Source organism: Canis aureus, chromosome 3 (assembly GCF_053574225.1).
Source record: "Canis aureus isolate CA01 chromosome 3, VMU_Caureus_v.1.0, whole genome shotgun sequence".
Lineage (NCBI taxonomy): Eukaryota > Metazoa > Chordata > Mammalia > Carnivora > Canidae > Canis > Canis aureus.
In genome coordinates this window covers 50411801-50483889 of record NC_135613.1, presented here as the reverse complement: position 1 = coordinate 50483889, position 72089 = coordinate 50411801, and the positions used below count along the sequence as shown (strand labels likewise).

The 72089-nt window shown below is 41.6% G+C and overlaps 2 long non-coding RNA genes across 2 annotated transcripts; both read right to left on the bottom strand.

Annotated features, from left to right (window-relative positions):
- Positions 1-36725: 36725 nt before the first annotated feature.
- On the bottom strand, positions 36726-40440 carry LOC144305314 (uncharacterized). The gene is made up of 2 exons (XR_013372368.1): positions 40141-40440; positions 36726-36898 (listed from the first exon to the last, which is right to left on the bottom strand). It is a non-coding gene; the product is annotated as an uncharacterized LOC144305314 (long non-coding RNA).
- Positions 40441-54766: 14326 nt separating this feature from the next.
- On the bottom strand, positions 54767-61337 carry LOC144310882 (uncharacterized). Its single transcript, XR_013376509.1, has 3 exons — positions 58658-61337; positions 57552-57645; positions 54767-56509 (listed from the first exon to the last, which is right to left on the bottom strand). It is a non-coding gene; the product is annotated as an uncharacterized LOC144310882 (long non-coding RNA).
- Positions 61338-72089: the final 10752 nt, after the last annotated feature.

Sequence of the window (72089 nt, the reverse complement as noted above, 5' to 3'; positions counted from 1 at the left end):
TGTGCCGAGAGTACTGTTTCTGATTCTTTCTTTTGTGGTGAGTTCTTCTTTCTAGTCATTTTGCTCAGTGCAGAGCAGGCTATGTCAAGAATATCAACCAAGACCTAAGTAAATTTCACCCTAGATGACTCTGCCAAGGTCAGAGACCAGAAATTGAAAACAAAGATCAGAATGAAGTAAAACAAAAACCAGTAAAGTGAAAAACAAATTTTAAAACAAAGTAGTAAAAAATAAAAGGCCAGGAATCCTAAAGAAGAAGAGAAAAAAAAAGGAGAAGAAAAAAAGGGGGAGACTGGAGATGGTGGTGGTGATGAAGTTGTAGTGGAGGGTGAATGTAGTGTATCTGAGGGGTCCTAGAGGGTGATCCTCTTGTTTCTGAGTATATTAAGTTCTGTACGTTAGAAGATGCTCAGTCCCAAATTTATATAAACCAGAAATACTTGTAGAGGGCCCCAAAATTGACCACCAAAACATAAATGAGATAAAAGAAGGGGGCAGAATGGGAATGAGGAATCTCACAGAATGAACCAGCACTGTATACCACTTGGTTCTGGGTGCATACTTGTCATGTTTTAGAAGGTATTAACTTCTGCCATTGTAGAACAAAATGAGGCAGACAAAACAAAAAACACAAAACAAAAAAACCCCATATCTTGTATGTCTCCCAAGATTGAGTATGTTGAAGGGAACCTAGAATTGGAAAATATATCTAGGACCTGTTATTGTAGAAATATGAAAGTCAAAAAGGAAGAATCTTAAAAATGAAGAGGTGGTAAAATATTGTAGTTAAGGTGGGAAAAGAGAAAATAATTGGAAATTTACAGTCTGATATAAAAATGAGTTGTACTGGAAAAAGGAAGAAAAAACAGCAAGGAGGGGTACCCTCTGGTTCTATATACTGTAAATCCCTCAATTTCCCCTGGAGCTCTCCAGCGCTTCTTGGTTAAGAACTTGCTCTTCCCCTGTCCTTCCAGCTGGTCTTCAGGGGAGGGGCCTGCTGCGCTGACTCTCAGGTGTGTGCACCTGGGGGAGCTGCCCCGCCCCCTGCCAGGTGCATGGGTCAGTGGGAGTTGTTTACCCTGTGAGGGCCTTGCTCCCTGGTGGCCCGACTACATCCCAGGCACAGGGTGACACCAGGAGGAACAACCCCACTAGCAGCGGCCAGCTCCCCAGCCCTGGAGTCAGCTCCAGCAGTAACTACGCAACTCCCAGTCCGCAGGGGCCTGGATCCTGGGGGTAGGGGTGGGGGGTCGCTGATATGCACAGCTCCGGGGCAGTTGGCGGCAAGAGCGTCCCGCTGTCCTGTGCCTTACTGCCTCCATCTTTCGCAAGGGGAGCCCCAGATCCTGGGCTGTGTCCCCCAGCGCCCTGAGCTCTAGGGCCTGGACCACTGGAATCGCACTCCCAGGCCACGCAGCCCCCCTCTGCCTGAGCCGCCGCGCCAGCTGCTCCTGGGCCCTGCCCCAGCTGCTTCCAGCGCCCTCCAGCCTTTTACCGTGCTTGCCTGCGGTGTGTGGGGCGCTCTCCCCTGGGCGCCCCCCCCCCCAGGCGCCCCTCCTCTGTTAGTGACCCCGGGAGACTGGAGGCTCCACAGCCCCTCCTGGGATCCTGCCCGAGGTCCCTGCGAGCACCTTTCCATCCAGGAAGAATCTGGTGCAGATTCTTCAAGTTCTCACTCCCCGGGGCTGGGCTCTCCTGTCCCCAGGCTCCTGCCGCCGCCTTAGCCCGGCTCCTGGCCGCCTTAGCCCGGCTCCTGGGGAGGGCCCTCCCCAACTTGGTTCTTTTTTATCCCCCCCCCCCCCACCTTCCTACCTTGTTAGAATCGAACACCCTTCTCTCTGTAGCGTTCCAGCTGTTCTCTCTTTAAATCTCAGGTCGAATTCGTAGGTGTTCAGGATGGTTTGAACGTTATCTAGGTAAGTTGGTGGGGACAGGTGACTTGGGGACCTTCTCCTCTGCCGTCTTGCCCTGCCCCCCCAACATCAATTGTCAACCTTATGATATCATTTTTATCTCTTGGAAATAGCTTATGATGAATCCTATGTATTTGGTTGTTTTATTCTAACCCATGAATCTCTTTTAACAAAGAGGTTTAGTACATTTGCATTTATTGGAATTACTAGTATATCTAAACTATCTTCTGCCGCTTGCTTTTTAATTGTCATTCTCTATTTTTTTTCTCCTTTATTGCCTTCTGTTGAATGATTTGGCCTTTTTCTTATTTTTCTTCAATTTGCTTCAAAGTTTTACATTTTTTTCCTTATATTGTAAGAAACGTACTCAATATAGTTCATCAGCCTCTCTGCCTTTCTCCAAACCATTAAAGGATCTTAGATGATCTTACCCTACAATCTCTTTCAGTTGCTTTATTTCTGCACTTCTGTTCTTGGGGTGCTAATTCTCCTGCACATTGTCTTGATGATTCTCCTTTATAGTTCTTTTTTCCCCCTTGTCTGAATTATAATTATTTTTTTTATTGTGAATTCTTCCTCAATGGTCTTTGCTGAGAGTGTTTTATATAGTCCGGATGGTCCTACAGAATAGTGTTTTACTCTTCTGCCAAGAGCACAATGAATCCTGGACCACTTTATGTTAACTTCTCAGCTTGGGGTTACCACACCATACATATAAGCTTAGAACTCACCCCCATGTTTGGTGTAGATGGGGTGTTTAGGTTTCTCAAAGAATATGTTCTTCTGATTTTTAAAAATCCATTTAGAGCCTGAGACAGACACTGTGCTTTCTTGTCATGTCTCTGAGCCAGGAGATAGATTTTTCCATTTTTACGAATTGAGAGACCCTTTGAAGATCCCAAGTGTACAACATGAATTTCAGCTAGGGCTTCCTCCGCAAACAGGCCTCCTCCCCTTCATCCCCATTAGGGCAATAGAACCTTAACCCCAGCTCACAGCCCCATGCCCAGGCCTGATGGCCCCAGCTTCCAGCGAAACTGCCACATCTGCCAGGTTGGGGGTTGGGAGTGGTATTGACTGGCCTACTCCTTCTTATTCCTGCCATGGGGACTACCATTTCATTGTCTTATTCAATTTCATTTGTAGATTTCGTTATGCAATTCTACATGCCTAACAAGGGCAGAGAATCCATATCAGCTGACCATGTATGTCAAGATCCAGGCTTCAAGCACACTCTTGAACATTCCCCACTTTCCCCTTGCCTTTCCTCCTGGCTTACCACTCCCAACCTCTTCCTACACTGTTTTATTCTTTTGATTCTGGATTTTCTCTTACAAGCTAGGTGGAGTAGCAGCTCTATAAAGTTGAGAAAAACACTTGCCAGCTTACCAACTCCATAAGCTCTGAGAGCGGGGGGGGGGGGGGGGGGGGGGGGGGGGAAAGATTTAGGTGAAAAAGAAGATGAAAAGTAACTATGTTTCGGAGAAACTTGTTGATATTGAACTTTTTTCTTTTCTTTTTCTTTCTTTTTTTTTTTTTTTTGATGAGCTACACTTTTCAACTACATCTCTCAACATTTCAGAAATTAAGAAAGCATCATCCTTCGTTGGTCCTCTGAAAGTAACAAAGAAATCAGCTTTGCTTGCTTTTGATTAGAAGAAAAATATACATTAAACTTAAAGTCACCCCACACCGAGGGCAAAGAAGCTGAACACACTACTGATTACGTGCAAATTCCCCCAAATCTTCTTAACTTTCATAGCCAGGTACTTCTTTTAATGTTTTCTCAAATTTCCTAGGTAAGCATTTTTTGACATTTCCTCCTGCTGAGACAGTTTCCTCTTGGTTATTCGTAAGCAGGAATTTTAAGAAGCAGTCTCCAGAAGGCTCACCAAGCATGTGGCTTTGTTCCCAGGATGCTGTGCCCCTGGCAGCTGCATTCCGAATGCCATCAGGGACCCGCTGGTCTGCCCCATGTCCCGTAGACTAAATACTCAAACTCTCCCCTGGGGGCAGGTTTTCTTTCATTTTTACTTTCTAAATCACTTGATCCAGCTGTCTTACCTTTGACCATCAAGTCAAGGTGAGATTGACAGATGTTGACAGTTGCTACAGCTGCTGCTGAGCACCAGTTACCTTAGAAATGGAGAGAAAACAAACATAGGAATTCCAAGGAGCTAGTGGGGCACCCCTCATCTCTAGGCTTCTGGGAACTAGTAAAGCAAATGAACCCAAAGCCCTAGCAGCATCTATCAGGCTGATGTGGCTGCAAACACAACAAGCAGAGTAAGGGAGTCAGTAGCTGGAGGGGGACAAAAGTTGATTGTTACCACCAAACAGTTGGGAGGCAGAAAGCTGTGTGCTTCTTTTAAGCAGTTTGATTTATAGCTTGTGATATTATGTGCAAGGGTACCCACAACCCAAAGTGTTTTGTGTCTTGACCTGTACAAATAAGTCTATTAACCCTAATCAATCTCCCATTATGCAGAGATGCCTGAAATTTAGCAAGCAAAGGGGTGACGGAGGTCTTGCAGCTCAGGAGCTACCCATTGTCTTGGGCAATCAGCTTGATCTTTGCAGCAGCAAAATTATCATTCCCCGTAACACAGTGGGGGAGGACCTTCCATCTTTTAATGAGAAAATAGAGAATTGTTTTCATTTTTAATTGCAGGGGCTAATTAAGGCCTGGGGCTCCCGAGCGGACCTGGACCCTTGTGGATGTGTGTTCCTAGACACCTCTGCAGAGCCTCACCCCAGCTGTGGGTAACCCGCCTGTCCCGACTTCCCGCTGTAATTAGCAAGGGCTTCCATTCTGATTAAGTACTTTATTACAGAAGCTAATTATGAAGTCTATAGCTGGTGCCCTGTGCCTTAGGAGGGATTTCCTTCTGCTTTGTGAGGGGAATTCTAAGGGTGGGTGTTGTTTCAAACCTTGAAGGACAAAATAGGAACTGGCACATCACACGGATGGTCAAATGTTAATATATCCCTGGAAAATGGAAATATTTTAAAGCCACACCAGGAAAGCCAGGCAAACAAAGCTTCTTTTTAGCTGAGATTTGGAGAGGGGGTTGAAGAGGAAATAGACACTGTGGTCTACCAGCACCTACCAACTCTTATAACAAAGGTCCTGCTCTGATGCCCCCCTATCCCCACCTCAGCCCCGCTGTGAAGAGGCCTGCTTTGTCTCACGCATTAATCCGGGATGAAATAATGCGGTGAAAGGTTCTCAGCAGTAACTACATATTTCTATTTCTCTCTGTGATATTCTGTTCATTAAATATTTCCTCAGAATTCACTGGGGAATTTGGAAAAGAGATATCCTTTGTATAAAAAGATGAAACTGGGAAAGATTGGAAATTCCTAATATCCTTTAGGTGCTGTTGCACCACTATCTTAAAAAGCTTTTTATAAGAAGAATTAAGAAAAGAAGACATGTTCTTTCTTTGTTATATGTGTCTTTATAATTCTATACAGATTTTTTAAAATACTTTTGACATAGATAAAGATATCTAAGTAAGCATCTGCACAGGTAGAGTGGTAGATTAATCAATAAGTGATAGTTGATGGATAGATAGATATAGATGATAGATAGATAGATAGATAGATAGATAATTAGGATTTTTATTTGAGTTTTGTGAGGTGAGTTTGTGTGTGTATGTGATGTAATGGTTGTTGAGTTTTTCCAGTTCTAATAAAAAAATTGCATAGGAGTATATTTGGTGTGTGGGGGCAGGGAAAGCAAATTACTAAAATAACCCATCCTGTCCTAACATTTCCAGACTTCGGCCAAGAGTGAAATGGAGCCTGGTAGGCCATTCCTCCATACTCTTTCCACCTCCACCCCTTGGAGCAGCCTCTCCTTGGCCACCTCCTGGGCCTAGGGGTGGACACACCAATAGCACAATATACCTTCATGAGGAGAATCCAGGAAACAGATGGATGTCGGCCATAGAAGCAGGCTCATGGCTGTTTGGTAAGCTTACTTCCCAATCCCAGGTGCCTAGAACTTAGGGTGAAGGGGTAGCCTGCTCTGAATGGACATGACTTTTTAACACTGGGGACTCCTCAATCCAGGAGGAGGATCTCAAGGACAGGTGATACAGAGTAAGCCCTCTACATCTCAGGGTTCAAGGCAGGGCCCCAGATGCCCAGGTATGAAGGTAATACTAGATGTTAAAAATTCTGTGACATAGCTTATTCATTTATTAAAAAGTATATTTTGACTTTTTGCATTGTCCCATGAACTATGCTATGTATCAAGGTTGCAGTGGTGGCTAATTATGCAAGATAAAGTGATTGCTTTCTAAATAAACATATCAGAACTTACACAACCAGATGAATACAGCTTCTATTGCTCCATTCATCATAGAACTGGAACTACTCTTTTATTCAGTCTAGAAGATATAAAAGAATATATACAATATATATAAGAAGAATATAGAAATATATATATATACGCATATGCATATTTGCATATATAAGATTTGGAGATTTTAAGCTTCTATTTCTCTTTGCAGATGAAGACATTGAAGTTCAAGGACAGTAAGTCTTGTGACCAAAGGAGTTCTTCTGCAAGAGTGATTGATCTGAAGCTTCCAGCAAGCCCGTTGACTATTGATCAGTTCTCTTGAATTTCTTGATTGTTTAAATCTCATGGCTGATTCTTACATTATGCACAAAACCTGTCATGATCCTACAAACTGTTTTGCAATGTTAGTTGTATTCAGATCATCCAAGTACAAATCAAAATGTCATCACAGTGAGTGTTCTGTCTTTCCAAGTCTGAGGACTCTATGCCTTTGAGGAGGTTGCATACCTAAGAGGTTCTATCTTCAACTGGCTCAAGGCTCTAACTTCCAATAAATACTCTTGCAAACTAGTTTCCCAGGCTGGATGAGAGAGGACTTTCTTTAAAAATAAAAAATATAGGCTTTGGAGCATCTTTGCAAGATGGGGACAAAGCACTAATAAATAAATCTAGTCTCTCAGATGACCTGGATATTGGAAATGATCCATGTAAACACCTTCATTGAAAAACAGATGATACTGGGAGGAATTGCTGCCAGATTTAATGTACAATGCATCTTATTTAAGGAGGCACATTTTGTTGATTCATGACCCCCTTTCTCATCAGAAAGTAAAGTGGTCAACAAAGTGAAGAAAATCCTGTTAAAACTTCACTAACAGTCCTTATCTCAGAGTAGGGAGGGCTGTATGAAGTATAGGACATTGCACCTACCCTACCTTGGCCTAATTCATCATGGGCATGTACATCAGCTTCAGGCAACACAAACAAAGAGATACCCTGCTGTACAATGGAAAATTTTCCAGGTGTAAATGCCTACACTTCTTCTCTCAACAACCACTCACAACTTCAAGCTACTGAACTTCTAACAAAACTGCCTTCTAAAGCATAAATTTTCTGTTTTCCCCTTCTCTAGAACTGCAGGATTTCAGCAGGAACTCTCACCAACTTTTGACAGAATGTTATCATTGCCATTATTTAAACAAGTGAAGAATTCCCTCTAAAAGAATGGGCCTAATGTAGAAACATCTCAGGATCTGGAAAAGATACTGCTATGCGAAAAAGGGAGCCCCATTGAAAAATCAGAGAAAATATCTTTCTATTAAATAAACTTCTACAAGAAATAACACATTTTTAGAAAATTGGTAATCCATGAACTTAAAAACTTCCAAGTGGGCATTGAATTTATGAATTCTCAGTAAGCAGTTCTGAGGAGAAAATCATCTCTGAGCAAGAGAGACAGGCATGAAAAAAAACTGGTTGCTGAATTAAAAATCACTGTGGTCACTACAAACAGAAGATGGGATTCTGTGGAAAATTAAATTAAGTCCATGACATATCCTAGAAATTTATCCAACACGCATGGAGGAAAAGCCAGAGAGATCAAAGTGAAAAGGGAAGAGGAAGAGAGATGGAGATAGGTCTGTGAGATCCTACTGGCAAGACCAGAACAGATAAAAATGGATAAGGATAGAATATTTGGGGTCACTTACATGCAAACTCCAAGTTTTACTGAACCCATCACTCCTCACCATTTCCGCTGTGATTGTTATATGTCCTCATACTTTTTTTGTTTTATTTGTCTGTTGGCTAAAGTACTTTTTCTAGTAATACCTGGATATATCAAAATATATTCCTATTTCAGCAGAAACATCTGTAACATGAATTCATCTTCTGGTCCATGCTACATGTCAGGTACCATGCCAAGTATTTGGAGCTACAGCCAAGAAGGCAGCCATTTCTTGGCATCTATTTGAAAATGTGACTTAGAATCCCTGGTTTTAATTCCTTCCTCTCCTCCATTCTGAACACTCACTGATATTTAAAAAAAATACAGGAAAAATAAGAAAACACATATGTGATTGAGACTGTGTGGGAATAAGAATAAGATACATATCATGAAATACTCAGGAAATGTGGAGAACTCCTGTAAGTTATAGGTAAAGATGGTAAAGTTATAGGTAAAAACTTAGACAGATACCTAACTGGTACACAGCAGGAAATGCCCACCTGGGGAATGAGCAGACAGCAGCAGCTCCTCCCCACACCAATGCCCAAAACAAAGGAGGAACTGTGGTAGCTGAGAGTGAGTAACTCAATCAAAATAAATTGATTAAAAAAATAATAATAATAAATAAATTGATTGTTCCAAAGAATGAAGGCCAATTCTATATTTTCACCCAGTCCAAGAAATAGAAGTAGACTGAATATAGAAGAGGGAAACCACCCAGAGCCAGAGAGAATTGCAGATTACTAAATTCAAAAGCATTGGCAATGATTATCACCACATTAGATACAAAAAAAAAATTACATTGTGGCATACCTACTGTATTTGGCATTAGCTCCCAGAATATGACAACATTATTTTCATAAGTAATCATGAATTAAAACAATAATAATCAGAAAATAAATTATTGAGGCATGAAAGATACAAGATGAGTCTAGAGCATATTGTAGTACAAAAAGTCAGAAAGTTCTCAAAAATGAAAACCCACGATAATGGGGATATATTAAAGGACTCCCAGTAGTCAAAGCTTGAAGAATTTGAGCAACAGAATCAATAAAATCATATTAGATTATGACCCAAAATATAAAACTAATACCTGTGAGTCCAAGGTGATAAAAATAAATAGCCAAATAAATAAATAATCTGGGAATAGTAGAAAAATATCTCATACACGAGAATTCCAAATAATGGTTATAAATACTAGATGCTCAAGGAGGCGTAACGTTAACTCCCATTCCTTTAGTGCAGGCTATGTGTAGTGACTCTTCTCCAAAAAGTATAATATGGAAACAGAGGTAAAATAATAAATTTACAGTGGAGAAACCCGACAGACCCTATCTCAGCCAGGTAGTCAACATCAACTATGAAAAGTCAGGTTGATGGTATATACTCTGGGTATGATGTGATAAAACTAGCAATTTACCTTTATGGTCTTCTTCCCAAAAACACATAACCCAGGATAATCACAGGAAAGAATTCAGGCAAATCTAAATTAAAGAATGTATACTTGATCAGTACTCTTTAAAATGATCAAGACCATCAAAAGCAAAGAAAGTCTGAGAAACTGTCATCCACAGCCAAGAGGAGCCTAAAAAGACATGATGAGTAAATGCTGTGTTACCCTGCATGGGATCCTGGAACAGATAAAGGACATTAGATAAAAGCTAAGGAAATATGGAGATGCCTGGATGGCTCAGTGGTTGAGCATCTGCCTTGGGCTCAGGGCGTGATCCTGGGGTCCTGGGATCGAGTCCCGCATCAAGCTCCTTACAGAGAGCCCCCTTCTCCCTCTGCCTGTGTCTCTGTCTCTTTCTGTGTATCTCTCGTGAATAAATAAATAAAATCTAAAAAAAAAAGAAAACCCTAAGGAAATCTGAATAAACTATAGACTTCAGTTAACAACAATGTACCAATATCATTAATTGTGACAAGTATACTATACTAATATAAGATGTTAATGATAGAGCAAACTAGATGTGAAGTATATGGAAATTTTTTATACTATCTTTACAATTTCTTGGTAAACCTAACAATGTTCTGAAATAAAAATTCTATTAAACACACGAATAAATGTTTCAAAAAGAATGCTTTCTGCAAGATTTAAAAATGATTTGCACTTATTATATAACAGAATGTAAGTAGCTCATGTTTGGTTTCTTCCTCTTTACAATCAGTATGCTGTTATTATTTATTTCCAACATGCTGTTTAAATGCAGAAGTAAGTAGTACCACAAAGGCTGGGGAGACAAAACAAATTTAAACAATTCTGAACTGTCACTAACTGGTTCTCAAAACAATTGCTTATCATTGAGACCCCATGTTTGCAGAGACCAATTGTACAACTAAGAGTTAATATCCATCTGGAATACAATATATGTTAAAAGATAGGTTATATAGGTGCACCTGGGTGGGTCAGTGCTTGAGCATCTACCTTTGGCTCAGGTGGTGATCCCAGGGTCCTGAGATCTAATGCCGTATCAGGTTCCCCGCAGGGAGTCTGCTTCTCCCTCTGCCTATGTCTCTGTCTCTCATGAATAAATAAATATTTTTTTTAAAAAAGATAAGTAATATATATGTATTATATAGAAGCTTACCTTTATATTATGTTATTAAAACTCAATATCCAGAGCAATTATTTAGAATGTAGAACAGCAGAAAGATTTTTAGATGAGAAGTATTTTATAACCAGTAATGCTCAGAATTCTTAATGCATAGAAACATAACAAAGCAGACCGACCTACTTTGAGTCTGTTTTGTTACTGTTCTGATATTTTCTACAAACCATGCACCATCTCATTGACTGTGCCTGAGATGGAGCTCTCCCACCAATAGGCCTTTGGTTTGGCACTGAAATTAGAACATTGGCTTAAAGAGGAAAAAAAAAATGAAAGAAGACACAAATAGATTCAGGAGACTTTATGTGCGTGCTTATGTTTTATATGTATATACACAGTAAATTCTGAAAAAGAATCAAAAAATAAGGAAAAAAATCTCTAAACTGAAAAAAGACTTGAATTTTTATATTGAAAGGGCCTTTGGAGCATCAAGCCAAATCAGGCAAAAGATAACACATTTATTTTAGATATTGATCTCTTCAGCTTTCAATTTCAAACACAGAGAAAACAATTCTATGCCTATTAACCATACTACTCCTCTAAAAATCAAGATGGCATCCTGACTTGTCCTCTAAAATACCAAATGTCAGAAGACTTTGAAGAAGCATTGACAGCATTTTGAAGAAAAACAATGAATTCAAAACTCTTATTTATGACTATAGAAAATTCTTAGACTAAAAAGCATCCAATAACACATTCTTCCTGAAAAAGTATCTAAGAATAATAAATTTATTTAAGAACATCCAATTTTATTCTATATAAAAATATTAATGCTCAATAAGCCAGTAGGATCCATTTCATGAATGCTAAGATGGCTCAGAATTAGGAAATGTATCCACAGAAAATATTTGAAGAAATAGTGGGAGAAACATAACCCAAGTTTTTGCAATACAAAACAAAGAACTTACAGTTCAAGAACATCAACTTGCAAAAGGATAAATTCAAAGAAAACCACACACACCTAGGCACATCACCGTCAAAGCACTGAAAACCAAAGACAAAGAGAAAATGAAAGCATTCAGATAAAGATGTGTGACATACAGAAGGAAAACAGTGATGACCACAGATGTCTCATCAGCAAAAAATGGAGGCTATTTTGAAGTGCAGGAGCAAAAAAGAAAAATCAACCCTAAATTCCATATGCAAAATTAAAAGAGAAATTCTTCAAAACTGAAAGTGAAATAAAGATAGTTTTGGGTATATGAAAGCTGAGAGAACTTCAGTGTCAGCAAAAACAGCACAAGAAATGCAAAGTAATGTTATTTAGTTTGAAAGGAAATGACACTAGATAGGAATCCAATAACAAGAAAGAAAGAAGATAGCACAGTAAATAGATAAAAAGATAGCAAAGGGTAAATCAGTAGGTAAATATAGTAAAGACTGGCTTTTGTTCTTATCATAACTTTCTTACCACACAATGGTCTCTTCCGATAAAAAGTAATAATATTGTAAAGTAGCATTTACAACCCACAGAAGTGTAAAAATGTGACTGAAAAAAGGCACAAAGTTCGTGAGTAGGTAAATGAATTATACTGTGCTAGAGAATCATGTTTGTGAAGTGAGAAATAAAAAGTAGAAAGTGTGAAATTTCAAGTGAGAAGTGGGAAAGAAAACTGCAAAGTTTCAGATGCACAGTGAAAATTAGGAAGTATGTAGGGGCCAGTATGAAATGTGAACTGGTACCTATTGACTCTAGAGACTCTAACGTGTTAACGATGTACATTTTTAACTCTAAAAAAAAAACCCACTAAAATTTTTTGAAACATATATTTAAAAAGCCAATAGAGAAAATTAAAATGAAAGAGTAAAAGAAACTCAAATAACCCAAAAGAAGGTAAGAATAAACCAACAGAATATCAAAATACAACACAATAAATGGGAAGAAAAGCAAAATATATACCTATAACTAACTTCATCAATATTCCTCTAATGGGTTAGTTATGTATTATAAACTCTATGTTAATACCAAAAAAGGAAGTATAGCTAATAATCCAACAGTTGAAAATACTAAATCCAAAAAAAAGCAGAAAGCAATAAGAAAGGAAACAAAGAATCAATAGAATAGAAAACAAAAAATAAAAAGGCAGATTTAAACCCAAATATACCAATAATTAAATACTCCAACTAAAAGGCAGATTACTGAACTGCATAAAAATATACAAAACAATTCCCAACTACTAGGAGAAACCTACTTTAAATATAATGAGAGATGAGTAGACAACACGACAAACTATGCCAACATCAGATAAAGTAGACTTCAGAACAAAGATTATTACCAGGGTTAAAAAGAAACATTTTGTAATAATTAACCGATCAATTAAGAAGAAGACATACAGTCCTAAATTAGTATGCCTCCAATAACAAAGTTTCAAAATTCATAAACAAAAAATTTGAAGAACTGAAAAGAGAGATAAATCCATAATTTCAGTTGGACTTTCTTGACTTTCTTCAGTCTTCAATCACTAACTAATAAAAGGTAGATTAAAAATCAGTAAGAATACAGAAGGCTTAAAAACATTATCAATCAGATATAACTGACATTTATAGAATACTCTATCCAATAACTGCAGAATACATATTTGTTTCAAGTGCACATGAAATATTCACTAACATAGAGCATTTTCTGGGCCATATTACAAGTCACAATAAATTTAAGAGGATTAGAATCATGCATAGTATGTTCTCTGACCACAGTAAAATTAACACACATTTCAATAACATGAAACCCTATCTGGGAAGTTCTCAAATATTTACAAATTATACAACACACAACTAAATAATCTGCGGACTAAAGAAGAAATTGAAAAGAAATTTAATTCTTAAACTGAATAATGAGAGCAGCACATCAAAATTTGTAGGAAACAGATAAAGAAAACATGAGAGAAAAATTTAGGTCACAGCCGTAAAATAGAAATCTCTAAAATCAACATCCTAAGCTTCACTTTAAAAAGCTGCAAAAAATTTCAATTCAAATTTAGTAGAGAAGAAATAATAAAGATGAGGGCAGATGTCAATGAAATAGAAAAATTTTTTGAAAATGGAATAGAAATAAAAACTAGTTCTTTAAGAGAGCAAAGAAATTGATAAATTACTAGAAAACTGGTGGACAAAGAGATATGACATGAACCTTATTTCAATATCAGAAATTAAGGAGACATCACTTCAGATTTACAAATGTTAAAATAGTAATGAGGAAATATGAAAAAGTTCATGATAAAAATAAATTCAACAACCTAAGTGAAATGGACAAATTTCTTGAAAGACATGAATTACCAAACTAACTCAAGGAGAAATCAAATGTCTGAATAGCCCTATATCGATTCAAAGAATTAAATTCATAGTTAAGATCTGTTCACATACACAAAAATGCCAGGCCTGGTTGGTTGCATTGGTGAATTCTACCAGTTTCATAAGGAAGAAACAAGAACTATCTTTTTTTTTTTTTTTTTTTTTTTAAGATTTCATTTATTTATTCATGAGAAACACAGAGAGAGGCAGAGACACAGGTAGAGGGAAAAGCAGGCTCCCTTTGGGGAGTCAGATAGGGGACTCCATCCCAGGACCCCGGGATCATGACCTGAGCCAAAGGCAGATGCTCAACCACTCTGCCACCCAGGCGTCCCAAAACAGGACCAATCTTGCACAGATTCCTTCAGAATATGGAAGAGGGAGCAATAGTTCATAATTTATCTTACAAGGCTAAATGGATGCCAAAATCATACAAAGAAGGTAAAAATAGATACCAGTAACCCTCATAAATGTAGATGCAAAATTACTAAAAATAACATTAACAAATTGAATAGGACAATATACAAACAAGGATTATAGACCATGACCAAGTGGATTTTTGTTCCAAGAATGCCAAGTTGGTTTAACATTTAAATGTCAATCTTATTGGAAGCAACTCAAATTACCTTAAATGGTGAGTAGATAAACAAATAAGAGTTTATGCAATGGAATATAATACAACAATAAAAAAGAACAAACTACTGATACAGGCCACACTTTGGATGGGTCTTAATGGAGTTATACAGTGTGGGAGGAAAAAAAATCACAGAAATTTACATACTGTGTGATTCTATTTATAAAATATTCTTGAAGTGACAAAATTATAGCAAAGGAGAATAGACTAGTGGGAGTAGGACTGGAGTAATGCAAGAGAGTTTCTTTGTGTTGATGGAACAGTTTTGTATCTTGATGGTTACAACAAATCTATAAATGTGCTAAAAATTTCATAGACCTACACACACACATACACACACACATGCACACAACTCAAACAGAGTCAAAATAAAAATAAGTGAAATCCAAATAAGGTCTACTGTTTAGGTAGTATTGCTGTGTCAATGTTAATTTTTTTTTATTCTGATGTTTTTCCTATGGATATTATGGTTGGACGAAACTAGGTGAAGGACATATAGAAACTCTGTTCTATTTGTGCCACTTTTTGTATTTTAAACTATTCCAAAATAATAAGCATTAAATGTGGGGAAAAAAACATATGTTTCAAAAGAAACCAATTACAATAAAATGCAGTCCCTAAAATATTAAGAGTCAAATTTATGATAAAGTAAAAAAAAAAAATCACTCAGTGTAATTCACCATATTGACAGGAAAAGGGAATAGAAACTGTCTGATCATCTTATAGAGGCAGACAAATAGAATTCAATGTTCATTTAGGAGTTTTTAAATTCTAACATTCTAGAAACAAAAGGAAACTTCCTCAAAATGATAAAGAGAATCCATGCAAAAATCTACCCTAAATATCACATTTTATGGTTTTAAAAAAATCTGAATGCTCTTCCTAAAGATTGGTAACAAGATGAGATGTAGATAGACTCTCATCACTAATCACCAATAAAGAAAAAGAAAAGATACACAGATCAGAAAGGAAGAAGTAATATTGTCTTTTTTGCAGAAGATTTGTATGGACTTGCAAAGAACAAAGAATAGCCAAAATAATTTTAAATACTGAGGGGCACCTTGGTGGCTCAATGGTTGAGCATCTGCCTTTGGCTCAGGGCGTGATCTCAGGGTCCTGGGATCCAGTCCCACATCGGGCTCCCCAGAGGGAGCCTGCTTCTCCCTCTGTCTGTGTCTCTGCCTCTCTGTGTGTCTGTCTGAATAAATAAATAAATAAAATATTTAAAAAAATAAAAATTTCAAATACTGAGAACAAAATAAAATAAGACTAAAATACAGCAATCAACCAATTTGAGTAATTGACTTTTATAGAACACTCTACCTAAGAGCAGCAGAATGCATTTTCTTTTCAAGCAAACAGAATATTTAGCAAGATAGACCATATTGTCTTGATCGATTTGCAATAATCCGTGTCCTACAAAGTATGCTCTCTGACAACGAGGAAATTAAAGTCGAAATCAGTATTAGAAAAATATCTGAAAAAAAATAAAAATAAAAAAATAAAAAATAAAAAATAAAAAATAAAAAAATAATAAAAAAAAGAAAAATATCTGAAGGGGTAGCCCCGGTGGCCCAGCGGTTTAGTGCTGCTTTCAGCCCAGGACGTGATCCTGGAGACCCCGGATCGAGTCCCGCGTTGGGCTCCCTGCGTGGAGCCTGCTTCTCCCTCTGGCTGTGTCTCTGCCTCTCTCTCTCTGTGTCTCTCGTGGATAAATAAATAAAATCTTAAAAAAAGAAAAATAAAAATACCTGAAAAAGAAAAAAGAAACTAGGTGAAGGACATAGAGGAAAAATCCTCCAAATATATAGAAACAAAATAATACACAACTAAATGACCCATGAGCAAAATAAGAAATCCAAGGGAACATTAGAATGTACTTTGAACATTAAAAGTTTTATGAAATGTAGGTAGTTATCTTGATTTTACTGGTGTGAAAATCAGTTCTGAGAGTTTAAGGGTCCAATTCAAAGGCACTCAATTAGAGTTTGTCGAAGTTGGAATTCATGCTCAAACGATGGTGGTTCTCAGGCCTGATCTGAATATCTGTTCTTAGAATCCAGTACTTATTTGTGGTAGTAATAGCTGCCATTTTTCGAGCAATTTCTATGACAAGGCACTTTTAGAAGCACTCGACTTATATTGACTTATTTATTACTCAACACAACTCCATGTGGATGGTACTTACTGCCATCTAAAAAATGAGGCACAGAGAGGGTAAGTAACTTGTCTAGGCAGTTAATCAATGCAGAACCATGACCAGTTCCAGAATTTGCTTAACCCATATACTATATTGCTTTCAAATGGTGAGTGAGAGGAGAAATGGAACTAGTGTATTATTTGCCAAACAAATCAAACACATGTGAATTTAAATATTAAAAAGATAGGAATTTAAGATACATACATTTAGAAGTGTTAATATATGTGAATATTTACCTAATGGGGAAAAGAGGTCTATTCATAAAAAGTCATTTAAAAAAATCCATACACCTCATTACATCAAAATTCAAAGCTTTCTAACTTAAATGAAAAGATATTTTTAGTTAAGACATTAATAGTCACCACATATAAATACATCTTATAAAACAATAAAAAGACATGTATTCCTTTTTTTAAAAAAAGATTTTTTTATTCATTTATTCATGAGAGACAGAGAGAGAGAGGCAGAGGAAGAAGCAGGCTCCTTGCAGGGAGCCTGATGCAGGACTCAATCCCAGGATCCCGGGATCATGCCCTGAGCTGAAGGCAGACATTGAACTGTTGAACCTCTGAGCCACCCGGACGTCTCCAAAAGACATTTATTCTAATATAAAATAGGCCATGGATATAAACAGGCAAAATGATAGAAAAATTAGACAAGGCGACCAAACATATGCCAACAAAAAAAGAAGAAACCTGATTGTAAAGAAATGCAAATCCTCCTAAAATGATTTTTTAAAATTTTCATATGGCAAAGATTATTTTTAATTTTGAAGAAGTCCTTTGGCTTCTGTTGTGTTCAAATACTTCTTTGATGAGCAAAAGAGAATGGCTTTACTCATACGTTGTTTGCGGAACTGTCAATAATGTAATTTTTCTGAGGTTTGATTTGGCAATATATATCTTGAAAGCCTAAAATGTGTTTATAATCTTTATCCCAGTAATCACAATTTCATTAATTTATGATGAAGAAATATGAGTTGCATACACAGAGGGACATTTTTGGGTGTAATTTATGATACAAAAAGAGGAAGTATTCTATACGTCCATTAGAAATTTGTTTAAACGTGATTGAATTTGTACCAGCATTGAAAACCACATTTGCAAGAATTTTTAAGGAAAGAGAAAATGCTAAGGGTTCTTATATAAAATCTCAATTTATAGAAAGCATGACACAATTGTGTATAAACAAAGCAAAAATGAAATATATTTATAAAAGAAAAAAAAGACAAGACTACAATGTTACCAGTGTTTATTTCTGGGTTATGATGCTTTAGAGTATTGTTATTATTATTGCTTATTTTCTGCAACAAACATTTGTTACCATCATGATCAGAAAAAAAACTCCTTTTTAAAATCCTCATTCAACCCACTCCTTCTAGCTGGAAATAATTTGTATTTCCCTTATAAGATTAGCTTACAAAAATAAAACATCTGAAACTCAGTTATTTTGCTTTTATTGTCTCCAACCAGATCAAACATGACCTTAAATTGACAATGATCTTGTAGGAATAAAATATTACCAACATCCTCTGCCAAGGGACAAAGCTTTTAGGCAGAATTTCTGAGAAATTGAAAAAGAAGGGATTTAATGACCTCTTTAGGCTCATGCATTCCTTTGAGAGGGTTTGGGAGGAATGTTAGGTGCAGAGATCATCCCAAGAATTGATTGCTAATTGAAACAGGTGTGCCCAGAGCAGCTCTGATGCTGCCGTCGGGGATGATGGCAGGAATAAAACACAGTTACATCTGCCTACAGCCACCACGTCAAACCAGGCAGGAATTTCCAACAGAGGTTTGTATACGTCAAGGAAAGAAACCCGTCACCACTTATGGATTTTTCTAAGAAGATAACCATCCTATCCATGTTTGAAAATGTAAGTAGTCTTTGGACAATTCCGTTATGAATGGAATGAAAACAAAAGTGGCAGATGGGGCCAACTTGATCTCAGAGGGCAAAGTGTCTCAACAAGATCGTCATCGATTTGCTAAGTGTGTTTAGTGACAGGCCCTCCAGCAACCAATCAGGATGAGAAATGGAATCTATTAGTGGAGTTGTTAAGCATCCCTGGTCCCTGCAGGTGACAGCCGAGTATCTGCCTTTCTCTACAAACATTAAATCATTCCCACAAGAGAGAGATGGGGGGAGAAAATACACACAATCCTAGAAAATCTGGACAGTGATTGCTTTATTTTGGAGATGACATTGAGAACACCAGAAGTTCCAGTTAGAAATACAAAGAGATTTATTTTTATGAGTTTTAAGCCTCAGGAATTATTTATAGGGCAACTCCTAAGACAAAGTAATAATTCACATGGACCATGAGCTGTGTCTATGTTCTGAAGCCTTGAGAATAAAATATTCATCTTTTATTATGTCTATGGCTGTGAAAATGAATGCTAAAAGTTAGTGATCAGTAGGAAGTCTGTCATACTGTTCCATAGGCTTGCCAGTTCCAAAATTAATACTCCTCCCCCGGTGTGCCTAGAGCTTCCTGGATTCACTTATCTTAACTTTCCAGTGTTGCTATTCCCTGGACCATGCATCACAGCTGATTGAAAACAAAATTTTGTATCGGATGAAAAAGGAGACTGTCATCCCTCCAGTAATTAATTTAGTGCCACTGATCCTTGTAACAAACCAGAGTGATGAAGCGTGCCCCTCAGTGAATTAGGCTCCCAGGCAGCCAGTTATCCGCAGAGTTAGTCATGCTGAAATGGCTTTTGACTATGACTGAGAAACATCTACTATGGACAAAGACAAATGCATTTATCACTTGTCAATGCTGTGGTCCCCACACCCTTGCCACCTCCAACACGTGTGCTCCAGATCAGCATCTATTAGAGTGTGGTTTTGGTACTTGGCAATATAGTGTACACAGCAGTCCTCAGATCATTCAGATTTTTGTGATAATCGATCAATCAATCAATCAATCCATTTTGGTCACAGGAATTTCACAAATATCTTTCACAAATGATCAGGTTTTGACTTCTTCCAAATCGTGCCCCCCCTCAAATCATTATTCTCTAAAAGGTTGAACTGCATTGCCTGGTCAGCGCCTCCTGGCTGACATTCCAGGAGCTTTATCACTTCCTTGCTGGTTATTTTGGCCAAATATACATTTCTAGATCTTATTATTGGGTTACGTTGTAGCGTCAGTCCACAAAAAATGGAAAAAAGTCAATCATCAATTATGAAAGCAATGATGAAAATCATACTGCCCACAACAACACCACTAGGTTTACCACTTGCATTTTTAAATTACTTAGGTCCTATTACTGAGTCTGGATTCCACATTTCTTCTCAGATGGGAAGTCTTGCTCTGCCTACCTAATTTAACTTGGGCAGCTACATTTACAGTTTAAGGTTCCAAATATGCCTGTCCCAGAGCCCAGAAACTAGTCTCTTAGCCCTGATCATAGTGGATCTCTGCTTGCATTGCTGGGTTTTACCCAAATAATCCTCATTCAGTGCAAAAGCTGTGTGAAAACAGCATGCATGTGTGGTGTGGAGGTGGTTTCGTATATGCAGGGTAAAGCATTTGGAAGGGTAGGCTCTAAATCAAATTAATGACAGCAGTTAACTTTTAGGAGTGGGACTGGGAGAAAGCAGTGTGAGAAGAGGGAAGATCTCACTTTTTACCATGTATTTTTGTACAGCTGTTCCAGTTCATTCATTCAGTAGACCTTTTCTGAGGGCCTCTATGTGTTATGCAACATGAACAAGAAATGCAGGGGCCCCTGCTCTCAAGGAGCTTACCTTCTAGCAGGAAAGACTAATTAGTAAGCACAGAAACAAAGAAATCAATCAGATAAATATGCATTAGAGGCAGCACGGTGAGGAAAATAAACAGTCATGGCACCTGATATGGAGATGAGAATGGCCCTATGGAGGAGATCACATTTAAAATGATTTTGTTTGATGAGAAGGTGCCATGGCTTCAGGAGAGGGTTGATCCAAAGAGAAGGAAGACCACATTCAGAGCCTGGAGGGGAAGATGGCTGGGGAAGCTCTGGAATCCCACAGGAGGCCAGAGTCTCAGAGGCCAGGAGTGAAAGAGAAGAACTGCAGCATGGGTCAGGAACAGGTCACACACACCCTCCAGGGACATGTAAACAGTCTCTACTGTGTTTCAAGAACATGCATCTCTTTTAAAGAAATGTTTTTGAAGGAGGAAAAAAACAAACAAACAAGAAGTCTCGCTACTCAAAGTATGACCTTGGACTTGAAACCTTTTGATGGGCACCCTCTCATTTGGGAGTGGGTTTGAGGGGAAAGGAGCCTTAAGGTCTTAACAAAGGCCTCCATGAAGGATAAACTGAGCTCTGTCAAAGGCATAGACCACAAAAGAGGAGACATCCAAGCCTCCATTCATTTTCTGAAATCCAGTATCCAAAATTGAGACTGGCAGTGGTCACTTGGACTCCTCCAACAAAAGGGATTGTTTGAACCAACCATGCATGCCTGTAAGCACCACTCTTCCTGGTGGCAGTAAGTGCTTAACAAATGTTGCCTGAAAAAAATGCGAATAGCTGTGGTACTGGCTGACCTATTCAATGATATGAAGAAGTCCTTTATGCTGCAGCCCTCAGTTCTTTTGTCCTTTCTTGCAAAGATTTCTTGAGCATCTGGAGCTCTAAAACCATCCAGCTGATTATAACTCTTCTTCCCATGAATCTCCTTGGGACCACCAAGTATCTAGAACAATTTCCTGTTTATTTATTCCTTGGGATACTATGGAGCTATATGGGGAAAAGCCAAATGCCTATCTCACTTAAGGACATTGAAAGGGTACTGGGGCTGAAATGAGACACTGGCCACCGGGTGAGAGTTCTAACCCACTGAGACCATTAGAGCCAGCCAGGAGCCTCAGCCATCCAAGTCGGGGACTAATGCAACTTGAAAATTAAGAAAACGTCTCTTCGTCTCCCCTGAAGTTGACTGTAAAATTCAAAAGGCAAAGTCAACTCTTTTAAACAAGCTAAAGGGAGTTAAAGATTTTGCTCCACCATCACTGCATGTTTGCTCACTTGGCTAGGCTTTATGTCACTCTATGAATATCTGTCTTGTGTGAATTTATGTAAGCCACTAAAACACTTAGAGCTTCAGATTCCTGAGTTGGAAAACAATAGAAAAATACCCATCCCTCTCCATCTCATTAGGAGAGCTTGATCCTCAGTTGACAAAATGACAGATTCTTAGAACCCACGGAGGATGGCTTGACCCAGGTATGTCTCTGGGGAGATATAGAGGGAGAAGAAGACTCCTGGTTTACCTGAAAACAAACCAGCGTGGCATGTCTTGTTCCTTAGGAAATGAAATCAAGAAAGAGGCAGCTGAAGGTAGCGTCTTCTTTTGAGGACACGCGGACAACTGCATTTGCATTCACAAGTGTTTATTATGCACCACCCATTATTATTATCCTGCTCTAGGCAAAGAGGTATGTTCCCTAGCTTCCAGGCATTCACTGCGTGCTCGAGACACAGCTAATGTACACAGGGGGATAAATAAACAGGATTGCCTGTTCCAAGGAACACAGATATGTAGAAAAGGGGAAGCATCAGTGCTGGCCTGATGGGGGAACAGAATGTGTGTAGGGCCCTGGGATGAAGATCGAAAGACAGCCTGGGATGGAGCTGAAGCTCAGAGAGACCAAGAAGATACATCTCAGGGAAACAGTAGTTCCCTGGAGGCAATTGTGACTGCTGAGAATGGAAATGTGGGGACAGCACTTTGAAAACCAGGACAAGAAATTTCCATTTCAGCCTGTGAGCAACAGAAATGGCTGAAAGTCTTTCTGGTTGAGGAATGTGATGCGTGGAAAGTTAAGTTTCTGTGTTTGGGAGAGCAAAGTCTGAAGGCGTGGTGTCCCCTTAGGAGATCTTTACATAATCCAGCCTGGAAGTAGTGGATAAAGACCTTAATTTGGAAGGGATGAATTGGGATTGGAAAAGGGGGGAAAAATTCAAAACATATGATGGGAGGGATCCTCTCCATTTGCTGACAATTTGGAATAGAATAAGAGTCTTGACTGACAATGGAGGAAAGAAGCCAGAGATCAAAGAAAACCCCGAAATATCAAGTATTGGTGACCAACAGTGGCATCACCATTGGACAGGAACTGGGTAAATGCTGCGGGGTGGGGGGCCAGAGAAAGACTCCTAAGGAGATGCATCTAAAATAAGGAACATTCCAGCTACCAGATCGAAGACAGGCATGAGAGGGGCCTCCCCAATGTAGATGCAGAGGAGATTGAGCTTCCCTAAGAGCAAAGAGGACATGCCTATGAAGTCAGAGAACATCCCATGCTGAGTGGTTACCACTTGTTAAACATTAGATGCCTTACATATACTGACGGCCCCAGCCCTCTGATGAGTCCCATCTAATAAGAGAAAACTCAGACCATGAAAGGTGAGTAACTGCAAAGCATCATGACATCAAGTGCCCCGTGGTCATGCTCTCCACTAGAACGTAAGCTCCATGAGGACAGGGACCTGGGTCTGCTCACTGCTGCATCACCAGGGCACAGAGCAGTCCTGGCACCAAGATGGTGCTCTATGAACCATTGGCAGGTGACTGCGACATAGGAGATCTAAGAGTAATGAGGCAAAAGGATTAAATAGAGAAGTGGTTTTCTCAAGGAAGGGATTGAAAGTCAACACGTGAAGGGAGACACTAAACCAGAATAGTCAGGAAGGAAAAAAGAATGTGTTCCAGGTAAGGGTCATGACTTGCAGGAAAGCACAAAAGTAGACTCCAATGAGCAGCAAGAAGAGGAAGGGAAGAGAGGAGCAAGATGGCCCGCCCAGGGCAAAGGGACTTATAAGCACCAAAGTCCAGGTGTTTTTCGTAGAGTGAGTCAGCTTAAAGTCTCCCTAGATACAAAGATTCCAGCGCAGGAAGGAAAACTGTGCTCTCTGAGTGTGAAATGATTTATCGCCTCATCAAGTGCATCCTATGCATGTATAGCCTGATTTTTCATTTTAATAAACCTTGACCATGATAAAGACTCCTGAAATCCTGAGACATAAGACCTCAGGAAAGTCCCTTTGACTCTGTGTCCCTCTGAAGCCTCTGGTGCAAAGAGAATATTGGATCAGATGATCCCTAACAGTCCCTCCAGCTCGCCCTGTAGTCCTAAATGGAAAGACCTAGAACTGCCTGCGTCCTCTTTTAGCTGAGCTTCTGAGCTCAAAGAAGAGGAGGAAACCCAGCATCTGGGAGGTCCCTAGGAGGAAGGGCTCTAACTTCCATTCTTCTTACAGTGTTATGTTTGGAAAAGAGATTCTGTGAAAATCATACCATTAATTTTTCCTATTTATTTTTTTCTCGAAGGCTTTCATATCAGATTATTAGCTCCTTCCTTCGATAAAATGTGTCCATGGGAAGCCATGCTTAGAAAAAGAAGCTACAAAAGCCTGCTTCTCTGAAAGTGGTTTTCTGGAGAGGAGGGTGGATGGTCACCCCACCAATGAGCTGATCTTGCCCCAGAACCCACCGAGGATGCCAGCCGGCCCCCATCAACCTCTTTTGCAGCCTCATCCTCAAAGTGTTTCAAGTCAAACCAAAATGGCTTTTGGTGGCACTTGAGTTACTTACTCTATTGAAGAGAGTTTCTGACACTTAGGTACATCAGAATCTCATCTTTTTACCATAACCATGCAGAGGAGAGACCACATGCTCCTCTTTCCCACTTATATTATCCTGAGTTTCTAGAGGGAAGAAAAATTGTTGTCATCCAAAAATGTGGCAGGAAATGGAACATTGCTGTTCCTAAAATCTGTCATATTGATGATGAAGCATAAGCCATGGCTCTATTATACAGAAGGTTGGTTAGGCAATATTTTGTTTTGTTTCATCAAGATAGAAACTAGAAACAACCAAAGACAAGACACACCGTCTGCCTACCCGGGACTGGCCGCATCCTGCCTCTATTATATTGGCCTCCTCATCTCTGACCAAGCCTCATCTTGCATCATATGATGGAAGGGACTTTGGAGCTCCAAGATTTATACTCGGCTTCCTCTGTTCCACTCCAAATGCTTCTGACATGTGAGGGTCCCTGACTCACCTGTTCTGGTTGGCCTATATTTTTCCCAGGAAGTGATTGGATCAACAGGATATTAAAAGGTTCAAGGTGTGACTCCCAGATCCCTGGATAAATGTGAAGGTTGGCCATGCAGCCAAACCAGGGGAGCTTCTGGAATTGACCTCCTGAATGGCCAGCACGGGGTGCCCAACACAGGTATACGTGTGCCACTGGAGAGATGGATTTGACAAGCTTTATGTGAACCCACTTGAATGTGTTCTCTATAAAGCTATTAACCTGTTTCAACATTGCCATGTAAATTATAGCTTCTGACTTTGCAGAGCTATGTTTTCAAACTTGGATCAGCAGTGTCTTGCGAATAGTTAAATGGAACACCTCTGGGGTGATCTCTAAGGAAGTTCTCTCCGATAGAAATAGAATGTGAGGGTGCTTGGGTGGCTCAGTCAGTTAGGTGTCTGCCTTTGGCTCAGATCATGATCCCAGAGTCCTGGGATCGAGCCCCCACATCGGGTTCTCTGCTCCATGAGGAGCCTGCTTCTCCTTCTACTTCTGCCCATCACTCCCCCTGCTTGTGCTCTCTCTCTCTCTGTCAAATAAATAAAGAAATAATCTTTTAAAAAATGAAATAGAATATGAGACACAAATTCAACTGATTCATTTTTTCAAGTTTTTATTTAAATTCTAGTTGGTTAACATATATGGTAAAAATGGTTTCAAGTGTAGAATTTAGTGTTTCATCACTTACCTATAACACCTAGTGCTCATCACAACAGGTGCTGATGTCATTTGTAAGTTTCTAGTAGCCACATTAAAAATAGTAAAAAGAAACAGGTGACATTCATTTTATTTTATTTGAAGATTTTATTTATTTATTCATGGGAGATACCAAGACATAGCAAAGGGAGAAGCTCCCTACGGGGAGCCCGATGCTGGACTTGATCCCAGGACCCCAGGATCACTCCCTGAGCCAAAGGCAGACACTCAACCATGGAGCCACCGAGGCGTCCCCATTCATTTTAATAGTACATTTTACCTAATACAATACATCCAAACTATTATGCTTTTGGCTTGTAAACCACAGTGAGTTATTAAAATACTTTACTTTTTCTGTACCACATGTTCAAATCCAGTGTGTATTTTACACTTAGAGCACGCATAAACTGGGACCAGCTATAACTCAAGGTCTCCAGAGCTACGTGTGGCCAGTGGCTATCACACTGGGTGGTGGAATTCTAATCTGTCATGAGTATCATTGAACTTAAAAACTGAAACAGAAAAAAAAAATCATCAATAAGATAAAATGACACTAGTGAAGGATAATTGTATAAGGATATGTCATCAGAGTCTCAGCAGATCCACATTCATATTCTGGGGTACCATGTTTATTACTATAGCTAATAAATGATGAGAGACCTTTTTCTTATTTTGAGAAAAAAAAAGGCACTCTTTGTTTTCTGCAAACGAAACAATGAGGGATCAACTAGCTACCACTAGCTTAAGTAGCTCAACATGCAGATTACCCATGGACCTCTCAATTTTAAGAACTGGATAATACCACCAGCCTCTGTTGTAAGGAGAAAACTAAGTCAGGGACAAGCACTTGAATCAAAATTATGTGCCCGTGATACCGATCTGCTTCCAAACACTCCTTGAATGCATGCGGTGTGTAAAGAGTGAGTCTCTTTGCCATTACTGGGAAAGGTCACTAATTTCTAATTCAGAACTAAGAAAACGACTCCCCAAGTGCCCCCTTGGGAAAAGGCGGCAGATAAAAACAAGAAAGTCCCTGGAGCCCAGTAATCGCAGCCGGAGAGGCAGAAAGAGTTGAAACCCATTGTTCCGACTGGGCCGGGCTCCTTGTAAGTGTGCAGACGGGGAGAGCCCAGCATCCCGATGGGAGGGACACAGATGGACCAGAGGAGATTGGACCAGGCCGTGTAAATGCAGCACCAAGCGTGACTAGACCATACCAAACGCGAGGTCAACACAGCGCGGGTGCAACCTTTACAGCTATTGTAACGAGTCATTTGTGCTGATGTCCTCAATGAATGGCTAATGTTGCCGGGAAGAAACATCATTTCATTGCATGGGGGAGAAAAAAATGGTTCGACTAAATAAGTGATTGATGGTTGGGGGGGGGAAAAGAAATATAGATTTGCAGCATATTAAATATCTGCAGGTGCATGAAATGCAGGGGCTGGCAACGGGCTGCGTGGCCTGCTGCCGTTCCAAAGTCCTCCAGCGAATGGCCTTGTCAGTGCCGCCTTCCTCGTTAACATTCTCTGGTCTCGGGGAAAAATTTCCCTTTTTTTCGTTGACCCTCATTTGATTTCCCTTAATCCTAATGCGAGTCTCTAGCCGGTGCTGTGGCACCATTCCTCCGGTGGCAGATCGAATTTATTAGTATTATCATTCTGCCTTCTCAGTTGCTTCTGATAAGAAAACTGAATCTTGAAAGAAGGGAAAAAAATGCAATTTAAAAGAGGCTGGGGGAGCGAAAGAACGTGAAGTATTATGGAAATCTCCAGTCTCCACCGGTTTAAAATCGGATGTGCTTTTGAACGAGAGCGCTCACTTGATCAGGGGGCGAAGGGGCTGAGATAGGCTTCCGATGACACTCTCATGTCAGGTTTAAAAGGAAGAACCTGAAATCTGCTGTGATGGGGATATTCAGAAAGAGGTGGCCTCGGCAGGAATATGGTGGGTCTATAATAAATACTATTTAACAGGAGGGAGAAGCTGTAGGGCAGTGAGATCGATTCACACCCAGATAAAATTTAAAAAGATAGACCCCGACTCTGAAAATCGGGTCTCGAATAAGATTAACACTAAGGGCCGATGTGCTTCATCGCCCATACACTAAGGATGCTGAGCAGCTAACATTTTTTGTTGCCTTTTGTCCCAGTTGCCAGAATCCAGAGTGCCCTGGAAGAAGCACACAATGCCCCCCCCTTGTGGGGGGCAACCTCTGTCTCATATGAAGAACCATCTGCGGACACCCCTCTGTTTTGGGGAGTGGGGCCTGCAGAGGAGACCACTCATTACGGTCACCAGCTGCCAAGTTCTTTCATCTGTGAAGGGAAACCCTGAGAACCCTGGATTCCCCAGCTCCTCTGACCATGCTGGCCCAGAGGGTCTTCTCCTCCCTGTGAACTTGACAATTGAGTTATTAGTACTACCTTCATTCATTCATTCAACAACAATGCATTGAACATTTTTCCAGAGTGTGGGGCACGGGGCATTGAAGAAGGAACCACGCTTGCCCTCCTGAATCTCATGGCCATTCATTCATTCATCAAAATGACATTATGTGCAACATAGTAAAAAAGTGCAACGATGAGAAAAGTCTCCAAAGTAAAGAACGTGGTGCTGGAGGAGAGTTTAAAACAAGTGCCTGCCTTAGTCAGAGATATCAGGAATTCAGCTGAGTGGTCTGAAAGAGGAGTATGATGAACCAGACAAGGAACAGAATAATGAACTTTCCAGGTAGAAGGAACAGCATGTGCAAAGGCACAGAGTTGGGGGAAACTTGCCAAGTGCCGGGAGCTAAAAGAAACGCAAAGTAACTGGAAAAGAAAGGGGGGAATTCAGGAAATCTGGATGGGCCCATGGTAAGTAGATTTGCAGCAGTAGATTTGCAGAAAAGAGGGGAATTGGAGACATGATGGGAGGGATCTGATGATAGATTAGGCAGGGTATCAATAGGAGGGGGAAAGAAAAATAAAAAATGACTCCTATGTTTTCGGATTGCATAATTGAGCAGTAACATACATGGATACGAGAAAGCCTTGTGACTGTGTGTAGGGAGACTGTGTGTTGGGTTGGGTATGAAGATTTTTTATTTTTTTTTTTTAATTTTTGTTACCGAAAATCAAGAATTTCATTTTGACCATGTGAAGTTCAAGTTGGCTCTGTGGCATCTGAGTGAATGGGTCAAGAAGGATAGGCAGACATGGACTCAGAAGAAAGATCTGGACTTCAGAGAGAACCTGAGAATTATCCACTTCAAGATATTATGTAAATAAGGGTGAATGGAGACTCATACCTAGGAGAGAATTCAGACAAAGAAGAAAGCTCATGGCTAAGCTTGAAGAAGTTTGGCAAAGAAGGAAGAACAGGGCTAGGGGATGGAGGGAAAAGAACCATCTCATAGAAGAAAAAAACAAATGGTCTTGAATCACAGCAGCCGAGAACCAAAATGTTGCAAGAAGGATGCAATAAGAACATGCATTTGATAAGAATGAGGAGGTGTTCACTGGCAACAGGACACGTGGAGGTCCCCGGAAGCCTTGGCAAGGTGGTTTCAGTTGCATATTAGGGACAGAAGCTATCAAGGGGAAGGTAGAAGGATAAATATAGCAGAAGGATGATAGATTATAGACATCAATGTGAGCCAACACTTTGGGGGATGACTGGCTATGAAGGATAAGAAGGAAGATTTGGGCAATTCAAAATTTTTACAAAAATGAGATACATACTTACTGTATGTTGCAATCGTTGATATTTTGGTAAATGTTTAACAATTGGCACTCTGAGTCAGGGGCAGAGTATCCCTGCTTTGTAGCTTTGGCCAATCCATGCAGTGTAAACACTCTCTTAGGGATTGATTTCAAGCTACCCAGGCGATATCACTGGATGTGAAGTTGGGAAGAGAGTCTCCAAAGTGTTTTTGGCCATCTAGGAACCTCTGTCTCCGGCATAGGTCTGTTTTTAATGTTGGCATTTTGAGGAGTCTTATGGATCAGCTTTTAGGGACCAATCAGATAATATCCGTAATAAAATGCTTATCACAGGGCATGGCACACACAGCAGATGCCACGGATGGCAGCTACATATATTTTCAGGAGACATGCAGGGTTTGTGCTATGGACATTATTCAGGTAACAGGAGGAATAAGTCTCTCTTAGTTTTGTATTCCCAAAGAACCCAGCACATAATAGGCACTTAATATTTGTTGAATGAGGGCACCTGAGTGGCTCAGTCAATTAATTGTCCAACTCTTGATTTCAGCTCAGGTCATGATATACTTTTGGAACATAGAATAGTTCTTTAAATTGACTGTATTTGACTTTTTGAAAAATTCATTTTTAAAGTGTTGCAGACCAGAGAAAACTATATTGCGAATTTCACTGGCTCATGGAATCTCATCTAATGCAAGGTGAGAGATTTGGCAGGCAAGATGTAGAGGCCAGAACCAAAGGAACAAAAAAGCCTTGTGAAGGAGACAGGGGAAGGGATTCTCAGGACTAGCAAGAAGCTGGTCTTTGCAGAGAAGAGGAGCATTCCCGCACTGTAACAGGACATGTAAAGGGAACAGGTGTAACCGGAGGTGCTGAGAGGATCTCCATCTGTCCCTTCTCTATGTGAAGAATGAGGCAAGATTGAATGAATGAATGAATGAAGCTGGGAGAGACAGGGGCTCAGAAACATACGCTGGGTGGGAAACATTTGAAGCGTTCATCGGAAAGTGTGTGAAGACAAGTCGGATTTCTGTAAGCTTCGTGCCACTTCTGTGACAAAATTATGAACTACCTGAGGGCAGAGACTGGTTGATATTCCCATTTGTCATCTCCAATCCAACACCAGATTCTACACCTGACGAGAAGCAAGAAAGTTTGGGTCATTGACCAACCCTGAAATGTAGGATTAACACCCCCGGCCTGAGATGAAACTGACTTGAAACTCAGTACTCCCCAATCAGGCATCCTTACACTTGCTGCAGGACACATTTTCCCTGCTGAAAATAAACATCCAAATCCACCATAAATGTTGACTGAGGATTTATTAAAAGAGCTTCCCAGCACCCCAGATTTCTCCTGAGTTGTAGCTTATATCAAACAAACCTTACATTCTAGCTTAATAACAGAGAAACTCCCCCAAATTCCCTTTTTCTCTACCCCATAGCTAGTTCCTTAGGCCATGGCTTCTCTCATTTTGCAGAGGAATGAAAATCCCACTTCCCTGAGCCCCAGAGTTAACCTTTCCTGCCTCTTGAGGGTCACCATGTTGACACTGCAGGCTTCCCCACACCACATAGAAGCCTTCCCACCATATTCTCTGTCCTCAGAGTGCCACTTCTGTTCTATACATACAGGACAGGATGGTATGTGCCAGTCCAGCTTCGGGGGCTCTGTTTTCTGCCCCGGGATTCCAGAAAACACCCACTTGGAGAATGCTGCCCCCACCTTTGAGAATATACTGTTGCTCTCTCCTTCATATTTGTTGTCTTTTCATATCTCTATAGACTTTCCATTTCTCTCAATTGAAGGTCATTCATTCAGTCAACAAAAAAATTTTTTTTAGATTTTATTTATTTATTTGAGAGAGAGAGAGAGAGAGAGAGAGAAGGAGCAAAAGGAGAGGGACAAGCAGACTCCACGCTGAGCACAGAGCCCAATACAGGGCTTGATCTCAGGACCCTGAGACCATGACCTGAGCTAAAATCAAAGAGTCAGACAATTAATTGACTGAGCCACCCAGGTGCCCTCATTCAACAAATATTAAGTGCCTATTGTGTGCTAGGTTCTTTGGGAATACAAAAATAAGAGAGACTTACTCCTCCTATCCCGAAAAAGTCCATAGCACAACCTCCCCATGTCTCTTGAAAACATATTCATCCATGGCACCTGCTGTGTGTGCCATGCCCTGTGATAAGCATTTTATTACAAATATTATCTGATTGGTCCGGATGAAAAGTAACTCATGCAAAGTTCCCTAGGTAGTACGATTGGAATCCAGAAGCACCTACCCCGAGCTCCTGCCCACGGTGCTGCCTTTCTGCCCTGCCTCATACATGAGAGCTTCTGAAGCTGTCCTGTGTCACCTGGATGAGAGAGCCTGCCTGAGGGAAAAAAGCAAACAACCCTGCCAAAGCCAAAAACCAAGAAAGAAGAGAAATCAAGTTCTGAATACAGCATTTGAACCCGTAGATCAACCCATACATCAAACCAACAGCACCTCTGCATGAAGATAATCATGCATGAAGCTCAGCCATCATGAAGCTAATCATGCGTGAAGCTAAAACCACCTCTGGACCAAGAGATGTACACCAATAAATTCTCTTCTCTCTCGCTCTCTGGTTTTTGCCAATTTAATCTTTTTGTTACTTGCAACAGAAGAAAACTTCACAAAGACACTGGAGAAATACAAATATTTCAGACTAGAACTTTAGAAATTTTATACCCTCATAAACTGTAGTGTTGGGAATCAATATTGGGTGGATCAATGCCTGTCTACAGCTAACTCATGTATGCGAACTTGCTGTTTTCTTTTTAACATTATCTGAGTTATGCTGGAATCAAAGGATGGGTTTTAAAAAGGGCTAAAATTTTATAAATAATAATCAACCAAGAGAATCCACCAGGATGTATAAATTACCAAATGAGACTTCATTTTTTTTTGCCCTACGGAGTGCGCTCCTGTGTTCCTTGGTGAAGGACATCCAGCAACCTGATATGTGAGGCAATATGATTCCTTCATGCTTGTAAATTAGAGCAGAGATTGTGGTTCCTTAATAGAATATAATGTTTCTAAAGAGGGATGATCTTCTTGAAAAGACTCTGCTGTGGTAATGCCCTGAAGAAATAAGAGAATTTAGGCATCATTGCTTCACAAACAGACTCTCACCCCGAGATGATTTGGGGTCCCTGGTTAGGGCAGAAAGTGAAAACAAAATAATTAGCAATAAAACCAGTCATTGAAACACACATCTCTTTCTTTTAAGCCACGGTGTAGTTTCTCTAACAGTGTGGGCTCTTGTTATAAATCGTAGACTGTCAACACATCAATCTGTCTAACCTGCCACCCAAACCCTCCAGGGTTTCCCTAGCTCTATCCCCCTGGCAGGGACATGAACACTCCCAGGGACGCTGGAAGGGGCAAAGGAACCCCAACTCCTGCTCACATTTGGTCCTGGGTCTTCCAATCCTTCAGAGCCTGAATGGGAAATTAATGTTCTGGGGCAGGACAATTATGCATGCGGGAACTATAGTAATTATGCTAATTGAGGAGACCTCTTTGTTGTGAGATTTCCAGAGCAGGAAGCAGCTTGTGTCAGAGATTTACTGTAGGAGTCCTAAAAATAGGACCCCCAGGTGTGCCCCAGGGGGTGATGACAGAGGTAGCTAGGAGGTTAATCTGGGAACAAAGAAAATGGGATGGAACGAAATGTTGACAGGCACTAACAGAAGGTCTAAGGCTGGGAGCCTCATAAATGAAGGGGAGGAGGGGGGGAATTGAGGGAGGAGGAGGCAAGAAGTCAAGAAGCTGTGCAAAGGAGCATCCTCTCTAGAAATTCATGAGTGGAAAAACAGTCAAGCCAAAAACGGGCTTCAAACAGCAAGGACAATAAAGGTTGCTCAGTGCTGATCAGAAGGGAGGCCAATGGGAGTCTAGGTGGGTGGTGGTGGAGCAGGTTTGGTGAGCAGGAGGTGGACTTGCAAAGAAGAAAGGTGTACTCAGATGCTGTCCAAGAAAGAAGGAGGAGCCCGAGAGTAATGAAGGGTCCCTCTTTCAGTGGCACCCTCAAAGGGCTACCTAGGAAGGTGCCATTAAACCTGGGGACACAGAATCATCTGGAACACCCCTAATTCTTTTCCTCTCAAGTTTATTCTTTTGCTGTAAAAGGTCAATGCAAAAACCAGATGCAAATGGACCACTGATTTACCCAAACTAACTTTAAGTTGAGAGGACATCTCTTGACCCAGAAAATGAGGAATCACCGTTTTTTTTTTTAATTTCCAAAACCAACCTTTTTCTCTGTGTAGGAACTTCTCCATGACCAAACCTACTGTTTCCCAAGAGAAAAACAAATAAAAAATCCTCTTTGCACGAATTTGAGTGCTGCTCCTAGCTTCAACTCTGGTTTTCTTCCTCCTTCCATGGCCACAGTCTGCAGCAAACAGGCCACACCCACTTCTACCTCTTTCTTATCATCTCTTCCCCCTCAACTCTGAGAATCATAAGTCAACCCCTTCCTCATCTTTACACTGAAACTGCTTTGGAATCCCCTCATCAACCAAAGTCAACGCCTTTCCTTGGAGCTACATCATTCTTGGCCATTCTGTGGCAATCAGAGTGTTATCTCAGAATCGGTGCCAATGACCCATCAGGGGTGTGATTCTCCAACCACTCCAAGATACTCTGTGGGAATGGTTTTCACTAGTATCAAAGTTCCGTGATGGCCTGACCACAGGGCAATTGGCTGGGCCCAACCCTCGACTTCAGTAGGTCTGGATGGGACCTGTAATTTGTGTGACAAGTTTCTAAGGGATGCTGATTATAGCTTGTCTAGGAGCCGTTCTTCAAGAATCATTGCTCAAATATCGGCAACTCAGCTTGTGCATTAAAATGGCCAGGAGCTAAGGCACTTATAAAAATATAATGTGTAGGCTCTACCCTGAACCAATTAATAAGATTATCTGGGTTGGGGTCTGGGCCATCCCTATGATTCTAACATCACTCAGAATTGACAATCTCTCCAATTGTTTCCTTCCCTAGTTCTCCTTTGTCATGTCAAGTTCTATGGTGACCATGAGTCAGGCTCAGTCCGTTGGATCTTTGCCCTTCAAGCTTGATATTCTTCCCCTCCAAGTGGGAAATTATGAGCCCTGACCTCAAATGGTGTCTCTGGGGGGAAAAAAAGATAAGGTCAGCTTTGAGAGATATTTGGGATCTAAAAATAACTCTACTTAATGACCAAATAAATATGGTCACTGGAAGAACACAATTCACTTATTTGGTAGTAAGCATACAAACAATATCTGTAGTCCTTTTCAAATACTAGGAAGACCATAGTCAACATCCCCTCCTGCAATAGTTTTTCACAAATATTGTGCCCAAACCTGGATCCACCAGATAGAAAATAGTTTACTCATATACTCAGAGATCAGAAGGCAATCTCCCTTTGGTACCTTGCCATAAAAATAATTATGCCTATCTGGAAATAAGATTTTGTTTTTGTTTTGTTTGTTTCATGTTCTTGGAGAATTCTTTTCCTTTCTTTGCTTTTTTCTCCCAAAAAGTCCAAACATCAGTGCTCATACTACTCTTGCTAATTGTGTTTTGATATCTACTTTCTTTCTCTCTATACCCATTGACACACAAACAACGTTTTCTTCCTTTTCTTTACTATTTTTCCCTCTTTGCTTACAAAGTAGTCATTCATTTCAGGAATGGAAGGTGGATCAATATTAACACATTTATCCATAAATTAATTTTCACAACAAATTAGATATAGGCAGTGAAAGGCATTTGATAAATTTCAGCAATCACACTATTGCTGAAATAAACATAAATGCCCTGAGCATGATGAAGACTATTATCAAAGCCTAAAATCAAACATTAAATGTAAAATAGTAAGCAATCTCATTAAAGTCAGAAAGAAAATAGGAATGCCTTCAAGCATCTGTTGTATTCATCATGGCTTTGGCGATTCTAGCTAATGCAATAATAAAAGAAAATAAAAATGAGTGGTATACATTTGGAAAGGAAAAGAGAAAATTATCTTTATTTATAGATTATACAACCATATGCCTATGTTAAAAAACAAAATTCAAAGGAGTAAATTTGAAGATCAAATTAGCTTTATTCAGTGATTCATGATTCAGGCAGCAACCCATCTAGCAGATAGAAGGGAGCTCTGAGGAGCCATGTAACACGGAAGGTTTTTAGAGACAGAAAGGGGGAAGAACAAGAAAAGAATAGATTGTTTCATGCAAAGTCACCTTCCTATGGAGGATGGATGGATGACAGACAGATTACTTCACTAATGCTAACCAGGTAATTCCAGACTTACTAGTTAAGGTCACATCCTGGGAGAGACTGACATTTCAGTTACTTCCTGGTTTGTTGAAGTGGGGCTTAGCACAGGGGACTCTATTTTGGACCTGTTTCTTTTTTAACACATAGAACACCCGAGAAAATATATTAATACTTTTTGAAACTATGACAATTAAAGGCAAAGTGTTTTTTACCGGTTAATAAACACACAAAAATGCAAAAATCCTCTTTGTACTAGCAGTGGTTATTTACACTGAAAAGAGAGTTTTAAAAATTCCATTAATGATCACATTAGAAACTTTAAATTTCTAAAGAGTCAACGTAGCAAAAAAGGTCTATGTGCAGAACACAATAAAATCATAAAATATCTAAATAAGTGGATGGAAAAAATATCAGAAAAAAGTCAATCTTTCTCAACACAAATAAATTTAACTTCCCATAAAATCATAACGGGTTCTTTAATGAAAATGGTGAAATGATTTTAAAGTTTATATTGAAAAATCAATGTGGAAGAATTGCTAAGATATTGTAGAAAAAATGTAGACCTGAAAGAGACTATGAATTGTTGCTATCAAAGTAATATTTTACTGGCACAAGACTGAAGAAATCAGTGGAATAGAGTCCAGAAATAAATCCAAGTATATATAGGAATTTAATATATGATAATGGTGGTATTTAAATTCAGTCATGAAAGAATGGTTTATTTTATAAATGAGACTGGAATAATTGGCCATTCATCTGGAATAAAATAATGATAGTCCCTTACTTCAGGCCATAGACAAAAATAAACTTCAGCTAGATTAAAGAACTAATGTAAAAAATGGAGGAAGAATGATTATTAGGAGAAAATTTAAGAGAATATTTATCTAGCCATTGGGCATGAAAGTTCTTATTAAGCAACAAAGGAACCTGAAAGCCATTTTTTAAAAAAATAAATTTTATTTCAAAAAACCAGCAAATGGCAAAGGACACCATAAATAAAGTCCAGAGGCCTATGATAGATTGGGGGGAAAATATTTGCTAATATTAGAGAGTCAGGAGTTAGTATTCCTGTTGTACAAAAAAAGACAAAATAATTTTTTGTAAATCAAATGGCTACCAGACAACTAGGCATGAAATAATCAGCAGGAAATTTATCCAAGAAAAAATGCAAAGAGCCAACAAACATATGAAAAGAAAATTTGGCTCACCTGTGAACAGGCAAAGGCAAATACAAATGCAAATAAGATGCCTTTATTCACCCTCCTATTAGAAAAAACTCACAATACTGATGATGATGGTGGTGGTGGTGGTAATGATGATGGTGATGATGCCTTATCTAGATTGTGCCAGCAGCTGTTCCAAGCATCTTACACAGAACACCTCGTTTAATCCAATCAACAACCTGTGAAGTAGTCATTATTATAATCCTCATTTTATAGATGAGGAAACTGTACATGCACACCTGAAACGAAATTCTCAAAGAACAGTACTCATCCTGGCGATCTGATCAAATAGCTCAGAATTACTATCAGATCCTATGTTACTTTACTTAAACACTGTTGATCAGGACCCAGTATATTGCTCTTTATCACACAGAAGTGGAAAAACCTACAGTGCAAACCACACTAACCCAGAGAGACATACAAAAAACATTAAAAATAAAAAAAAGTTTCTGAGTAATGTGTGCAGCGAGATTTCTTTTATGGAAGAAGAAGGGAAAGATGGGCGACGCATTCTGTATTTGAGTATGTACTTTGTAGAAATGGATATTGTGCTGATGAGTCCAGAAAACAGTTGTAGAAGGAGCCACATCTAGCTATTCATGCTGGTTACCCCAGGGGTTCAGTCCTGTCCACTGCACACATTACTCTCTGTAGGACTGGCTGTGCTGCAGCCAGTGAGCCAGGGGGACCCAACACAGAGAACGCTGCCCCCCTCCCCATGTGGACGTGGCAGGGCTGTGGTGTGGGTTTTGTTTTTTTGTTTTTTTTTGAAAGGCGGCTGGGCAACCCAAGCAAAATCATGTCTACTTTCTAAAAAATCCTCTTCATTTAAGTTCACTAAGGTTTGCAACATTGTGTATTTATAAATATGGTTCAGTAAGATTCTGGATTCTTAGCACCATATTCTGTGCCAAACTGACACTAACAGCTAATACTGTGCTTCTTAATGTCACATCATAGTTTCCTGATTTCGTAGTAATGAGGGGCAGGGGACGGAACAATTGATCCCTGTAAATATGGGGTGCAGAATATTTATTTTTCTTAATATGTATTTTAAGCACATTGATTTTGTCTAAGTGAGTCCTGTTCGGTTGTGGAGTGGACCTGGGCAGCAAGTGGTTCCCTGGCGCTCAGTGGTCGCGCTGTGAACTGTGCACGTGGGCTGTGGCCAGCAGGTGTGGATGGCAGGGCAGCCAGTGCAGCCTCCATGTCACTGTCACGGACAAAGTAATAAATCCTGTTTATCTGCTCATCTGACTTCATCCATTTTGCATCTTACTGAAAAAGTAGTGTCCGTGGTTTTTTTTTTTAGAAATTTTTTTTAAATTTTTATTTACTTAGGATAGTCACACAGAGAGAGAGAGAGAGGCAGAGACACAGGCAGAGAGAGAAGCAGGCTCCATGCACCGGGAGCCCGATGTGGGATTTGATCCCGGATCTCCAGGATTGCGCCCTGGGTCAAAGGCAGGCGCCAAACCGCGGAGCCACCCAGGGATCCCAGTGTCCATGGTTTTGATATCATTGATTTAAGCCTATTTTTAAAATAATGCATGTCTGCTTTAGATAATTTTGAAAATAAAGGTGTATGAGAGAATATATACAGTCACCCATCACCACTGTTCTGCCACAAAGCACCGTTTCCCTCCCGGTAGCGGTGGGACAGCAGTGTGAACCCAGCAAGATCATGTCTCCATCCTCCTTCAGTTTTTTTCTAAGTGCATTAAAATGGTTTGCAGTTTTGCGTATCTGTAAATAAAAATTCTGGATTTTCACTATCAAAAAAAAATATCTGTAGGACAAAGATTTCTACTGTATTTCACAGTTTTGTTTGTTACATTGCAAAAAGAATGCTTTGCTTTCAGATTTCTTTCTTTCTTTTTGGTGCTGCCATAGTTTATTTTTTTATTTACATTTTAGTAATTTAAATTCAATTTGCCAACATATAGTATAACACCCAGTGCTTTTGGATTTCTTTAAGAACAGTTTGACGAATTAGGACAGAAGACTTTTGTGATCTTTTGCAAACTTCTGTGCTCTGGGATAAAATCTGTTTTTCTAACTTTATTACATCCCATGCTTAAATGGTCCCCATTCAGCATTTGGCTCCCAGTTATTAAAAAACATAAATCTTTCAATTCCATATATAAAACATACTGGGAGAGGAGTAAACCTGATTATGGTGACTTCTTATCAAGCTAGGGGGGTAAATGATTATTCTCACCTATTGTAATAATGCAATTGAGATTTATTTATTTTTATTTTGAGAGAGAGTGTGAGAGCATGGTGGGGAGAGGCTGCAGGAGAGAGAGAGAGAATCTCAAGCAGACTCCCACTGAGCGCAGAGCCCAAAGTGGGACTTGATCGCATGACCCTGAGATCATGACCTGAACCAAAATTGAGTTAGTTGCTCAACTCACTGAGCCAGCCAGGCACTCCTAATAATCCAATTGAATGAAAGGCATGGGACTGCAGGGGAAAATATCCAAGAAAAGTCACAAAAGATGTTTATAGGAGAGAGGTATAATTCCATGTGAATGAAGTTTCATTCCTGTATTTATTCATTCACTCACTCCTTCAGCATGTAGCTGATTGGATTTATTTTCCTTTTTGACATGACCAACCTGCCACCTCTCTTTATATTCTGCACTATATATATAATAGCTCATTTCATTGCTAGAGGCTTCCCCTATATTTTAAAAAATATTTTATTTATTTATTCAAGAGAGAAGACACAGAGAGAGGCAGAGACATAGGCAGAGGGAGAAGAAGCAGGCTCCCTGTAGGGAGCCCGATGCAGAACTTGACCCCAGGACCCCAGGATCATGTCCTGAGCTGAAGGCAGATGCTCAACCACTGAGCCACCCAGCTGTCCCGAGGCTTCCCCTATAAACCATGTTTAGTATCCCCTTTACTCATTCCTCCAGCTGAACTGTTCAAGATTCTGGGGGCTTAAACACCAAACAAGCCTGATTCTTTCTTTCAAAGCTTAAGAGAGAGAAAACAATGAGAAATTTCAATCAACTTCTATGGGTGTTAGTGCTGTTGGCCGGTTCCATCCTCTGGGCACATGCCAGCACTGCACAATCCTGCCCACTTGGGATCTGCTTTGGCCAATGCAGTGAGAGCAGGAGTGAGGTCTCATTTGAGATCCAGTGTGTGCATCTGCCAAGTGCCTTTCTGCCTCTGCAAAGATAAAAACAGGCATCACAAAGCATTTCCCAACAGTCTGAGTCCTCATGACGGACATGCAGAGTGAGTGAGAAATAACCTTGTGCTGTGTGAAGCCACTGAAAGTTCAGTGCTGCTCGTTACCACAGCACAATTTCGCCTATCCTGACTGATACACTCCATGAGCACTTAGGTGTTGCTTGCAAACTCCTGGCACGAATACTGTTATAGATGGTTCCTTGCCATTAAATACCTGTTTGTCCACTGCTGTGGTGATGTCTTTGCTCTCTGGAAACTCACCAGAGCCCAAGTGGTACACAGAGTGGGCTTTGGACTATAACAGTTTTAGTTACGCTCAAGTTCTTAACCTTATTCTCTTTGAAGGAGGACACTGTTGCCTGGTTGGCTGAGTACAGAGTAGCTTCTAGTCTCAGCCACTGGCTACACAGGAGTTCTTAGAAACCCTTCAGGCCAATGTTGCACTCAGGTCACCAAGGCAACCACTGACCTCACAGAGAGCTTCTCTTTGGAATTGCTGGGGTCTTTTCTGATCAAGCATATTATCAAGACCACTTTTGATCACTTCATTATGACAAACTAATTTCACATACTGGGATAAGGGTTTTAGATTTCCATCTCTTGCCCCCAGAAAACCCCAGATTTCACTTACAATGGGTCAACTCCTTCCAAGGCATTCGTATTGAAGAATCTCAGAGAAAAACTACCCTCATCAAACCATAGAAGGTTGGGTTATATTCAGTGCTGGGCTAGAGCCAGGTCATACAGGCTCGTGAAAACCAATTATGTATATTTTTTCCCAACTCTGCCCTCAGTGCCTCATGTAGGTGGCTTGAAATCAACCACTACGGGAGTATTTACACAATAGAAGTCAGCAATTGCTACAAATCAGGATTGTTGTTTTTTCCCTTGGAGATCCAGTTGTTAAACATTTACCAGCACGCCACTGATTACATCCATCCTCCTCTCCTACAGGTGTCCACTGCCTCACAACTTCCTAATTGAGAGGGCTCACTAATTTGACCGATATAAGGCAAATCCTTCTATCATTGCCCCTAAGTCTTAGTGATCATTAGCTTACTATTTTAAATTTCACTTCACTTGATCCTCTATTACAAAGAAACTGTAATTAAATACCTACTATGTCCCAGGTACTAAGAATATGAGGACAAACACAATAAATCCTTCCTTCTCTGTTGGAGTTCCACTGGAGATGTCTAGAAGATCAAGAATACCTACCTCTGATATAAGATATTCTTATTTTATCATACTCTTTGTCATTTTTGCTTACCTTAGTTTCCTCAGAGTAGCCGAATTAATTTGTGTTATTATTTCAAGTACAACAACTGTTACTGTTTTGTTTGGCCCATGATACTTCCCTTTGGGAACTGTTCTGCTCTACATCATGTAATTCTAGTAGAACTGTCATGCTGATGGGAGTGTCCACTGCCCCAGTGATAAATCTATGGCTGAGGATAGCAAGATTATCCAACTCCCTTAGACACAGAGACTGTTCCAAGGTAGCCTTATGGCCCAACTTCGGTCAGTCACTCCTTTTACAGAGACTGATTTGGATTCTGGAATCCTGAAAGGTCATCAATCCTTCTGAAAGCATGAGGGACACCTGGGTGGCTCAGTGGTTGAGTGTCTACCTTCAGCTCAGGGTGTGATCCAGGGTCCTGGAATCAAGTCCTGCATCAGGCTCCCTACAGGGAGCCTGCTTCTCCCTCTGCCTGTGTCTCTGCCTCTCTCTCTATGTCTCTCATGAATAAATAAATTAAATATTTTTTAAAAAAATCCTTCTGAAAACATGAGACTTAAGAACCTTATAAACTTGGAAAAGTCTCATTACATAGAGATAGTCTGTGAGAGAATGAAGCCAACACAGATGAAAGCAGATGGTGGGAGGGTCAGAACACGATCATATTGTTTGCTTAAACCTCAATCTATTCATGCCTGAAATGGAACTAACTCTTGGACTTTTCAGTTACGTGAATTGATTGTGATTCCTTTTGGCTTAGACTGACCTGAGTTGAGTTCCTAGCAGGTGAAACTGATAAGAGTTTTGTTGAGTACAACAAAGTGCTGCTTGAATACAGAGTAGCACCAATCAAATCTTAGCAAACAAGTCTTTGACTCCCTTTCTACTCTTTTCTTGGTCATCTTCCATGGAAGCAATGAAGGCAAGCCAACAACTCTTGTGACATTGTCCATATCACCTTCTCCTGCCTCCTTAGTCTCTGCTTCTCTCTTCTTTCCCCTCACCTGGCCCTAGACATTGGGTGTCTTCTCAAATGGGGAAACTCATTATGCACACATGTACCTGAGTTGCTTGCTGATGGCTTTATGGCTGAAGAGTTATTTTCTGCACTTGTTTTCAGTTTTTTAGTGTGAAATTCATGGTTAGTTATTCAACCTGGGGGGAAGAAACAGGAACATTGCTTATAGTAGTTTGGTAAACTCTGTGGATCCAAGTAGTGGTAGAGGTGGAAGTAATTGCAGAAGGTTGAGGAGTAAGTAGCAAGGAGTTCAGAATAATGGAGCTATTGGTGATGTTTGGGCATAAACTGAAGGAAGGAAATCAGCAGCCAAAAGGGTGATGAATCCTTTAAAATTTTTATTCTATTCATTTGGGGGAAAGCTCAACTTCCTCTAATTTGAACAATGGAAGGGGCCTAAGGGGCCAAATCTGGGGACTCTTAAGCCATTACTGTCTTTCATTCTGGAGAAGCCAGTCTGAGATGATATTCTCAATGATGCCAAAAGGCATCCAGGAATCTGCCAAGACGAGTAGTGGGTTTGATTACCTATAGAGAGTGTGGATCCCTCTCCCCGGCCTATGATTTATTTGCTGCTTTATGAGCTGAATTGGGATGTTCTACTTTTAATTGGGGTGGTCTTTTTGAAATCAGAACTTCCAGAAAAAAAAAAAAAAAGTAAAACCACAAATTACACCCAAGGTACAATACATTATGGAGATATCCCTGATCCTTTGAGATCCATGAAAATAATCTCACTTTCAAGAGAAATTACCCATCTTTGCTAGAAGTGCACATGCTCCCATGACATCTGTAATGAGAGACTCTGAAAAGGCTGCAGTAATAGAAATCCCTCTTTTGGAGGAAGGGCTCTGGAAGGTCTACGTGGACCGTGAGTGTACAGAAAGTATCAGAGCCTGAGCCTGCATATCATTCCATCAATCTGTGTAAGGAAATATTGATATCAATCACCTTGATCCTTTGTTTACCCATTCATTGATTCACATATTCAGCAGACTCTCCCAAACCAGTGCAGAGCACCAGAGATACACATATTTAACAGCAATGACAAATAAAAAGTAGCACTTACCTTGCAGGTTTCTAATAAGAGAGACAATATCATAGTAATATATGGTAAATATATGCTAATAACAGATGTTGTCAGGACATTCTATGAATGTATGGGGAGGAGAAGGAAAAACTGAATTCTGAGTTCACAAGAGCTGGCAAGAAACAGGGGTAAACACCAGTTATCTGAACTGAAGCACAAGATCTATGCACTGGGTCCCACCTGTTACTGACTAACTGCATGATTTGAGGGATGACCGGCCTCAGTTTCCTCTACTGAAAAATTGAGATGTGGGCTGTAGAGTTCTCTGGTTATCATGATCTGTGTGGGTTGGGGTGAGCATTTTAACTGGCAAAGCATCTGCTCGAAAAGATTTGCACCCAGTCCAATCTTTATCTTCTCGCCGACATTTCCAAATACAGCGCAATTTCCTTGTCTTGTCTGATTAGGCTGATCTTAAGCAGACTGTGATTTAGAGGGAGAAAAAAGTATTTCTAACAGTTTCAAACCATTTATCTTGATTAAAAGGATAGTCTTTATATCCAAACAAGCCTGTCTTACTTAAACCTGCAGGAAGAAAAGGCCTTCATCCTGAGTAATGGATGATCAGTATTTTCTGTAATCCTTCCTAAAATCTGAGTTAAAAGGATATCTTGGAAACACACAAAGAGATCCAGAAATGGGCCTATTTCTGTGTTAAAACGAAACCAAAACCAACCGAGTGACAAGAATTTATGACCCTACAGGCCCTCTCATTATTACCTTCTTCCTCCCCTTCCTTCTCTTAGTACTTGAAGGTTATGCTGGCTCCCTTGGCCTCACCTATTTTTTTTTTTTTTTTTTTTTTTTGGTGTGTGCATCCCACCAGCAGCCAGAGTCCACCCCCCAGCCACAACTTCGAAACTGTATCCTCCAGGGCAACAGTCTCTCCTGGTTGCCAAATCTTCACTGAGGCTCCTTGTCCTCATTCCATAGAGTAAGTCTCAGAGTTTGACACTATTCTCTTTCCCCTGAGCTCCTGGGACACTAATCTTTCTGAGTTTTGCTCCTTTGAAGAACATTGCCTGTTTATCACATGCCAGGAACCCTGCTAAGGATTTGCCCTGTGGCCTCATGTACTTATCAGGGTATCCCCAAGGAATGTGTGTTAGGAATGTCCTTTCACAGAGAGTGACTGTAAAGTGAGTGCTTAGGACTGATTCCATGCAGGAGCCCTCCTCCCACAGCTTCATTGCCTCCCCACTTTATTGTCCAATCTGCCCCAACTCCCTCTCTCTCACCAAACACTATCCAGGAAGATGGTGGCCATATGCATGTATTTAACCCTGCAATGGCAACCCCAAGCCTGCCTTTCCAGCCTTTTCCAGGTCCCAAAGCATTCACCCATCTCACATTTGTATATTCCTCAGTCAGCTCAACCAAAGCGGGGGTGGAGTCAAAGGAGAAGAAAATACATAGTTATTTTTCCACCAAAATGTAAATGTTTCCCCCTTCGCTTCCTCTTCCAGTGACAGCACCACCATTTTTACCATCAACTACCGCACAAGAGATAGGAGTCATTCCCACTCTGATTTTGTCCCCCTCACTCTCCCCATCAGGCTGGTCCCCAAATTCGACTAGCTCCATCTTAACGTAAGTTACATCAGCCCAGCTTCTCTTGACTCACATTTGACCCCCTCTACCATCACTGGTGCCCTCATCTTTTTTTGCCAGGATTCCTTCAATCTCCTCCTGACTGGTCTTTCTCCAACAGTGTATGCCGCTGATGTGTAACGTCTACAATGTTCTGGTAAGTCAGCCTTGATTAAAGAGGACATTTTGCAAGGTTCTAAGGTCTATGCAATTTTTTTTTAGAAAGTCATTCAGGAAAACATGTTTATGTTAGGTCTTCTGGGACATGTCTTTCGATCTGAGTCCCTTTCTCTGTGTATAGAAATGATGTTGTTAAAAACTCTGTGGAGATGATAATTGCATTTACCTAATTAAGTTACATTGGTCTGTCTGGAATTGAAGTTTTTGTGGGTCAAAAATAATGGAACACTGCCATGCTGCATGACTCAACCGGATATATGTCCATCTCCCCATCTCCTCTGGAAGTCCATTAAGAGAAAAAGCTACTTTTTTGTTGCTAGAGCCCAGCAGTATGTCTCTCTAGTAGGTCAATAAATGTCTGCTAAGTCTAATTGAATGGATAAATTCAATATAACACTATTTCTAAGGTAAAGCTCTCCATCGTCTTACTTGAGTGAGGCCCCCTTCCCAGTGTCCTTCTTTCCATATCCACAACCCTCTAAATGTAAGAATTCCCAAGATCTTTTTAAATTTTTACTTACAGAACTTTTCTTGTGGTCTTGTGGCCTTTCCAGGTTTGTCTATCCTCCCCACCCATACACACCACCCCCAGACATTTACCACACTTATGTCTCCAGTCCCATCTCTCCCAAACTCTACTCTAATTTCTATCTGAAATTTCCAACTTATGGGTGTTTATAGGGCATCTCATGGGGATGTTCTCTCTATATATAGACATCCTAAAATAGAACACATCGAGTGTCTCTAGCCTCCATACGGACATCCCCTACAGGTCTGTTCTTCTCCTCCTACAGCACATCTGGGTTAATGCCACCACATCTTCCCAGTATTTTGGGTTCAATACCCTGTAGTCATCTTAGACTAAATCATTGTCAGTTGTCTTTGCCTACTTCTAAACCAACCTCTGACATCTCCTCCTTGTTCCAGCCCTGCCGACACCCCCATTCATCAAGTCTCATCTGCCTTTCGCATATCCCATCCTATAACCAAGAACAATATTTCTGAAATGTAAATCATATCATACGTCTTCCCATCTTAAAAACTTTAATAGTTTCCCATTGACATAACACAAATGTATGGTGTAAATGTTTTTTAATGATTTATTTATTTATTTTTAAGAAAGCAAGAAAGCACAAGCAGGTGTAGGGCAGAGGAAGAGGGAGAGAGAGAGAGAATTCTCAAGCATACTCCTCACTGAGGGTGGAGCCTGACCTGGGGCTTGATCCCAGAATCTTGAGATCATGACCGGAGCCCAAATCAAGAGTCAGATACCTAACTGAGCTATCCTGGTGCCCCATGCACAGTATAAATATTAACAGAAGGTTATTTAAGCTAGAGGAAAGGAAAACAGGGAAGAGTTTCTCAGACCAGACTGCCCTCAGGAAGGTGAGCTTTGAGCCAGACTTTGTAGGAAGAGACGGGTTTAATCTCAACTACACCAGGGGAAGCAGAGATGTCAAGAACAGAATTGACAGGAATTCCTTTCTGATCCCAGTGCCTCATAAATTACTGCATCTAAATCAGAAAATGCTATTTGTCAGACTTTCCATATCAGATGACAACATTATAGTAATTATTTTTGACAGTCTAAGTGTTTCCACTGAAAAATTGAGAAGCAAAGCAGAAAAAAATTCTAAGAGCTCTGTTGTCAGCATTTTATGCTGTTGCAATACTTGTGCATTGAAGATTCGAAGGGAAATGGAAGTGTAGACAGTTTTGCTACCGAGAAACAGGCCAAATATTTGGGATTTAAATTGAAGAGTTATTTTTCACTGTTGCAGACTTAGAACATACTTGACTATTTGTTCCAGGAACACATTTTGTGATTCTGCCAAACAGAATTATGATCTCGGAGGATCAAGGTGACAAAAACTACTTCAAATATTTTATAAGTAGGTGTACATCAATCAATCAACAAAAATCCTTGGGCTCAATTTGTTTCAATTCCTGCATTTTTGTGAGGCATGTAAAAGGGAACAATCTGTTTTTTTTAAATATTCATACCAAAATAATGAAACGCCCACGTCAGTTCAATGCTCCATCAACTTCTGAAATAATTAGTACATAGAATATAAATTAGCCACCCCCCCCCCCAGTACTCTCGGGAAAATCTGAAATGCAGAACAAGCACTATTATCAGATTTATATTAATACATTTAAACCTTAGGACATTTAAGCCATAGTCTCATTCCTTCCCACAATCTATCAAATTTCCAGTCTATTTTTAGGGTTATGGTGGCATTTTAACACTAAATAGTATGATAGCAGGGTACAAGAATAAGGAAAGAATAACGAAATGGAAATGACATCAGTCATAATAATAATAATAATAATAATAATAATAATAATATAATTCATGCAGCTCAGTTACTCCTTATTTAAGGCCATCTGGTGGAAACCATCTTGGTCATATGCTAAGGAGACCTCAAGACCGAAGTGAGGTTTTCAGTCTCCCCAGCTGAACTTAGATTCTATGTGGCAGAAAAAGGAGAGATGAGTTAGAGCACCTTCAGGTGCTTGTTCCAGGAACACAGCAGGATGAAATTCTGCTTGTCTTCCAGCGGCCATGAATCCCTGAATCCTCTTGCCTACACAGCTGCAGGGACTCTGGGAGAAGGAGCATCAGAAATACGTGGAGAGGAGTGTGCCAGAAAACACTCGCAGGTACAGCTTTTTAATGTGGTTTAACTCTACTCACTAGAGAATAAGTCTCAGTGACTGGGTGGGGACAGCCACGGAGTGGGCAGAGGTGGATGTGGCATGAGGGAAGGTGGCCATAGCATTTCTTGCCCCATTACTCTGTAGATCAGTCATTGCACGTGTCTGACCCTGTGAGGGCGCTGGCTCCTGGGCACTTGCCTGTATCTCTCACTTATCTGACCCTTGAGCCATCTCTTTTCCAGCAGTCTCTTCCCAGCAGACGACGGATGGTTTCACGGACTTCAGCCCTGCCTTCATGTGTCCATTCACAGGCCCAGTTTCTGTTACTGCAGAAGTATCCAGAGGGCGGGGACTTATGTCTCCTCTTTGTCCCTTCCGCAGTCTGGAGGCTAGAAGTCCAACATCAAGGCATCACATGGTCAGGTTCCGGTGAGATCTCTCTTCCTGGCTTGTAGACAGCCATCTTCTCAGTTCCTCACGTGGTGGGGAGATCTCTGGTGTCACTTCTCTGTGATGTCTCTTGTTATGAGGGCACTTATCCCATCATGAGGACCCCACGTTCATGACCTTCTCTGACCCTAATCCACTTCCAAAACATCCCACTCCAAATACCATCACACTGAGGATTAGGACTTCAATATATGAATGGCAGGACGGGGAGTGTAGGGGACAATTCAGTCTACCACAACATTATCAAATATTTGGTGCTTTCTCCAGACCTTTCTCTAATCCAAGGGAGAGGGAAAAGAGATGGGGGCGGGGGGGGGGGGAGAATTTGTTACTCTTTATTACAAACCTACTATTTTGTAACTACTTTTATTGACAGATTTTTTTCATAATTATCTTACTATGTCAGTGCCTAGAGATTCTTCTCACTGCTTTCGATACCTTCATAATAGTGAACAGTATGGAGTCTATCATTAATAAGATAAGATTTTGGTTCAAAAGACAGATTGAGGGTGTCTGGGTGGCTTAGTTGGTTAAGTGTCTGCCTTTGGCTCAAGTTATGATCTCAGGTTCCTGGGATCAAGTTCTGCATCGGGCTCCCTGCTCAACGGGGAGCCTGTTTCTCCCTCTCCCTCTGCTCCTACTCCCTGCTCGTTCTCTCTCTCTCTCTCAAATAAATAAAATCTTAAAAAAAAAAAGACAGATTGAACAAATGCATGTATATGTACCCCTTTTGAATATCCCATTAAAATTATATATGGATTTGATATATACATATATTTGAATTATGCATTAGATACAATTGAATTATATTAGTTATAAATATATATAGTTTGAAATATTATATATGTAACAAAAAATAATTTGAATATACAAATAGTCCCTGACTTATGACGCCACTTAATGGCGTTTTGACTTTACGTTGGTGCAAAGGAAAGGTTCTGCAGAAATCAGACTTTGAATTTTGAATTTGGATCTTTTCCTAGGCTAGCAGTATGTGATCAATCCTCTCTCATGATGGTGGGCAGGAGCAGCTAGACACACCCCCAGTCAGCCACGCAACTGTGAAGGTAAATAACTGATGCTCATATAACTATTCTGCTCTGATACAGCAGTCTTTTTCTTTTTTTTTCATTTTCAGTACAGTAGTCAACAAATTATATGAGATATTCAACCCCTTATTATAAAATAGGTTTTATGTTAGGTGATTTTGCCCAACTGGAAGCTAATGTAAATATTCTGAGCACATTTAAGGTAGGCCAGGCTCAGATATGATGTTTGGGAGGTTAGGTGTATTAAATGTATTTTTGACTGACAATATTTTCTCTTTTAAAAAATATTTTATCTATTTATTTAGAGAGTGAGTGTGTATGTGTTTGGTTAGGGGTGGGGCAGAGGGAGAGGGAGAGAGAGAATTTCCAGCAGACTGTGCACTGAGCACAGAACCTAACATAGGGCTCCATCTCACGACCCTAAGATCATGACCCCAGCTGAAACCAGGAGTCGAAAGCTCAACTGACTGAACCACCTAGATACCCCTCAACTGACAATATTTTCAACTTATGATCGGGGTGCCTGGGTGGCTCAGTGGTTGAACATCTGCCTTTGGCTCACGGCGTGATCCTGGGGTCCTGGGATCAAGTCCCACATTGGGCTCCCCATGGGGAGCTTGCTTCTCCCTCTGCCTGTGTCCGCCTCTCAATCAATGTTTTAAATAAATAAATAAATAAATAAATAAAATCTTAAAAAAAAAAACCATGATGGGTTTATCTGTATGTAACCCCAATGTAAGTGGAAGATCTATAAATATTTGAAATCATAATAGTCCTAAACTCATGATAAACAAGAAAGTATATTAATAACACAATAGAAATTTTACATTTTTGGTAAAAGGAAAGCATAACAATGGATGAAGAACTCCAAAGTGTCAGGTTTTCCCAACACAATGAATATAAGAGGAGTGATCCTCAGGAAGTCAAGGGATATTTTACTCACAAAATCCATTTTTAAAAGCTATGATTGGGATGCCTTGGTGGCTCAATGGTTAAGTGCCTGCCTTCAGCCCAGGATGTGATCCTGGGGTCCCAGGATTGAGTCCCGCATCAGGCTTCCTGTGTGGAACCTGTTTCTCTCTCTGCCTGTGTCTCTGCCTCCTTCTCTCTCTCTATGTCTCTCATGGACAAATAAATAAAATCTTAAAAAAAAATAGAAGCTATGGTTATCAGGACTTTCCTATCCCTTGTCCCTTCCCACTCTCAATAGGGAGGTTGACATTGACGCTAGATTTTTGCCTCCAAGACGAAACCAGAGAATGGGTCCCCTTGGGGGAGGTTTCCTAGAGGAGAGTGCACACTGACAGCATTGGGTCCTAACAGGTGCTTACAGCAGCTTGAGGTACTTCCAGACTTCCACAACAGAAATGGAGATGTTTGGGGTTGAAAGGAGAAGAAAGACAATTCTGTTCCAGAATGAATTAAATGAAAGACTTCCACCTCCAAAATGATGGTCTCTTTGTTATGGCAATTATCTGTAGATACCCTGCTCTTGTCCACACATCTAAAGAGTATGCTGTGTCCCAGTGAGCCCAACCCAGGGACAGAGCTAGTAATTAGCTATTCCATTCAAGGAGCCTATCAGCAAAGAAACACTTGGAAGTGTCAACCAAAATGGGACTTAATTAACACACAAGCCCGGCTAAATACCCTCCTGTTGAGAGCTGCCTGGTAGGACTTGGGAAGGAGAACTATGTGCCAGGTGTAGCTCATGCTCTTGATACCCAGCCCATAGCCCTTCTGCAAGGCATTCACCTTTCTGAGTCACCTCGATGGCTTCTTCCTGCAAGTTCCTGCAACATCTGGCTTTCTCTAGCACGGTGCCTTTTTCAGCTGGCCTGTACACAGGGGAGGCTGAGGGCAGCCCTCAACCCATCATCAATGGCCACAGGCGTGAGAAAAAAGCTGCCACTTCCTCATCTGACAGGTGTCAAATGCTGTGCTCTGTGATCCTCAGTTGCCTGAAAGTAACCTGCTCAGGAACACACCTGTACTGACTTCCTTCCCTTTCCTGTGCTGCCCAACATCCCCTGACCCCTTGTGGTGCCTCCTGGAATCACCTCCAAGGTAAACTTGCTTTAAAAAAATTTTTTTTTAATCAATTAATATATTGTGTATGATCAGCTGCAGAGATAGAGTTTAGTGATTCATCAGTTGCATATAATCCCCAGTGCTCATTACATCACATGCCCTCCTTAATGCCCATCACCCAGTTACCCCATCCCCCCACCCAATGCCCTTCCAGCAACCTTATTTGTTTCCTAGAGTTAAGAGTCTCTTATTGTTTGTAAACTTACTTTTGAATTTGTGTCTCAGGGTGCCCTGCTTAGGGAACTGAATCTAAGACTCTAAGCCTGGAAGTCTTCTCTACTGTGTGCAATTTTTATCTTTTCACAAGTGTGTAAAGTCAGAGAAACTTGTACTAATCCAAGGAAGACTTTAATTTTCAGAAATCTTTAAAAATATTAAAAAATAAACAAAAATTAACCGAAGAAAATTGATTATTTTTTTCCAATCTGACTAAAAATATGACCCACTTAATCTTTTTAGGAGACAAACTGATAACAAAGCATTTCTTCTCAATTAATTGGTGGAGACCCCAGTGCTCACATTGTCAAGAAGTCAGGGATCTCTTCTTTTTTTTGCTTTTAAACTTTTTAAAAGATTTTATTTATTTTTATAGTTGTGGGGATGGGTAGAAGGAGAGGGAGAACAAGTTTCAAGCAGACTCCATGCTGAGCACAGAGCCCAATAAGGGACTTGATATCAGGACCCTGAGATCATGACCTGAGCTGAAACCAAGAGTTCAACCTCTTTGAGTCACCCAGGTGCCCCAAGACACAAAATATTTTAATCCTTTCACCATTTCTAAAGATACAATAACTGAGGTTCATAGTGAAACCTTTGGGGAGTCAACAGCATATATATTCAATATCCTTGTTGAATGAAGCAGAGGGAGCATGTTTTAGACAACTTCCCACCCAAAATGATCATGTGAGGAGAACTGATTGTAAAGGGACACAAAGTAATTTTGGGGGTGGTGGAGATGGTCTATATCTTGATTAGGAAAGGGGTTACCTGGATGTATACACTAATTCATCAGACTCTACACTGAAAGGGTGCATTTTATTGCATGTAAATTATACCTCAATGAAATTGATTTAAAAAGTAAAAATAGGGGCACCTGGGTGACTCAGTTGGTTAAGTGTCTGCCTTCAGCTTGGGTCATGATCTCAGGGTCCTGGGATCAGCCCCAGGCTTCTCCCTATCCCTCTACCCCTCCCCATCCCTGCTCATGCGCTCTCTCTCTCTCTCTCTCTCTCTCTCTCTCTATATATATATATATATATATATATATATATATTAATTAAAGATTCAAGTTAAAACTTGACACCTAGGCACCAGAGTCAGCCATCTGGGAATTCACTGATTTTTCACAAAGCCTAAACCTCTGGTGATACAAGCTCCTTACATTAATTCAAGATACAGCTATTGTGTCAGCCACTGTGTTGGGTCCGGAGAATACAGAAATGTTGGAAATATATTCTCTGCTTTGGAAAGCATCCAAGCTTGATGAATTTAGTGGCCAAAAAATATTATTTTACTTTAAAACTCTATGAATATTTGAATAGGCTGTTGGGGGAATTAAGCCAGAGTGAATCTCTGACACAGGTTGTACTTGTTTCTCACCTCTTCTTGCAGGATTTGCTGACCTACACAACTTCCTACATTTGGAACAAAGCCCTTTGTCAAATACTATTTTAAATGGGAATCATTATCATACCCTCACCAAGCAAAACCCCAAGGGAGTTGCTGGCAGGATAGAATTTCTTCTAGATTTTTGAGCAATTAAGACAGGACTTGTCACAAGCTGTCAGAATCTAGTAATTTTGCAACCGCCTATTTGATGAGAGAAGGTACATGCCATTGAAAAAGTGCTGTAATCCCTAGACCCAGCCAGGAGAAACTGGCTCAACACTACATAGGCTGTGACTATCCATGAAAATGTGACAAAAGTAGGAACAGATTAGATCCAAAAGAACAACCTGTTGGCCAGAGCCTGACCACTATTCTATCCACATTTGTTAAATGAATGAAGAAAATACAAGCTTTCAGATGCTTGGGTAGCTCAGTAGGTTAAGCGTTTGCCTTCAGCTCAGGTCATGATCCGAAGGTCCAGGATTGAATCCCTCATCGGCCTCCCTCTGAGAGTCTGCTTCTCCCTCTCCCTCTGCTGCTCCCTCTGCTTGTGTTCTCTCTCTCTCTCTCTCCAATAAATATATAAAATCTTATTTTTTAAAAAAAGAATATGGAAGCTTTAGCTCTCATGGCTAGTTTAGAATAGAAAGGGGCTGAAAAGCTAAGATACTGACACAAGGGACAAAGCAAAGTGATTCAGTCTCAGAGTTCGGCTGGGATTGAGCCACTGCTCAATCCTCCCCTTGCCCAGACTCATCCCGATTCCAGAAGGTTTACTCACTTACAAAGAGGATGCCTGGAAGTTTTAGTTGATCTTAGGACCCGTAGCCCTGAGAGCAGCCCTTTGCCCCATGCGAACATTGGCCAGCTATGTATTGGGTCCCAGAAGAAGACACATCCAGACAGGGTTCCAGAAGGAAACGGAAGCTGGCCCAGATTGTAGTTATCTTCATGGAGGGAATGCTCACAGAATTGCGGGCACATTTGCAGGAACCAGAGAGGGCTAGAGAAGCACTTGGACACTATAGCACTGGGGCGGTTGTGGGTGGGGGTGGGGGGGCGCTGTTACCACTCTCAGGCCTAGGGTCACCAGATTCAAATAAAAATGCAAGGTGCTCAATTACATTTGGTTTTCAGAAAAGAAATGAATATTTTTTTCATATAAATGTCCCAGATATTACACATAGTCAGACTTCAAAAGTATTCATTGCTTATCTGAAATTTAAAGTTAGTGGGGTGTCCTGTATTTTATCTGGTAGCCATACCAGGTCTGAAGGGCAGCAGAGTGTTGGAGCTGAAGCCTGGGTTGGGGAGGTGGCCCTGGAGGGAGCAGGGTCATGGTCAGAAGAAGAGCCCAGAGCAGTAACAAGCAAGAAGGAAGGATGAGACCTCTCTCCTCTTGCCCTCTGATCTCCTGCGGGCACCTCCCAGGGCCTGAACACGATCAGAAACCAGCTTACTAGAATCTGGTGGCTACAACCATTGTTGTTTGTCTTCTACAATTCTTGTCATTGCTGACTATAAGGTGTTGGTCTTCTTGAACAAAGAGGTGGACAGAGAAGGTGGAAAATGGATATGAATGTGGGAACTGAACAGAGAATAACCAACACAGGTGGAAACTATATTTTACTAGAAACATTTTCTATGCCCATTTAGAAGCTTTGGGGGATCTTTTAAAATTATTTCTTTGCTTTTTGCTTAAAGCCACCAGTAAAACCAGATTTATAGAAAACAAGTATTTATAAACAGTGACCACCAAACAATTACACAGGAGAGCCCATAGATGTGGACATATTTACACATATACAGGAAGATACTTCTTTCCGTTTTGTATTTTTTGAGGTACAGTTGACATTATATCAGTTTCAGGTGTACAACTTGTATTTATTGTGCTTTAATACTTGTACATATTGTGAAATGATCACCACAGTAAGTCTGGTTAATGAATTTTTTCTTATGATGAGAACTTTTAAGATCTACTCCCTTAGCAACTTTCAAATATACGACACAGTATCACTATCATCACCATGCTCTATGTTACGTCTCCTGGAAGCTTGTACCTTTGATCACATATACTCATTTCTCTCACCCCCTCAGACCTCTGCCTCTGGCATCCACCAGTCTCTCCTCTATATCTACAAGGTTGGTTTTTGTTTTGGTTTGGTTTCGATTCCACAGATAAGTAAGATGATATGGTATTTGCTTTCTCTGCCTGTCTTATTTCACTTGGCATAAAGTGCAAGTGGTCACAAATGGCAAGATCTCATTCTTTTTTATGACTGCATAATACTCTATTGCACCATAATGTTTTAATTACAATAGTTTTGTAACACCTTTTGGAATCAGTAAGTGTAATGCTCCTGGGTACCTCTCTCAAGGACACTTCTTTATTTTAAAAAATATTATACTTTATTTATTTATTCATGGTAGACACACAGAGAGAGGCAGAGACACAGGCAGAGGGAGAAGCAGGCTCCATGCAGGGAGCCTGACGTGGGACTCGATCCTGGGACTCCAGGATCACTCCCTGGGCCAAAGGCAGGAGCTCAACCGCTGAGCCACCCAGGGGTCCCAAGGACACTTCTTTTTAAATGTACATGTATCAGTTCCCAGGGAGCTGGAGAAGGTATGATGATGAGCAAGGACAACAAATTGCCTCTTGGACAGGTGAAAACTTCTTGTTTTGCACCAGGGAAGTATCTCGAGAGAAAAACAAATAATTCCATTGGCCATATTTTTGCCAGAAGTTAAAAACAAAACCCTGTGCCAGGGTTAATTTACAATCATAGTCAAAATGATCAAGCATTTGGGGGCACTTGTGATTTTTTTTTCAGTAACGATCATTATAACTAAATTATTTTATCATCTCTAGCATCTTTGCCCTGTGCGAAATTGACTTATACGTCGATTATACGTGCGAAATTGACTTACACATAGGCAGTGAAGCTGGGGCACCTGGGTGGCTCAGTCAGTTGGGCATCTACCCTCAGCTCAGGTTGTGATCCCAGGGTCCTGGGATGGAGACCTGCGTCTGGCTCTCTGCTCAGCAGAAAGTGCTTCTCCCTCTGTCCCTTGCCCCCTGCTTGTGCTCTGTCTCTCTCTTTCTCACTTGCTGTCTATCAAAAGAAATAAATAAAATATTTACAAAATAAACGCAGTGAAGCTTAAGTCAGAGGGGCTGAGAGTGAAGCCACCTACAGACACTAGACTTTAAGGAAGTGGGTGGGGCCAGGAAGGTCGAGAAACAGCAGGGCAGCACTTGGTGAGCATCTCTGCCTTCTGATTATCTCAGTCCTGTTGTGCAAGTTGCTAAACCTCCCTCGGCTTCAGATTTTTCATCTGTAGGAGGGTGGTTTCGAGCCACTTTTCTGATCTGAGCATCTGTTTCAGAAACTCCATTCTTGATCCTTTTCTGAGGGAAGAATATGTAGAAATCTGATCCAACTGCACTAACCAAAGTGGATTCACTGTGCAGAATTCATGGAGAACATGGGCCAAGCCCATTGAAGTTCAGCTTCCATTCAGATGAGATTTCCACGTCTGGCTTCGAGAGGGAACCATCACTACCGTAGGAAGGGAGGTGAGTAGGAAATCCTTCCTGAATACCTACAAAAAGATAAAGAAGCATGTTTCTCATTTTCCCATGGAATTCCAAAGAGATTGATTTCACCAAAGGCACAAGAGCCCCAACTTTGAATTCCCAGAGAATCCAACGAATGGTTAAGGAGACAGAACAAAATTTAAACAAAACAAAACAAAAACCCCACAGAATAACCCTGTGATAAAAGGGCCACCTTTATGAAAGCCTGTATTCTTAATTTTAGCTCAAGTGTTTATTACTGCTGTATCTTTTCATGCCCTGGCTTTGCCCAGTAACTTTTCGTCCCTCGTGTTCTGTGGTCACAGGCACAAAGCAAGACATCTTCAATCATTTACACAAGAATATAGGACTTGATACCCCTCCGGGAGCAGGAAGAGAAAATGTTTCTCTGAAGTTTCTCTAAAGTTTGGAAGGAGCCCCTTGACACTGTGTGCAGTTCAAAAGAGCAAAAGGAAAAGCGAGCCCCCAGGTCAGTTGTCCTATATCCGAACTGCATGATTTCACACTGCAAATATGATCCTTGTCTTTCAACCCGAGCTGAAGAGTTCTAAATGCCAGGGTTGTCCACCTAGATCTCAAATTGCAGAGCTTGGAAAGCCCCCATAAAGCAGGAGCTTCCTTGCAGCCTCACAGGGATTTTCCTTAGGAAAGAAAGAGCAATCATGGGTTCTTGTGCATAAACCGGTTTTCGGATGACCCCACAGAAAGATCACATTTAAAGAGAAAGCATTGCAAATTATAATGAGCCATCGATGTCCCAATGCGATGGTAACGTTCTCCAGCTTTTGAAGTATGCAAGGAATATGAGAATCCAACTGGAAGTTCCACGGACGACGACGAGGGTCCTGCAGGATGGTGTGAATGGGGGTCCTGCAGGCATTCCTCCTTGCTTCCCATCTATAAAATCACCAAATTTAAACAGACAGTTGCTGGTCAGGCTCCTAAAGTGATATCTGGAGGGAGACGTGGGGCTCGCCTCGAGCTGCCCGCCCAGCAGTGAGTCTGATGGGAAATGAAGTTGAAAGAACAGTCTGGAAAGCCAAATACCTGTCAGGCTCTTTCACACTCCAGTGTTGCCAGAAGGTCTATAAAAATGTCATTGTCTCTCAGCTGCTGGTGATTATATTACCCTTTACATTGGCTGTTGGTAATAAAAAAAAAAAAAAAGCAAATATCATTTTTGCACCGCTCTGGCCTTCCTCTGGCCTTTTTCAAACAATAATAGACTAAATATAAAGAGACAGAAGTCATTACTTGGCTCTTTAACTAGTGCCAAGGAAAATGAATAATTAAGGCAACATTACTTGAAAGAAATTTACACTGTTGCTTTTAAGTTAGAACCAAATAAGAACTCCTTAAAAATACATCATTTCCCCTTTCTCTTAACACAGCGTTTGCACTCCGGCATAATATATTACGGCTGCTACTGTTTAGATCTTACCAGGGAAAAAAAAAAGTGCTTTTAGTTTCCATTATCCTATTATAGGTCCCAAATCAAACAGAGACGCAGAGGAAAGGCAGGGTGGGGAGGCAGAGGCGGCTCTGTTTGCACTGCTCCCTCCGCCTCCAGCCTGGCAGCCGAGGTTGCACTTTTTTTGTGCATCCAGGACAGCAAATCCCAAACACGGCTCTCTGACTGCCCTTGAACATCCACCTCGATGGCCAGAAGCCTAGGTAGCTTTTCAAGCACGTGCTCAATTTGTTCTTTAAAGCCACCAAGGGGCGCCTGGGTGGCTCAGCGGTTAAGCCTCTGTGTTTGGCTCAGGTCATGATCCCCGGGGTCCTTGGATCGAGTCCCGCATCGAGCTCCCCACAGGGAGCCTGCTTCTCCCTCTGCCTCTCTGTATGTATCTCTCATGAATAAATAAATAAAATCTTTTTAAAAAAGAAAAAAAAGCCGCCAAGAAGAGGCACGCACAGGTGGGCTCGCCAGGCACCAACCAGCTTAGAATCCAGCTGGTCCTCTGAGGGCCCTAGGGAGTCTCCTCACTCTCTCTGAGCTCTGCTCCCCTCCTTCTCCCTCTCCCTATCTCCCCTCCCACCACCACCATTTGGGTCTTCAGCCTCCATCAGGCAGGATGCATCAGCCAGAGCAGTCAGGGGACCCAAAGGGACACCCTACTCCCAGCCTCTCCCCAGGTAATGATCCTGACCTGTTGCAGTGAGCAGAGGAGGGAGCGCAGGTCTTGGATGTCTGGGGTCAGGCTGGGACAACGTCAGCAGGCCATCCCTGAGGCTGAAGGCACCGTCTGTCCAGAGCTGCTGTGCCACACCTGGAAAGAGCTCGAAGCCTGGGTGAGTCCAGGCTCATTAACATGAGGGTACAATAGACAGGCTACCTGGATCCCTGATGCTGACTCAGCAAACAGTGCCCACAAAGCCCAAGGCATCGGTCCTCAGGAAGCATTGGGCTTGCTTGGTCTGATAAGTGGCCCGTGTCCTCTGTTCTCAAATGCCTGGCCCTCCACTCCTAGCTGCTTCAGATGGCCCCTGTGCTGTCAGGGGCTGACTCATGTCCCCCAAATTCATATGCTGGAGTCCCAACCCCCAGGACCTCCGAATGTGTCTATATTGGGAAATATGGTCATTAGAGAGGTGATTGTGTTAAAATGAGTCCATCAGCCTGGGCTCTAATCCAGTGAAGAAGGTTTTCGAAGAGACACCAGGGCACACAGAGAGGATGCGAGAGTGTGCAAGCCAAGGAGACAGACCTCAGAGGAAACCGACCCTGCCACCCTTTGATCATGGACTTCTCCAGAACTGTCAGACAATGATACGCTGACGTTTCAGCCATCTGGTGGTATTCGGTTATGACAGCCTGAGCGCACTAATATGCTCTGCAAAGGTCAATCATTCAATCCTTTGCTGCTTCCTGAGAAATTACTACGAACGCCACAAACTGAGTGGTTTAGAACAACAAAAATCTAGTATCTCCAAATTCCGGAGGCTAGAAGTCCAAGTTCACGGGGTAAGCAGGGTCAGTTCCTTCCGAGGACTGGGAGGCAGGATCTAGTCCATGCTTCTCTCTGGGCTTCCGGTGGTTTGCTGGCAATGCTTGTAGTTCCTTGGATTGTAAAGCATCCCGCTCGCCTCTGCCTTCATCCTCCCTGGCATTCTCCACGCACGTATGCCTGTCCCTGTGTCCCCATTTCCTCTTTGTAAGGGTGCCAGCCATACTGAATCAGGGCCCCCATAAGTCATCATAAGCTGATCATCTGCAAAGATGCTCTTTCCGGACAGATCACATGCACATCTTCTGGGAGGGTACAGTTCAATCCATAGCAGCTACTTTCAGCAATGCACTTACTTCTGGAAGGTCAATGCCCGGCAGTGACTTATGAGTGAACCCAGATGCACCCACCTCCATCCTGCCCCAAAGTCTTCTCAATCAGCACTTTTTTGTTGTCTTGAGTTATCTCATCAGAGAATGGAACGTTTCTGGGCCTCCTAAATGGGGCTTCAGTGGCAGGTGTATTCTGAGAATCCCTGCCCCACTACCCATGTCCAAGAGTGTGGACTACTGGGGGGCATGAGACCGATGAATGGGCTTTGCATAAAGGGCCTCATGGTTGGGAGGAGGCGTGTTGCCCAGATTTGCAAGCGTGTCGATTCACACCACTGCCTTTTCTCGTCCCTGTGGCAGTTGTCACGTAGACTTGGCCTCTGCATCTGGAGGAGAGAACGGTGGTTCAAAGCAGCCTCTGATGAAACTTCTGTGATCACACAAGGCTTGAAGCAGGGAAAAATCAGAGGACGGCAGAGATTCTTCTGACAAGAACAAGACAGGAAGAGAAGAAGAAAGGCTGGCAGAGGCTTTAAAAGCCACCTTGCCTTGTTTGCTTTGCCTGGAGGTGATTAATTACACATCATCACAGGAAAAGCACATGTTTCCGAAATGCTCTTCGGTGAACTACATCCATTTGTGCTTTTACAGAGTCAATCCAGGTGATTAAGGCAGAAGGGAGGCCTTGTGTAAAGAGGGAACCTACAAAGCAGCTTCATTCCACACGTATTTGCTCTTTCAGAGCAAATTCAGCAGGAAATCCAAGTCACTGATGCAAACCTTTGCCGTTAATTTGTTCCCAGGGGCGTATTTGGGGCCATTATCCCAGAAGCCTGTACATGAAAATCCCATTATTTGAAATATACTCACTGTATTTCTGTTTAACTCCAGGCTGTGCCCTGAGACGTTATCAGTAAATAGGAAGACAGTCAAGAATGACAGGAAGTAAGTTTTGGGGCATTTTATGCCAACAGGAAGGAAACCAGCTTGACAGCACCCAGAGATTATTGTCACGAGAGCTTGTTTAAAAATCACACGTAGCAACAAGCCGTGGGCCGGGGTGTGTGAGTGTGTGTGTGTGTGTGTGTGAAAATACAATCTAGCCAAGTTATGTGAATGGGTGCCTTGTGAAGCGCCAGCCCACAAAGTTACCCCACAATTCTGAAATTCCTTGTCGAGAGAATCTGTTGTTTAGGCCACCACCAAATTTTTAAAGTGTGCTCAGTATGGCACATACCTGCATGGTACTACTCTGTCAGTGAAAAGGAGAAAATATCAACAAGGCAAATAATTTGGAAGGCACTCTGGCATCCTCTCCTTCCTTTATTTATTTTTTCTTAAATTTATTTGAGAGCAAGGGAGCACAAGCAGGGGGAGTAGCAGAGGCAGAGGGAGAAGCAGACTCCCTCCTGAGCAGGGAGCCCAAGGCGGGGTTTGATCCCAAGACCCCAGGATCATGACCTGAGCTGAAGGCAGATGCTCAACCGGCTGAGCCAACCAGGCACCTGCATCATTTGTTTCCAGTCCAGGTCTCCTTAAGGGCTTAGCATCTACATTTTTCTGGTATGGTTTTACTCCAGGCACAGAGCACCCCCCTGAGCCCCTATCCCCGATCTAGCAGCCCTCCCTAAGCTCCATAAGGGAGTGCTCACCCACCTTGCCCTTCCCTGCTTCCTCCTGCTTTCTCTTCCTCGTTTCGATAAAGAACCTCGGCACAGTGCGAGTGCCTCAGTGAGGTTCCCTCTCCAACAACGGTTCCATATTGCTCCAGGCTCAGCTCAGATGAGCTCAGCCCCTCCTGCAGCTGCAGGACCCCCATGTGTTGGTTGACTCTCCCCAGGAACTCCTGCTCTGGGAAAACAGGGATTTCTAGAGTGTGTCACCCCCTGTCTTTTGTATTACTGGTCTCTCTGCTCCTGCCCAGACCTGTGCGTCGCTTGTGACCAGTTTGGCCAGAAGGAGCGGCGCATCCTTTCTCTCTTCTAACAGAGCCCAGGAGGTTTCCTGAAAATGCTTCTGTGACTCTGCATCTCAAGACCACATCGCGGTCATTAGCTTTGCCTCTCTTCCTCCTCTCTGGGCAGGACCCCAGGCTTTTCACCTACACTTCCCAACCTCTGAAACATCCGGAGTTTTTCCAGGAATCATCACTGTCACCAACATCACCTACAGGGCTGTTAGCTAGCATCACCAGTTGTTTTGGGGCCACCAAGACAATGGCCAAATCTTTCTGGGAAGGAGCCAACCCACCTGTTGCAGTAGGATGCAAACCACTAGCTCTGTGGGGAGCACATAAGAGAAAGAAAAAAAAAGACAGAATTCATAAGGAACTTAAGTGTCATTCAATAGGAATACTGTTGTTGTTTAAAAAAGGTGTGGGGGGTGCTTTCTGTACAGTGGAATCTATGTGCTGGTTAAAAAGAAAGAATCGCATCTCTATGACTAGTGTGCATTTGCCTGTAAGACATATCCCAAAGTGGGATGCAGATTAAAGAACAATCTATATGGCATGATCCCCTGTATGTGAAAATAGACAACCAGAATGATTTGGGGGGAGGGAGAGGAGACAAGATTTCCACTGTTTGAGCTGTGCAGTTTAAAAAATAACAATAAAAAGATAACCTCTGTCCCTGGAGGAGTTTCCAGTCAACGAGGGAGAGAAAGACCAAGGAACGTGACAGGTTTTGAAATAGTTGTTCGCCTGTGTGATATAGACTAGTTAACTGCAAGATCCCTGGAGTGAGAGCCAGGAGCTGTTCTGGAGACTTCCCTACAGAGGTCAGGACTTGAGGGGGGCTTCGAGGAATGGGTAAGATACAGGAGAGGCAATTAGGTGAGGTGTCTTACCCTGGGTTGACCCCACCACATCCCCTGTGTATGCATGTTCTCAGGAATAGTCACTACAGAGGTTCGCTCTCTGGCAGCTGGGAAAATCTTAGGAAGGAATATCAATATGCATTATACTTCCAAAATTAAGTAAACATTGTATTTCCCGTAATGTAAATACAAATTAATATAAAGCAGAGAAAAAAGAAGCCTAGGTACAGAGGAGCATTTTAGCTCTTAATTGACTTGTGATGGTCTTCTGATAATCCACGCTCTCATCCTTTAATTACAACTATTTTAAACAGAAGCCCATTAATTCTGTAGTAATATTGTTTTTTTAATGAAAAGTGGATTAAAAATCGCCTTTCTAATTGCCCTTCTTTTAGTTATAACAAGCTCCATAAAGCCCCTGGCTTAAGGGTACTTCCTGGTTCCAAGAACTTTTAAGTGCTTCTCGGCAGCTTCTTCATCGTGGTAAAGGCTTGTGACACCCTCAGCACCTCCACTGCATGCAATTAATCCCCAACCAGGATGCTGCTGGATGAATGATTCAGCATCCTTTCAAGGGGCCCGGCTGAGCTCTGTGCACAAGAAAAACATAGGCTACAACAAAGTTAATCCAACGTGTAACAACACCAAGAAAGTGATCAGATCTATTCACAGAGGGCAGAGACCACGTGTGCACTGCATGATTAAATGCATGAAGGCAGGGAGGAACGTGGCACATTTGGAAGGAGCAGGAACTCTGCCTTGCAGAGATCAAAATGATCTCCTCCACCAAGGTCAGGCCATTCCTCGTGAACCAAACCAGCATTTCCACGCACCACCAAAATCTGTTGATTTGGAAGTTAATATCATTTTAAGAACAGCAACAACAACAAAAGTTCATGGCCAAATAAGTTTGAGGAAAGCTCAACTGGTCTTTTTCTTCATGCAGGACTTGTCAGGACATTCATTATTGTGAGTGTGCGTGGTAAGTCTCCAGGAGGGCTGATGGCAATTAGCATTTCCCAAAATTCTCTCAGCTGAAGTTCCTTCGTTGTCATCCACACACGGTTTAGGAAAGAAAGTCTTAGATAACTGAGTGTTTTTCTTGGGTAAATCTAGTTTCAAGAAAAGGATATAATGCCCCCCAATGACTCTGAGAACAGCTGCGGTTAGTTACTTGGAGTCATGGCAACTTGGTGAGCAAAACTCAACTAAGCAATTGTATTTCTTTATGGCTTAAATGTCCTTTCTTTCCGGTATAAGGTGTTTGATTGTTACTGTCAGGTCCTCCACAGCCTTGTTCCTCCAAGCGTAGGTAGTCCATGGACCAGAAGTATGGACATTTGCCAGAAATGCAGCAACACATGCCCCTGTAGATCAGAATCTGCTTTGCACAAGCCCCTGGGGATTTGCACGCACACTACAGGTTGGGAAGCTCGCTCTCCCCTGTAGCACTGGTTCTCAACAGTGGTGGGCCTCAGGATCAACAGGAGGGAAGCTCCGTGTGACATTCTGACACAGCCTCTTTGACCTTGAATTTGCTAAATCCTGCAAACAAACCATCTTGAATGACTAACACCTTCAGCTCTACCTCACCTGTCAGCCTCTAGCTGGTTTTTAAGTTCACAGGACCCCTTGGCCTTCGCTGTTCTCTCCAAGGAGACAGAATGAGGGGTAACTACAGAAGAAGGATGGTGTCGGGGGGTGTCGTTAGGCACCATATTTGGTTGATCCATAGAGTCTCACATCTTGGTGTGACCGTTTTCTTGCCTCATCCGTGACCCATGGATCCCCAAATTTCCTGCCATTCTCCACATTCACATACATAACCAGTGAGGAGCATTCCTGGGCTTTAGCAAGAGGCCTTCCTTGGGCTTTGTGAGTACAGGAGGCAGATTATGGGGAATCACGCATTTGCTCTGCCCGGTGGGCTTAAGGCATGTGTGCACTGCATGATTAAGAGGACCAGATTGAGGTGGTGTCTGGGATTAAGCTGCAAAGCTCTTGTCCAGGATTAAGAGTTCAGGCAACGGTCACGAAACACTTTTCATCCATGCGCACGAGCCTGCAGCCTTGGAGCTAACGAGCCTGTCCAAACGAGGTAGAGGGAAGCCGATGACTGGGAGCCAGCGAATACATATATGGCTAAACAATTAGAGGGAGTTTTCTCTCTTTAAAAAAAAAAAAATTTAGGAACCCTGCTCCAGTGTGATAGAAACCAAAGTCCACGTTTTGTCTTGGCCACTCCATCTGGATGATTAGAACACGGTGAGCAGGGAGGGGAGGAAACATGTAAAACATTCCTGTTTGAAGTAAGACCCTGTAGTTTTTCAAAGAGAGTTTTTTTCCAGAAGCCTAACTGATTGGCACCATCTCAAACCTCTGTAGGTCATTGAGAAGTCCTGAGCTAAATCTGCGCTCTTGCCAAGGAGCTGCACATGCACGCTGTATTACTATTAATATTAGACTTGCAAGCCTTCCTGTGTGGAACTGCTGCTGTGACATTCTTGGAGAAACACCGGTGTGATGGGAGAGTCCTCATCCCTCTGGAGGAAGGTCCCCCTTCCCTCAAACTTGAAAGCCCCTGGGCTCTTATGTCCCCATGGCCTGCGGTGGTCACCCCCAAAAGAAGGATTCCATGGTGTTGGCTCTGCCCCTGAGGGTAGCTACAGTCCAGGAATCCAGAGACCCAGCTGACTCAGACGTCAGCATGTCCACCACACAAAAACAGTGCTGTTTCTCGATAAACCGAGAAATAAGTATCCTATAGAGATGAGCTCGCTGGAAGGCTGCCTGTGTGTGCGCATCAAGGATGAGAGGTCCTCTTATTTTTTTATTTTTATTTATTTTTTAAATATTTTATTTATTTATTCATGAGAGACACAGAGGGAAGCAGAGACACAGGCAGAGGGAGAAGCAGGCTCCATGCGGGGAGCCTGATGTGGGACTTGATCCTGGGACTCCAGGATCACGCCCTGAGCCGAAGGCAGATGCTCAACCACTGAGTCACCCAGGCATCCCTGGGGTCCTCTTATTTAATCCCTTATTAACACCCACGGAAGTGAAGAGGACGATCTTAAATTCTGTCCTTAATTTCTTTCCAGATGTTCCTGAAGCTCTGTCCTTAATTTCTTTCCAGTGGCCTTTCTTTGTAGTGAGTCACATGAACCACTGGGAACCCTGCCAGCCACTCCAATGTCAATGGCCCTTTTTACTATTGATTGAAAAATCTGGGGATACAAACTCTTTGCAGTAGTTGAATCACATGCATCCAGGAAGCTCATGCTCTCGGGTTGCCGTTGCAGACCACGAAGTTCAGGAACAATCAAAAGACAGTGTGGTCAGTGCCAAAATCGAGGTTTACGTATGATGCTGAGGAGGCCTCAAAGTGTGCGCCTAGTTAGGGTGACCCTGAAGATATTTTTAGAGGAGGAGATGCTCTAGGGGTAGGCTTAAAATAATCATAAGTGACCTGGGAAATCCGGGAGAAAGGATATCTAGATCAAGGACAGGGTCCATGGGAAAATGGGAAGATAAAGGCCAGAGAAATGCTTAGCATGTTCCCAGACAAGGAGCTCAGGGTGCCTGGAGGGAATGCTGTGGGGGGTGGCAAAGTGACAGAAGCAGGTACTCAGGTGGGGGCTTAGAACTCCAGGGCCTTGTAAGGGGAGTTTGGATCTTACAAAGTCACTGAAGGACTCAGAGCATTGGATGCAGCCAGATTTACCCCTCAGATGCATCCCTCCCACCAGCACTTTGGGGGATGCACTGAAAGGCAGTGAGACCACAAACAAATAGGGCTGTAAGGGAGCCTATTGCAGTGGTCCCAGAGTCAGGGTGGTGGGTATGGTGAGAGGGAAGGAAGGGCTAAGGAGTGCAGACTCCCTGGGAGGTTCTGCAGGAAGTTTAAGGATGGGACAGCCCTTTCCTGGACCAAGAAGCCCTAGATCATTCCCCTTGGGAGTGGGCTCAGGGGAGCAGGGGATGCCCAGGCGGGCTCGCCAGGCCTAGGGTGAGCAGCTCTATCTCAGATCAGCCCCAGCCTGCAGAGATTCATGCCTATGGAATGCAATATCCCTGTCTCCTTGGGGTATCCAGCTGCAGTGCTCGCTAGGGGGCCAAGTTCCCCATAATCCAGGAGAACCTCCACCACCAGATCCCTTCTGATTGTGACACTAACCCCCACAGCTCCTGCCTCTGCTGGTGGAAGAGACTCAAACAAGAATGTTTCACATTCCCCAGAACCTCCCGCATGTTAGAAATTTCCCCCCAAAGGGCTTAGAATTCAATCTCCTGCCCTTGTGACCATAGATTCCTTGGGGACTGGTTGCTCAGGTCCACAATCCTAACCACCCCAAGCGAGGAGCTTTGGGGCAACTGGAGAACATCTGGTCGCAGTAACATCCTATCAGCTAGTAGAGGCATGTGTTGTTCATCAGCTGGAGGCCATGGTGTTTCCTAGACAGTGCATTCAACCCCGCTCCCTCCCCCAACCACCACCACCAGCACCACCCATGTGTAGACAAGCATTCTAGGATCAGTGGGAGACTGTAAAAAAAATAATAAAAAATAAATAAAAGACAGTCCCCATCCTAAAAATCTTATCATCTAGCTGGGAGAAACAGAACATTCACATATGTACAAAATGACTTAAAAACAAATTTACAGAGAAATATAATCAAAAGCATAAGTGGGGGGGGTGGGACGCAAACACTTCCTGAACAGAGACATAGACCAGGGATGTATGCTGGGTGCTGGGCAAAGAAAGCTTCCCTTTCGAACCTCATCATCTAGTTTTGTTTATAGTTCACCTTGTTCTGGAAAGGTCTTGAGAAAATGTAAAGGCCACATTTACTGACATAAAAGTTGGGAACGAGAACCAAATAAGAACACAGAAATGCCCAACCTATGTCAACCTGTGTATTACCCAGGCTTCAAATCTATGTCTTTCATTTCCTGGTGAAAGTGAAGGTGTGTTTTGTTCTGTGTGTAGATCCCATGATCGGGGATCCAAGGGACACTGAATTCTAAAATGTTATTAGAAAGTGTGGTCCTTGGATCAGCAGCATTAGCATCAATGGGAAGTTTGTCAGAAACAAACAATCTCAAGCTGATCCCAGACCTACTGACTCAGAATCTGCGATTTAAAAAGATCCCAGGAAAAAATAAATAAATAAATAAATAAATAAATAAATAAATAAATAAATAAATAAAAAAGATCCCAGGTGATTCATATGCGTGTGAAAATTTGAGAAGCAGTGTTCCAAAGGTCATCCTTCATCTGGAATTTCATGAGGTGCGGGGGATCTCAAGTAAGAAAACAGTCGATCTATGTACAGGATTTTTCTGATAAATACACTAAGTAACTGAAAGTAAGTTTCTTATACAGCAATTTTCTAAATGCCAAAGGATATATAGCAAAACTGAACCTAAGGCAAAGAGTTCTTAGACTTGACTCCAAAAGCACAATTCATAAAGGAAAAATTTGGTAAATTGGACTTCATTAAAATTTAAAACTTCAGCTCTGGAGGAGACCCTGCCAAGAGCGTGACAAGGCAAGCTTTCATCTGCAAGCAAGTATTTGCACACGGCCTGTCCAACAAAAGACTAGTATCCACAATATATAAAGAGCTCTTGACATGCAACACTTAAAGAGAAACTCAGTTGGAAAACAGACAAAAGATACTAAAAGACCTTTCAACAAGAGGAGATAAGGGCAGCAAATAAGTGCAGATGATGTTCAGCCTCATAAACCATTAAGGATGCAGATTACACCCGTGATGATATACCACTCAGTGTGTACACATGAGAGCAGGGCCACGGAGAAGTAGTGATAACACCAAACGCTGTTGAGGACGTGGAGCCATTGGCTCTCACACACACTGCTGGCGAGAACGTAAAACGATACAGGCTGCTTGGAAAATAATTTGGTGGAGTCTTACCCAAGGCAACCCCTACAACCCAGCAGTCCCACTCCTGGACATTTATCCCAGAGAAATGAAAACTTGCATTCACAGGAGACCTTGTACATGAATGTTCATGGCTGCTCGATTGGCAGCCCCAAAGTAGAAACAACACAAATATCCTTCCCCGGATGAACAGTTAAATCGACTTTGGTACTTTGTGCAAAGTTCTAGTCCTCAGCTGTAAAGAGGAACACTTCCTGATACATGCCACAGTTCAGATGGATCTCAAGGGCATCATGTTTAGTGAAAGAAGCTACTCTCAAAAGGTTACATACTATATGACTCCATTTATATAATGTTCTCAAAAGGACAAAACTATAAAGAGGAAGAACAGATTCATGGTTTCCAAGGGACTGGGATAGGGTCGAGGGCGGGTGTGCCTACAAAGAGGGAGCAGCAGGCAGTTCCTTCATAGTGATAAAATAGTTCTGTAGCCTCATCATGGTGGTGGTCACACAAACCCATCTGCGCTATCAGAGCACACAGAACCACACACACTCACATATGAATCAGTATAAATATTGGTAAAAACTGAATAAGGTTTTTAGTAGGGGCACCTGGGTGGCTCAGTCAGCTAAGTGTCTGCCTTCGGCTCAGGTCATGATCTCAGGGTCCTGGGATCAAGGTCTGCATCGCCCTCTCCCTCTGCCCCTCCCCCTGCTAATGTTTGCTCTCTCTCTCTGTGTCAAATAAAATATTTAAAAAGAAAACTGAATAAGGTTTTTAGTTTAGCGAACATTACTGTACCAGTGTGAATCTCCTGGTTTTGATATTGGGTTTTTTTAATTAAAGATATTTATTTATTTATTTATTTATTTGAGAGAGAGAGAGAGACAAAGACAGAGGACAAAGAGGGGAGGGGCAGAGGGAAAGGGAGAAACAGACTCCTCACAGAGCAGGAGCCTAACACAGGGCTCAATCCCAGAACCCCAGGACTGTGACTTGAGCCAAAGGCTGGTGTTTAACCAACTGAGGCACACAGGTGCTGTTCTCCTGGTTTTCATATTGTATTACAGTTATAAAAGATGTCACCACTAAGGAAACCTGGCTGATAGGTTTGTAAGACTCTCTGTTATATTTTTGCAACTTCCTGCAATCCTATAGTTACTTCAAAATAAAAAGTTAAAAAAAAAAGAAAAGTAGGAGCTCCTGGGCAGCTCAGTCAGTTAGGCATCCAACTCTTGGTTTCCACGCAGGTCGTGATCTCAGGGTGGTGAGATCGAGCCTGCTTAGGACTTTCTGTCTCCCTCTCCCCCTCCCTACCTCTGCTCACTCACTCTCTCTAATAAATAAACAAATAAAAGTGAAATATCAAGGCAATTAGGCCAAAAACCAAGATAATGTGATTTAAGGCCACTGATATATTGGTAAACTAGTTCTCTCTTGAAAACAAACAAAAAAAATCACTCTGATTCTTAGGTTTTGTTCATTTCCATGGTGCAAATACTCTCACTAACTGGTGGGTAGCTAATTTCATGATGCCAAGAGGGTAACAAATGGTTTGCAAAATTCCTGAGTGTACAACAATCAACTCTCAAAAGCCAGTAAGGCCCCCTCGGGGCACCACAGCCTTTGGTAGTCACATGGGGTCCTTGGACCACCTTTATCAGACTCATCTGCAGGGATGTATTAAAAATGCATATTCCTGTATTCTGGGCCAGAGCTGTTGAATCAGAATGCCGAAGGTTCAAGTAGGGAATGTGCAAGTATGATAAGTTCCTTCAGTTATCTTTAGGTTTGTTAGAAGTTGAGCACACTAGGTGCACCTGGTAGCTCAGTTGGTTGGGTGACTGATTCCTTCATTTTGTTTTTTTTTGTTTTTTTGGTTTTTTAGGATTTTTATTTATTTATGAGAGAGAGAGAGAGAGGCAGACACAGGCAGAGGGAGAAGCAGGCTCCACGCAGGGAGCCCAATGTGGGACTCGATCCCGGGTCTCCAGGATCACGGCCTGGGCTGAAGGCGGCGCTAAACCGCTGAGCACCCAGGCTGCCCTGACTCTTCATTTTGGCTCATGTCGTGATCTCAGGATCGTTAGACTGAGCTCCATGTGGGGCTCCTTGCTGGACATGGAGCCTGCTGAAGATTCTCTCTCTCTCTCTCTCTTTCCCTTGGTCAGTCCCCCCACCCCTGCTCATGCATCCCACATGCACACACGCTCTCTCTCTTTCTATTAAAAGAAAAACAAAGTTGAGCAAGCTAGTAAGTGGTAAGCATAGCTCTTTGATGACCTGGCTACGCAAAGCATCAAACAGTAGAGAGAGCAGAAAACCACCAACTTCCCCTGTAGTCAAAGGAATGGACTGAGCCTCGGAATGTAGCGAGAGCTGTTTTTTTTCTTTCCCCCAACGACACAGTGGGGGATGAAAGGCTGACTAGTTTGTGGGTTGTCGAAGCTAAATTCCTCTGAACGCGTAAGTACAATCCCAGTTATACTCTAACAAGAGTTCCGCTGTACTTTCCGTCTAGTGCCCCTGAGAAAAGCCAGGGTTTGATTAAAGTATTATTGATAATACTTTTTTCTTTTAAAGTAACACATATTTTTTTTAACACCTGGTCGAATTCAGCAGTTCTGAATTGCATGTCGGAATGCATGTTGGAGTCATTTGAGGAGCTTTAAAAAATACCGATGCCAGGTCCTCTCCCAGAGATTCTGATCCCATTGGTTTGGGATGTGGCGTCGGCATTAGAAGTTTTAAAAACTCCCCGGGTGACCCTAATGTGCAGGGGAACCACTGTTGGATTCTAACACACAATAAGTCATGAATTTGGTTAACTGCTAGGTTTTATTTAAAATGGAAACCTCATTCTTTTTGAATAGGTGATATAATTATAAGTTTCATAAATCAAAACATTAAAAATATATAGTGAGAAGTCTTGATCCCATCCCTGCTCCACTGATGGGGTTTGTACCTTCCCACACACACATGCACACACTTACACCGGTGTTTCCTTCCAGAATTTCTTTCTGCAAATTCTGTATAGGCAAATATATGTGTCTGTAACATATTCATGTTTCTATAGATAAATTCTAGGGAAATATCAGGATACAAATATGTGTATAGATATGTAACACATATATATCCAAATGTGTTACATATGATTAGATATATAATATTATTATTTTATAGAGGCAACTACTTATATGAGTAATACAGTTCATAATTTATATACATTGATTCCAAGGAGACAATGCAAGGCTCTAAATATACATACAGATAAATAGTGTATTGTACAGTTGACCCTTGAACAACATGAGGATTAGGGGCATGGACCCCCACACCCTGCACTGTCAAAAATCCACATGTTAACTTTGATTTTCCCTCAAATTAACTACTAATAGCCTGCTGTTGGTCAGAAGGTTTACCAATAGCGGCACCTGGGTAGCTCAATGGTTGAGCATCTGCCTTCGGCTCAGGGCATGCTCCTGGATCCTGGGATCAAGTCCTGCATTGGGCTCCCCGCAGGGAGCCTGCTTCTCCCTCTGCCTGTGTATCTGCCTCTCTGTGTTTCTCTCATGAATA